Raw genomic sequence first — 72,089 nt, 5'->3', positions numbered from 1 at the left:
GCATCGACATGGAGGGGTGACATGTAGGAATGACATTCTGGAGTGACATTCTAGAGGCACATTCTGGAGTGATATTCTGGAGTGAAATTCTGGACTGACATGGAGGAGTGACTTGGGGGATGGACAGAGAGGATTGACATGGAGGAGGGACATGGAGGAGTGACATTCTGGAGTTAAATTCTGGAGGGACATGGAGGAAAGGCATTCTGGAGTGACATGGAGGAGCAACATGGCGGAGTGACATGTAGGAGTGACATGAAGGATTGACATGGAGGACTTACATGGAGGAGTGACATGGAGGATCGACATGGAGGATCAACATGGAGGAGTGACTTGGAAGAGCGACATTCTGGAGTGACATGGAGAAGTGAAATGGAGGAGAGAAATGGAGGATCAACATGGAGGAGTGACATGGAGGAGCGACATGGAAGAGCAACATGGAGTAGTGATATGGAGGACAGACTTGGAGGAGTGACATTCTGGAGTGACATTCTGGAGGGACATTCTGGAGGGACATTCTGGAGTGACATTCTGGAGTGACATTCTGGACTGAAATGGCGGAGTGACATGGAGGGTGGAAATAGAGGATTGACATGGAGGAGGGACATGGCGGAGTGACATTCTGGAGTGAAATGGCGGAGTGATATGGAGGGTGGAAATAGAGGATTGACACGGAGGAGGGATATGGAGGAGTGACATTCTGGAGTTAAATTCTGGAGTGACACTCTGGAGTGACATGGAGGATCGACATTCTAGAGTGACTCGGAGGAGGAACATGTAGGAGCAGCATGGAGGATCGACATGGGGAGTGACATGGAGGAGTGACATGGAGGAGTGAGTTGGTGTAGGGACATGGAGGAGTGACATGGAGTAGCGACATGGAGCAGTGACATGGAGGAGTGACATAGAGGAGCGACATGGAGGAGTGACATGGAGGAGTGACAAGGAGGAGTGACATGGAGTAGCGACATGGAGGAGTGACATGAGGAGTGAGTTGGTGTAGCGACATGGAGGAGTGACAAGGAGTAACGACATGGAGGAGTGACATGGAGGTGTGACATGGAGGAGTGACATGGAGTAGCGACATGGAGGAGTGACATGAGGAGTGAGTTGGTGTAGCGACATGGAGGAGTGACAAGGAGTAACGACATGGAGGAGTGACATGGAGGTGTGACATGGAGGAGTGATATAGAGGAGTGATGTGGAGGAGTGACATGGAGGAGGGACATGGAGGAGTGACATGGAAGACATATAGAAGTGACATGGAGGAGTGACTTGGATGAGTGACATGAAAGAGTGTAAAGGAGGATTGAGTTGGTGTAGCGACATGGAAGAGTGATATGGAGGAGCGAAATGGAGGAGTGACATTGAGGAGTGACATAGAGGAGTGACATGGAGGAAAGAGTTGGTGTAGCGACATGGAGTACTGACATGGAGGAGCGAAATGGAGGAGTGACATTGAGGAGTGACATAGAGGAGTGACATGGAGGAGTGACATAGAGGAGTGACATGGAATAGCGACATGGAGGAGAGACATGGAGGATTGACATAGAGTGTTGATGTGGAGGAGAGACATGGAGGAGTGACATGGAGAAGTGAGAGGTTTGATCAGGAAGGAGGGTTGATATGGAGGAGTGACATGGCGGAGGGACATGGAGGAGTGAGTTGGTGTAGCGACATAAGGAGTGACATGGAATAGCAACATGGAGGAGTGACATGGAGGTGTGACATGGAGGAGTGACATAGAGGAGCAACATGGAGGAGTGACTTGGAGGAGTGACATGGAGAAGTGACAGGGCGAATCAGCAAAGAGGATTGATAAGGTGGAGTGACATGGCGGAGGGACATGGATGAGTGACATGGAGGAGCAACATGGAATAGTTATATGGAAGACATATAGAAGTGACATGGAGGAGTCACATGGAGTAGCAACATGGAAGAGTGACTTGGAGGAGTGACATAAAGGAGTGACATGGTGGAGTGACATGGAGGAGTGACATGGAGTAGCTACATGGAGTAGCTACATGGGGTAGCTACATGGAGGAGTGACATGGAGGAGTGACATGGAGAAGTGACAGGGCAGATCAGCAAGGAGGATTGATATGGTGGAGTGACATGGTGGAGTGACATGGAGGAGCAACATGGAGGAGCAACATGGAGGAGTTACATGGAGGAGTGACATAGAGGATTGACGTGGAGGAGAGACATGGGGGACTGACATGGAGAAGTGACAGGGCGGATCATCAAGGAGGATTGATATGGTGTAGTGACATGGCGGAGGGACGTGGCTAAGTGACATGGAGGAGTGACATGGAGTAGCGACATTGAGGAGCAAGGAAGAGTAACATGGAGGAGTGACATGGAGGAGTGACATGTTGGAGTGATATGTAGGAGTGACATAGAGGAGTGATGTGGAGCAGCGAAATCGAGAATTGACGAGGAGGAGCGACATGGAGGAGTGACATGGAGGAGTTTCATTGAGGAGTGACATGGAGAGGTGACATGGAGGAGTGAGAAGTTGGAGTGATATGGAGTTGTAACATGGAGGAGTTACATAGAGGAGTGACATGGAGGAGTGACATAGAGGAGTGACATGGAGGAGTGACATTGAGGAGTGACATGAATGAGGAGTGACATGGAGGAGTGACATAGAGGAGTGATGTGGAGGAGCGACAAGGAGGAGTGACATAGAGGAGTGACATGGAGGAGTGACATTGAGGAGCAAGGAAGAGTAACATGGAGGAGGGACATGGCGGAGTGACATTCTGGAGTGAAATGGGGGAATGACATGGAGGGTGGAAATAGAGGATTGACATGGAGGAGGGACATGGAGGAGTGACATTCTGGATTTAAATTCTGGAGTGACATTCTGGAGTGACATGGAGGAGCGACATTCCAGAGTGACTCGGAGGAGGAAAATGTAGGAGCAGCATGGAGGATCAACATGGAAGATCAACATGGAGCAGTGACATGGAGGAGTGACAAAGTGTAGTGACAAGGAGGAGAAACATGCTGGATCGAAATGGAGGATTGACATGGAGCAGTGACATGGAAGTGTGACATGAAGGAGCGACATGGAGGATCGACATGGAGTAGTGAGATGGAGGAACGACATGGAGGAGTGACATGGAGGAGTGACAAGGAAGACAGGGAGGAATGACACGTAGGAGCGACAAGGAGGTGTGAAATAGAGCATCGACATGGAGGAGTGACATGTAGGAATGACATTCTGGAGTGACATTCTAGAGGCACATTCTGGAGTGATATTCTGGAGTGAAATTCTGGACTGACATGGAGGAGTGACTTGGGGGATGGACAGAGAGGATTGACATGGAGGAGGGACATGGAGGAGTGACATTCTGGAGTTAAATTCTGGAGGGACATGGAGGAGAGGCATTCTGGAGTGACATGGAGGAGCAACATGGCGGAGTGACATGTAGGAGTGACATGAAGGATTGACATGGAGGACTTACATGGAGGAGTGACTTGGAAGAGCGACATTCTGGAGTGACATGGAGAAGTGAAATGGAGGAGAGAAATGGAGGATCAACATGGAGGAGTGACATGGAGGAGCGACATGGAAGAGCAACATGGAGTAGTGATATGGAGGACAGACTTGGAGGAGTGACATTCTGGAGTGACATTCTGGAGGGACATTCTGGAGGGACATTCTGGAGTGACACTCTGGAGTGACATTCTGGACTGAAATGGCGGAGTGACATGGAGGGTGGAAATAGAGGATTGACATGGAGGAGGGACATGGAGGAGTGACATTCTGGAGTGAAATGGCGGAGTGACATGGAGGGTGGAAATAGAGGATTGACACGGAGGAGGGACATGGAGGAGTGACATTCTGGGGTTAAATTCTGGAGTGACACAGGAGTGACATGGAGGATCGACATTCTAGAGTGACTCGGAGGATAAAACATGTAGGAGCAGCATGGAGGATCGACATGGGGAGTGATATGGAGGAGTGACATGGAGGAGTGACATGGAGTAGCGACATGGAGCAGTGACATGGAGGAGTGACATAGAGGAGTGACATGGAGGAGTGACATGGAAGACATATAGAAGTGACATAGAGGAGTGATGTGGAGGAGTGACATGGAGGAGTGACAAGGAGGAGTGACATGGAGTAGCGACATGGAGGAGTGACATGAGGAGTGAGTTGGTGTAGCGACAAGGAGGAGTGACAAGGAGTAACGACATGGAGGAGTGACATGGAGGTGTGACATGGAGGAGTGATATAGAGGAGTGATGTGGAGGAGTGACATGGAGGAGGGACATGGAGGAGTGACATGGAAGACATATAGAAGTGACATGGAGGAGTGACTTGGATGAGTGACATGAAAGAGTGTAAAGGAGGATTGAGTTGGTGTAGCGACATGGAAGAGTGATATGGAGTAGTGACATGGAGGAGTGACATGGAGGAGTGACATGGAGGAAAGAGTTGGTGTAGCGACATGGAGTACTGACATGGAGGAGCAAAATGGAGGAGTGACATTGAGGAGTGACATAGAGGAGTGACATGGAGGAGTGACATAGAGGAGTGACATGGAATAGCGACATGGAGGAGTGACATGGAGGAGTGACATAGAGGATTGATGTGGAGGAGAGACATGGAGGAGTGACATAGAGTGTTGATGTGGAGGAGAGACATGGAGGAGTGACATGGAGAAGTGAGAGGTTTGATCAGGAAGGAGGGTTGATATGGAGGAGTGACATGGCGGAGGGACATGCAGGAGTGAGTTGGTGTAGCGACATAAGGAGTGACATGGAATAGCAACATGGAGGAGTGACATGGAGGTGTGACATGGAGGAGTGACATAGAGGAGCAACATGGAGGAGTGACTTGGAGGAGTGACATGGAGAAGTGACAGGGCGAATCAGCAAAGAGGATTGATAAGGTGGAGTGACATGGCGGAGGGACATGGATGAGTGACATGGAGGAGCAACATGGAATAGTTATATGGAAGACATATAGAAGTGACATGGAGGAGTCACATGGAGTAGCAACATGGAAGAGTGACTTGGAGGAGTGACATAAAGGAGTGACATGGAGGAGTGACATGGAGGAGTGACATGGAGTAGCTACATGGAGTAGCTACATGGGGTAGCTACATGGAGGAGTGACATGGGGGAGTGACATGGAGAAGTGACAGGGCAGATCAGCAAGGAGGATTGATATGGTGGAGTGACATGGTGGAGTGACATGGAGGAGCAACATGGAGGATTGACGTGGAGGAGAGACATGGAGGACTGACATGGAGAAGTGACAGGGCGGATCATCAAGGAGGATTGATATGGTGTAGTGACATGGCGGAGGGACGTGGATAAGTGACATGGAGGAGTGACATGGAGTAGCGACATGGAGGAGTGACATGGAGGAGTGAGTTGGAGTAGTGACATGGAGGAGTTACATGGAGGAGTCACATGTAGTAGCGACATGGAGGAGTGACATTGAGGAGCAAGGAAGAGTAACATGGAGGAGTGACATGGAGGAGTGACATGTTGGAGTGATATGTAGGAGTGACATAGAGGAGTGATGTGGAGCAGCGAAATCGAGAATTGACTAGGAGGAGCGACATGGAGGAGTGACATGGAGGAGTTTCATTGAGGAGTGACATGGAGGGGTGACATGGAGGAGTGAGAAGTTGGAGTGATATGGAGTTGTAACATGGAGGAGTTACATAGAGGAGTGACATGGAGGAGTGACATGGAGGAGTTTCATGGAGGAGTGACATTGAGGACTAAGGAAGAGTGACATAGAGGAGTGACATGGAGGAGTGACATGGAGGATCGACATAGAGGAGTGACATGGAGGAGTGACATTGAGGACTAAGGAAGAGTGACATAGAGGAGTGACATGGAGGAGCTTCATGGAGGAGTGACATGGAAGAGTGACATTTAGGAGTGACATGGCGGATCGACATGGAGGAGTGACATTGAGTAGTAATATGGAGGAGTGAGAAGGAGGAGTGACATGGATGAGTGACATGGAGGAGTGACATAGAGGAGTGACATGGAGGAGTGACATTGAGGAGTGACATGAAGGAGGAGTGACATGGAGGAGTGACATAGAGGAGTGATGTGGAGGAGCGACAAGGAGGAGTGACATAGAGGAGTGACATGGAGGAGTGACATTGAGGAGCAAGGAAGAGTAACATGGAGGAGTGACATGGAGGAGTGACATGTTGGAGTTTCATGGAGGAGGAGTGACATGGAGGAGTGACATAGAGGAGTGATGTGGAGTAGCGACATGGAGGAGTGACATGGAGGAGCGACATGGAGGAGTGACATGGAGGAGTATCATTGAAGTGCGACAAGGAGGAGTGACATGGAGGAGTGACATTGAGGAGCAATGAAGAGTGACATGGAGAAGTGACATGGAGGAGTGACATGGAGGAGTGACATGGAGGATCAACTTGTAGGATAGACATGGAGGATTGATATGGAGGAGTGACATAGAGGAGTGACATGGAGGATTGACATTGAGGAGCAAGGAAGAGTGACATGGAGTAGTGACATGGAGGAGCGACATGGAGGAGTGACTTGTAGGAGTGACATAGAGGATTGATGTGGAGGAGAGACATGGAGGAGTGACATAGAGTGTTGATGTGGAGGAGAGACATGGAGGAGTGACATGGAGAAGTGACAGGTTTGATCAGGAAGGAGAGTTGATATGGAGGAGTGACATGGCGGAGGGATATGGAGGAGTGAGTTGGTGTAGCGACATAAGGAGTGACATGGAATAGCAACATGGAGGAGTGACATGGAGGTGTGACATGGAGGAGTGACATAGAGGAGTGATGTGGAGTAGCGACATGGAGGAGTGACATGGAGGAGCGACATGGAGGAGTGACATGGAGGAGCGACATGGAGGAGTGACATGGAGGATTATCATTGAAGTGCGACAAGGAGGAGTGACATGGAGGAGTGACATTGAGGAGCAATGAAGAGTGACATGGAGGAGTGACATGGAGGAGTGACATGGAGGAGTGACATGGAGGATCAACTTGTAGGATAGACATGGAGGATTGATATGGAGGAGTGACATAGAGGAGTGACATGGAGGATTGATATGGAGGAGTGACATAGAGGAGTGACATGGAGGTTTGACATTGAGGAGCAAGGAAGAGTGACATGGAGTAGTGACATGGAGGAGCGACATGGAGGAGTGACTTGTAGGAGTGACATAGAGGATTGATATGGAGGAGTGACATGGCGGAGGGACATGGAGGAGTGAGTTGGTGTAGCGACATAAGGAGTGACATGGAATAGCAACATGGAGGAGTGACATGGAGGTGTGACATGGAGGAGTGACATAGAGGAACAACATGGAGGAGTGATTTGGAGGAGTGACATGGAGAAGTGACAGGGCGAATCAGCAAAGAGGATTGATAAGGTGGAGTGACATGGCGGAGGGACATGGATGAGTGACATGGAGGAGTGACATGGAAGAGCAACATGGAATAGTTATATGGAAGACATATAGAAGTGACATGGAGGAGTCACATGGAGTAGCAACATGGAAGAGTGACTTGGAGGAGTGACATAAAGGAGTGACATGGAGGAGTGACATGGAGGAGTGACATGGAGTAGCTACATGGAGTAGCTACATGGGGTAGCTACATGGAGGAGTGACATGGAGGAGTGACATGGAGAAGTGACAGGGCAGATCAGCAAGGAGGATTGATATGGTGTAGTGACATGGCGGAGGGACGTGGTTAAGTGACATGGAGGAGTGACATGGAGTAGCGACATGGAGGAGTGACATGGAGGAGTGAGTTGGAGTAGTGACATGGAGGAGTGACATGGAGGAGTCACATGGAGTAGCGACATGGAGGAGTGACATTGAGGAGCAAGGAAGAGTAACATGGAGGAGTGACATGGAGGAGTGACATGTTGGAGTGATATGTAGGAGTGACATAGAGGAGTGATGTGGAGCAGCGAAATCGAGAATTGACTAGGAGGAGCGACATGGAGGAGTGACATGGAGGAGTTTCATTGAGGAGTGACATGGAGGGGTGACATGGAGGAGTTACATAGAGGAGTGACATGGAGGAGTGACATGGAGGAGTTTCATGGAGGAGTGACATGGAGGAGTGCCATGTAGGAATGACATGGAGTAGTGACATGGAGGATCGACATAGAGGAGTGACATGGGGGAGCGACAAGGAGGAGTGACATAGAGGAGTGACATGGAGGAGTGACATTGAGGACTAAGGAAGAGTGACATAGAGGAGTGACATGGAGGAGCTTCATGGAGGAGTGACATGGAAGAGTGACATTTAGGAGTGACATGGCGGATCGACATGGAGGAGTGACATTGAGTAGTAATATGGAGGAGTGAGAAGGAGGAGTGACATGGGGGAGTGACATGGAGGAGTGACATAGAGGAGTGACATGGAGGAGTGACATTGAGGAGTGACATGAAGGAGGAGTGACATGGAGGAGTGACATAGAGGAGTGATGTGGAGGAGCGACAAGGAGGAGTGACATAGAGGAGTGACATGGAGGAGTGACATTGAGGAGCAAGGAAGAGTAACATGGAGGAGTGACATGGAGGAGTGACATGTTGGAGTTTCATGGAGGAGGAGTGACATGGAGGAGTGACATAGAGGAGTGATGTGGAGTAGCGACATGGAGGAGTGACATGGAGGAGCGACATGGAGGAGTGACATGGAGGAGTATCATTGAAGTGCGACAAGGAGGAGTGACATGGAGGAGTGACATTGAGGAGCAATGAAGAGTGACATGGAGGAGTGACATGGAGGATCAACATGTAGGATAGACATGGAGGATTGATATGGAGGAGTGACATAGAGGAGTGACATGGAGGATTGACATTGAGGAGCAAGGAAGAGTGACATGGATTAGTAACATGGAGGAGCTTCATGGAGGAGTGACATGGAGGAGTGACTTGTAGGAGTGACATAGAGGATTGATGTGGAGGAGTGACATGGAGGAGTGACATGGTGTAGCTACATGGAGTAGCTACATGGGGTAGCTACATGGAGGAGTGACATGGAGGAGTGACATGGAGAAGTGACAGGGCAGATCAGCAAGGAGGATTGATATGGTGGAGTGACATGGTGGAGTGACATGGAGGAGCAACATGGAGGAGCAACATGGAGGAGTTACATGGAGGAGTTTCATTGAGGAGTGACATGGAGGGGTGACATGGAGGAGTGAGAAGTTGGAGTGATATGGAGTTGTAACATGGAGGAGTTACATAGAGGAGTGACATGGAGGAGTGACATGGAGGAGTTTCATGGAGGAGTGACATGGAGGAGTGCCATGTAGGAATGACATGGAGTAGTGACATGGAGGATCGACATAGAGGAGTGACATGGAGGAGCGACAAGGAGGAGTGACATAGAGGAGTGACATTGAGGACTAAGGAAGAGTGACATAGAGGAGTGACATGGAGGAGCTTCATGGAGGAATGACATGGAGGAGTGACATTTAGGAGTGACATGGCGGATCGACATGGAGGAGTGACATTGAGTAGTAATATGGAGGAGTGAGAAGGAGGAGTGACATGGAGGAGTTACATGGAGGAGTGACATAGAGGAGTGACATGGAGGAGTGACATTGAGGAGCAAGGAAGAGTAACATGGAGGAGTGACATGGAGGAGTGACATAGAGGAGTGATGTGGAGGAGCGACAAGGAGGAGTGACATGGAGGAGTGACATAGAGGAGTGATGTGGAGGAGCGACAAGGAGGAGTGACATAGAGGAGTGACATGGAGGAGTGACATTGAGGAGCAAGGAAGAGTAACATGGAGGAGTGACATGGAGGAGTGACATGTTGGAGTTTCATGGAGGAGGAGTGACATGGAGGAGTGACATAGAGGAGTGATGTGGAGTAGCGACATGGAGGAGTGACATGGAGGAGCGACATGGAGAAGTGACATGGAGCGACACGGTCGAGTGACATGGAAGACATGGAGGAGTGACATGGAGGATCGACATTGAGTAGTTACATGGAGGAGTGACAAGAAGGAGCAACATGTAGGAGTAACATGAAGGAGCGACATGGAGGAGTGAGATGGAGGAGTGATATAGAGGAGTGATGTGGAGGAGTGACATGGAGGAGGGACATGGAGGAGTGACATGGAAGACATATAGAAGTGACATGGAGGAGTGACTTGGGTGAGTGACATGAAAGAGTGTAAAGGAGGATTGAGTTGGTGTAGCGACATGGAAGAGTGATATGGAGTAGTGACATGGAGGAGTGACATGGAGGAGTGACATGGAGGAAAGAGTTGGTGTAGCAACATGGAGTACTGACATGGAGGAGCGAAATGGAGGAGTGACATTGAGGAGTGACATAGAGGAGTGACATGGAGGAGTGACATAGAGGAGTGACATGGAATAGCGACATGGAGGAGAGACATGGAGGAGTGACATAGAGTGTTGATGTGGAGGAGAGACATGGAGGAGTGACATGGAGAAGTGAGAGGTTTGATCAGGAAGGAGGGTTGATATGGAGGAGTGACATGGCGGAGGGACATGGAGGAGTGAGTTGGTGTAGCGACATAAGGAGTGACATGGAATAGCAACATGGAGGAGTGACATGGAGGTGTGACATGGAGGAGTGACATAGAGGATCAACATGGAGGAGTGACTTGGAGGAGTGACATGGAGAAGTGACAGGGCGAATCAGCAAAGAGGATTGATAAGGTGGAGTGACATGGCGGAGGGACATGGATGAGTGACATGGAGGAGCAACATGGAATAGTTATATGGAAGACATATAGAAGTGACATGGAGGAGTCACATGGAGTAGCAACATGGAAGAGTGACTTGGAGGAGTGACATAAAGGAGTGACATGGAGGAGTGACATGGAGTAGCTACATGGAGTAGCTACATGGGGTAGCTACATGGAGGAGTGACATGGAGGAGTGACATGGAGAAGTGACAGGGCAGATCAGCAAGGAGGATTGATATGGTGGAGTGACATGGTGGAGTGACATGGAGGAGCAACATGGAGGAGCAACATGGAGGAGTTACATGGAGGAGTGACATAGAGGATTGACGTGGAGGAGAGACATGGAGGACTGACATGGAGAAGTGACAGGGCGGATCATCAAGGAGGATTGATATGGTGTAGTGACATGGCGGAGGGACGTGGATAAGTGACATGGAGGAGTGACATGGAGTAGCGACATGGAGGAGTGACATGGAGGAGTGAGTTGGAGTAGTGACATGGAGGAGTGACATTGAGGAGCAAGGAAGAGTAACATGGAGGAGTGACATGGAGGAGTGACATGTTGGAGTGATATGTAGGAGTGACATAGAGGAGTGATGTGGAGCAGCGAAATCGAGAATTGACGAGGAGGAGCGACATGGAGGAGTGACATGGAGGAGTTTCATTGAGGAGTGACATGGAGGGGTGACATGGAGGAGTGAGAAGTTGGAGTGATATGGAGTTGTAACATGGAGGAGTTACATAGAGGAGTGACATGGAGGAGTGACATAGAGGAGTGACATGGAGGAGTGACATTGAGGAGTGATGTGGAGGAGCGACAAGGAGGAGTGACATAGAGGAGTGACATGGAGGAGTGACATTGAGGAGCAAGGAAGAGTAACATGGAGGAGGGACATGGCGGAGTGACATTCTGGAGTGAAATGGGGGAATGACATGGAGGGTGGAAATAGAGGATTGACATGGAGGAGGGACATGGAGGAGTGACATTCTGGATTTAAATTCTGGAGTGACATTCTGGAGTGACATGGAGGAGCGACATTCCAGAGTTACTCGGAGGAGGAAAATGTAGGAGCAGCATGGAGGATCAACATGGAAGATCAACATGGAGCAGTGACATGGAGGAGTGACAAAGTGTAGTGACAAGGAGGAGAAACATGCTGGATCGAAATGGAGGATTGACATGGAGCAGTGACATGGAAGTGTGACATGAAGGAGCGACATGGAGGATCGACATGGAGTAGTGAGATGGAGGAACGACATGGAGGAGTGACATGGAGGAGTGACAAGGAAGACAGGGAGGAATGACACGTAGGAGCGACAAGGAGGTGTGAAATAGAGCATCGACATGGAGGAGTGACATGTAGGAATGACATTCTGGAGTGACATTCTAGAGGCACATTCTGGAGTGATATTCTGGAGTGAAATTCTGGACTGACATGGAGGAGTGACTTGGGGGATGGACAGAGAGGATTGACATGGAGGAGGGACATGGAGGAGTGACATTCTGGAGTTAAATTCTGGAGGGACATGGAGGAGAGGCATTCTGGAGTGACATGGAGGAGCAACATGGCGGAGTGACATGTAGGAGTGACATGAAGGATTGACATGGAGGACTTACATGGAGGAGTGACTTGGAAGAGCGACATTCTGGAGTGACATGGAGAAGTGAAATGGAGGAGAGAAATGGAGGATCAACATGGAGGAGTGACATGGAGGAGCGACATGGAAGAGCAACATGGAGTAGTGATATGGAGGACAGACTTGGAGGAGTGACATTCTGGAGTGACATTCTGGAGGGACATTCTGGAATGACATTCTGGAGTGACATTCTGGAGTGACATTCTGGAGTGACATTCTGGACTGAAATGGCGGAGTGACATGGAGGGTGGAAATAGAGGATTGACATGGAGGAGGGACATGGAGGAGTGACATTCTGGAGTGAAATGGCGGAGTGACATGGAGGGTGGAAATAGAGGATTGACACGGAGGAGGGACATGGAGGAGTGACATTCTGGGGTTAAATTCTGGAGTGACACTGGAGTGATATGGAGGATCGACATTCTAGAGTGACTCGGAGGATAAAACATGTAGTAGCAGCATGGAGGATCGACATGGGGAGTGACATGGAGGAGTGACATGGAGGAGTGACATGGAGTAGCGACATGGAGCAGTGACATGGAGGAGTGACATAGAGGAGCGACATGGAGGAGTGACATGGAAGACATATAGAAGTGACATAGAGGAGTGATGTGGAGGAGTGACATGGAGGAGTGACAAGGAGGAGTGACATGGAGTAGCGACATGGAGGAGTGACATGAGGAGTGAGTTGGTGTAGCGACATGGAGGAGTGACAAGGAGTAACGACATGGAGGAGTGACATGGAGGTGTGACATGGAGGATTGATATAGAGGAGTGATGTGGAGGAGTGACATGGAGGAGGGACATGGAGGAGTGACATGGAAGACATATAGAAGTGACATGGAGGAGTGACTTGGATGAGTGACATGAAAGAGTGTAAAGGAGGATTGAATTGGTGTAGCGACATGGAAGAGTGATATGGAGTAGTGACATGGAGGAGTGACATGGAGGAGTGACATGGAGGAAAGAGTTGGTGTAGCGACATGGAGTACTGACATGGAGGAGCAAAATGGAGGAGTGACATTGAGGAGTGACATAGAGGAGTGACATGGAGGAGTGACATAGAGGAGTGACATGGAATAGCGACATGGAGGAGTGACATGGAGGAGTGACATAGAGGATTGATGTGGAGGAGAGACATGGAGGAGTGACATAGAGTGTTGATGTGGAGGAGAGACATGGAGGAGTGACATGGAGAAGTGAGAGGTTTGATCAGGAAGGACGGTTGATATGGAGGAGTGACATGGCGGAGGGACATGGAGGAGTGAGTTGGTGTAGCGACATAAGGAGTGACATGGAATAGCAACATGGAGGAGTGACATGGAGGTGTGACATGGAGGAGTGACATAGAGGAGCAACATGGAGGAGTGACTTGGAGGAGTGACATGGAGAAGTGACAGGGCGAATCAGCAAAGAGGATTGATAAGGTGGAGTGACATGGCGGAGGGACATGGATGAGTGACATGGAGGAGCAACATGGAATAGTTATATGGAAGACATATAGAAGTGACATGGAGGAGTCACATGGAGTAGCAACATGGAAGAGTGACTTGGAGGAGTGACATAAAGGAGTGACGTGGAGGAGTGACATGGAGGAGTGACATGGAGTAGCTACATGGAGTAGCTACATGGGGTAGCTACATGGAGGAGTGACATGGAGGAGTGACATGGAGAAGTGACAGGGCAGATCAGCAAGGAGGATTGATATGGTGGAGTGACATGGTGGAGTGACATGGAGGAGCAACATGGAGGATTGACGTGGAGGAGAGACATGGAGGACTGACATGGAGAAGTGACAGGGCGGATCATCAAGGAGGATTGATATGGTGTAGTGACATGGCGGAGGGACGTGGATAAGTGACATGGAGGAGTGACATGGAGTAGCGACATGGAGGAGTGACATGGAGGAGTGAGTTGGAGTAGTGACATGGAGGAGTTACATGGAGGAGTCACATGGAGTAGCGACATGGAGGAGTGACATTTAGGAGCAAGGAAGAGTAACATGGAGGAGTGACATGGAGGAGTGATATGTAGGAGTGACATAGAGGAGTGATGTGGAGCAGCGAAATCGAGAATTGACTAGGAGGAGCGACATGGAGGAGTGACATGGAGGAGTTTCATTGAGGAGTGACATGGAGGGGTGACATGGAGGAGTGAGAAGTTGGAGTGATATGGAGTTGTAACATGGAGGAGTTACATAGAGGAGTGACATGGAGGAGTGACATGGAGGAGTTTCATGGAGGAGTGACATTGAGGACTAAGGAAGAGTGACATAGAGGAGTGACATGGAGGAGTGACATGGAGGATCGACATAGAGGAGTGACATGGAGGAGCGACAAGGAGGAGTGACATAGAGGAGTGACATGGAGGAGTGACATTGAGGACTAAGGAAGAGTGACATAGAGGAGTGACATGGAGGAGCTTCATGGAGGAGTGACATGGAAGAGTGACATTTAGGAGTGACATGGCGGATCGACATGGAGGAGTGACATTGAGTAGTAATATGGAGGAGTGAGAAGGAGGAGTGACATGGATGAGTGACATGGAGGAGTGACATAGAGGAGTGACATGGAGGAGTGACATTGAGGAGTGACATGAAGGAGGAGTGACATGGAGGAGTGACATAGAGGAGTGATGTGGAGGAGCGACAAGGAGGAGTGACATAGAGGAGTGACATGGAGGAGTGACATTGAGGAGCAAGGAAGAGTAACATGGAGGAGTGACATGGAGGAGTGACATGTTGGAGTTTCATGGAGGAGGAATGACATGGAAGAGTGACATAGAGGAGTGATGTGGAGTAGCGACATGGAGGAGTGACATGGAGGAGCGACATGGAGAAGTGACATGGAGCGACACGGTCGAGTGACATGGAAGACATGGAGGAGTGACATGGAGGATCGACATTGAGTAGTTACATGGAGGAGTGACAAGGAGGAGCAACATGTAGGAGTAACATGAAGGATCTACATGGAGGAGCGACATGGAGGAGTGAGATGGGGGAGTGACATGGACGAGCGACATGGAGGAGTGAGATGGGGGAGTCACATGGAGGAGTGACAAGGAGGAGCGACATGTAGGAGTAACATGAAGGATCTACATGGAGGAGCGACATGAAGGAGTGACATGGAGGAATCGACATGGCGCAGTGACATGGAGGAGTGACAAGGAAGATAGGGAGGAATGACACGTAGGAGCGACAAGGAGGTGTGAAATAGAGCATCGACATGGAGGAGTGACATGGAGGAGGGACATGGAGGAATGACATTCTGGAGTGACATTCTGGAGGGACATTCTGGAGTGATATTCTGGAGGGAAATTCTGGACTGACATGGAGGAGTGACTTGGAGGATGGACAGAGAGGTTTGACATGGAGGAGGGACATGGAGGAGTGACATTCTGGATTTAAATTCTGGAGTGACATTCTGGAGTGACATGGAGGAGCGACATTCTAGAGTGACTCGGAGGAGGAACATGTAGGAGCAGCATGGAGGATCAACATGGAAGATCAACATGGAGCAGTGACATGTAGGATTGACAAAGTGTAGTGACAAGGAGGAGAAACATGCTGGATCGAAATGGAGGATTGACATGGAGCAGTGACAGGGCGAATCAGCAAAGAGGATTGATAAGGTGGAGTGACATGGCGGAGGGACATGGATGAGTGACATGGAGGAGTGACATGGAAGAGCAACATGGAATAGTTATATGGACGACATATAGAAGTGACATGGAGGAGTCACATGGAGTAGCAACATGGAAGAGTGACTTGGAGGAGTGACATAAAGGAGTGACATGGAGGAGTGACATGGAGGAGTATCATTGAAGTGCGACAAGGAGGAGTGACATGGAGGAGTTACATTGAGGAGCAATGAAGAGTGACATGGAGGAGTGACATGGAGGAGTGACATGGAGGATCAACATGTAGGATAGACATGGAGGATTGATATGGAGGAGTGACATAGAGGAGTGAAATGGAGGATTGACATTGAGGAGCAAGGAAAAGTGACATGGAGTAGTGACATGGAGGAGCTTCATGGAGGAGTGACATGGAGGAGTGACTTGTAGGAGTGACATAGAGGATTGATGTGGAGGAGTGACATGGAGGTGTGACATGGAGGAGTGACATAGAGGAGCAACATGGAGGAGTGACTTGGAGGAGTGACATGGAGAAGTGACAGGGCGAATCAGCAAAGAGGATTGATAAGGTGGAGTGACATGGAGGAGGGACATGGATGAGTGACATGGAGGAGCAACATGGAATAGTTATATGGAAGACATATAGAAGTGACATGGAGGAGTCACATGGAGTAGCAACATGGAAGAGTGACTTGGAGGAGTGACATAAAGGAGTGACATGGAGGAGTGACATGGAGGAGTGACATGGAGTAGCTACATGGAGTAGCTACATGGGGTAGCTACATGGAGGAGTGACATGGAGGAGTGACATGGAGAAGTGACAGGGCAGATCAGCAAGGAGGATTGATATGGTGGAGTGACATGGTGGAGTGACATGGAGGAGCAACATGGAGGAGCAACATGGAGGAGTTACATGGAGGAGTGACATAGAGGATTGACGTGGAGGAGAGACATGGAGGACTGACATGGAGAAGTGACAGGGCGGATCATCAAGGAGGATTGATATGGTGTAGTGACATGGCGGAGGGACGTGGATAAGTGACATGGAGGAGTGACATGGAGTAGCGACATGGAGGAGTGACATGGAGGAGTGAGTTGGAGTAGTGACATGGAGGAGTGACATTGAGGAGCAAGGAAGAGTAACATGGAGGAGTGACATGGAGGAGTGACATGTTGGAGTGATATGTAGGAGTGACATAGAGGAGTGATGTGGAGCAGCGAAATCGAGAATTGACGAGGAGGAGCGACATGGAGGAGTGACATGGAGGAGTTTCATTGAGGAGTGACATGGAGGGGTGACATGGAGGAGTGAGAAGTTGGAGTGATATGGAGTTGTAACATGGAGGAGTTACATAGAGGAGTGACATGGAGGAGTGACATAGAGGAGTGACATGGAGGAGTGACATTGAGGAGTGATGTGGAGGAGCGACAAGGAGGAGTGACATAGAGGAGTGACATGGAGGAGTGACATTGAGGAGCAAGGAAGAGTAACATGGAGGAGTGACATAGAGGAGTGACATGGAGGAGTGACATAGAGGAGTGATGTGGAGGAGCGACAAGGAGGAGTGACATAGAGGAGTGACATGGAGGAGTGACATTGAGGAGCAAGGAAGAGTAACATGGAGGAGTGACATGGAGGAGTGACATGTTGGAGTTTCATGGAGGAGGAATGACATGGAAGAGTGACATAGAGGAGTGATGTGGAGTAGCGACATGGAGGAGTGACATGGAGGAGCGACATGGAGAAGTGACATGGAGCGACACGGTCGAGTGACATGGAAGACATGGAGGAGTGACATGGAGGATCGACATTGAGTAGTTACATGGAGGAGTGACAAGGAGGAGCAACATGTAGGAGTAACATGAAGGATCTACATGGAGGAGCGACATGGAGGAGTGAGATGGGGGAGTGACATGGACGAGCGACATGGAGGAGTGAGATGGGGGAGTCACATGGAGGAGTGACAAGGAGGAGCGACATGTAGGAGTAACATGAAGGATCTACATGGAGGAGCGACATGGAGGAGTGACATGGAGGAATCGACATGGCGCAGTGACATGGAGGAGTGACAAGGAAGATAGGGAGGAATGACACGTAGGAGCGACAAGGAGGTGTGAAATAGAGCATCGACATGGAGGAGTGACATGGAGGAGGGACATGGAGGAATGACATTCTGGAGTGACATTCTGGAGGGACATTCTGGAGTGATATTCTGGAGGGAAATTCTGGACTGACATGGAGGAGTGACTTGGAGGATGGACAGAGAGGTTTGACATGGAGGAGGGACATGGAGGAGTGACATTCTGGATTTAAATTCTGGAGTGACATTCTGGAGTGACATGGAGGAGCGACATTCTAGAGTGACTCGGAGGAGGAACATGTAGGAGCAGCATGGAGGATCAACATGGAAGATCAACATGGAGCAGTGACATGTAGGATTGACAAAGTGTAGTGACAAGGAGGAGAAACATGCTGGATCGAAATGGAGGATTGACATGGAGCAGTGACAGGGCGAATCAGCAAAGAGGATTGATAAGGTGGAGTGACATGGCGGAGGGACATGGATGAGTGACATGGAGGAGTGACATGGAAGAGCAACATGGAATAGTTATATGGACGACATATAGAAGTGACATGGAGGAGTCACATGGAGTAGCAACATGGAAGAGTGACTTGGAGGAGTGACATAAAGGAGTGACATGGAGGAGTGACATGGAGGAGTATCATTGAAGTGCGACAAGGAGGAGTGACATGGAGGAGTTACATTGAGGAGCAATGAAGAGTGACATGGAGGAGTGACATGGAGGAGTGACATGGAGGATCAACATGTAGGATAGACATGGAGGATTGATATGGAGGAGTGACATAGAGGAGTGAAATGGAGGATTGACATTGAGGAGCAAGGAAAAGTGACATGGAGTAGTGACATGGAGGAGCTTCATGGAGGAGTGACATGGAGGAGTGACTTGTAGGAGTGACATAGAGGATTGATGTGGAGGAGTGACATGGAGGTGTGACATGGAGGAGTGACATAGAGGAGCAACATGGAGGAGTGACTTGGAGGAGTGACATGGAGAAGTGACAGGGCGAATCAGCAAAGAGGATTGATAAGGTGGAGTGACATGGAGGAGGGACATGGATGAGTGACATGGAGGAGCAACATGGAATAGTTATATGGAAGACATATAGAAGTGACATGGAGGAGTCACATGGAGTAGCAACATGGAAGAGTGACTTGGAGGAGTGACATAAAGGAGTGACATGGAGGAGTGACATGGAGGAGTGACATGGAGTAGCTACATGGAGTAGCTACATGGGGTAGCTACATGGAGGAGTGACATGGAGGAGTGACATGGAGAAGTGACAGGGCAGATCAGCAAGGAGGATTGATATGGTGGAGTGACATGGTGGAGTGACATGGAGGAGCAACATGGAGGAGCAACATGGAGGAGTTACATGGAGGAGTGACATAGAGGATTGACGTGGAGGAGAGACATGGAGGACTGACATGGAGAAGTGACAGGGCGGATCATCAAGGAGGATTGATATGGTGTAGTGACATGGCGGAGGGACGTGGATAAGTGACATGGAGGAGTGACATGGAGTAGCGACATGGAGGAGTGACATGGAGGAGTGAGTTGGAGTAGTGACATGGAGGAGTGACATTGAGGAGCAAGGAAGAGTAACATGGAGGAGTGACATGGAGGAGTGACATGTTGGAGTGATATGTAGGAGTGACATAGAGGAGTGATGTGGAGCAGCGAAATCGAGAATTGACGAGGAGGAGCGACATGGAGGAGTGACATGGAGGAGTTTCATTGAGGAGTGACATGGAGGGGTGACATGGAGGAGTGAGAAGTTGGAGTGATATGGAGTTGTAACATGGAGGAGTTACATAGAGGAGTGACATGGAGGAGTGACATAGAGGAGTGACATGGAGGAGTGACATTGAGGAGTGATGTGGAGGAGCGACAAGGAGGAGTGACATAGAGGAGTGACATGGAGGAGTGACATTGAGGAGCAAGGAAGAGTAACATGGAGGAGGGACATGGCGGAGTGACATTCTGGAGTGAAATGGGGGAATGACATGGAGGGTGGAAATAGAGGATTGACATGGAGGAGGGACATGGAGGAGTGACATTCTGGATTTAAATTCTGGAGTGACATTCTGGAGTGACATGGAGGAGCGACATTCCAGAGTTACTCGGAGGAGGAAAATGTAGGAGCAGCATGGAGGATCAACATGGAAGATCAACATGGAGCAGTGACATGGAGGAGTGACAAAGTGTAGTGACAAGGAGGAGAAACATGCTGGATCGAAATGGAGGATTGACATGGAGCAGTGACATGGAAGTGTGACATGAAGGAGCGACATGGAGGATCGACATGGAGTAGTGAGATGGAGGAACGACATGGAGGAGTGACATGGAGGAGTGACAAGGAAGACAGGGAGGAATGACACGTAGGAGCGACAAGGAGGTGTGAAATAGAGCATCGACATGGAGGAGTGACATGTAGGAATGACATTCTGGAGTGACATTCTAGAGGCACATTCTGGAGTGATATTCTGGAGTGAAATTCTGGACTGACATGGAGGAGTGACTTGGGGGATGGACAGAGAGGATTGACATGGAGGAGGGACATGGAGGAGTGACATTCTGGAGTTAAATTCTGGAGGGACATGGAGGAGAGGCATTCTGGAGTGACATGGAGGAGCAACATGGCGGAGTGACATGTAGGAGTGACATGAAGGATTGACATGGAGGACTTACATGGAGGAGTGACTTGGAAGAGCGACATTCTGGAGTGACATGGAGAAGTGAAATGGAGGAGAGAAATGGAGGATCAACATGGAGGAGTGACATGGAGGAGCGACATGGAAGAGCAACATGGAGTAGTGATATGGAGGACAGACTTGGAGGAGTGACATTCTGGAGTGACATTCTGGAGGGACATTCTGGAATGACATTCTGGAGTGACATTCTGGAGTGACATTCTGGAGTGACATTCTGGACTGAAATGGCGGAGTGACATGGAGGGTGGAAATAGAGGATTGACATGGAGGAGGGACATGGAGGAGTGACATTCTGGAGTGAAATGGCGGAGTGACATGGAGGGTGGAAATAGAGGATTGACACGGAGGAGGGACATGGAGGAGTGACATTCTGGGGTTAAATTCTGGAGTGACACTGGAGTGATATGGAGGATCGACATTCTAGAGTGACTCGGAGGATAAAACATGTAGTAGCAGCATGGAGGATCGACATGGGGAGTGACATGGAGGAGTGACATGGAGGAGTGACATGGAGTAGCGACATGGAGCAGTGACATGGAGGAGTGACATAGAGGAGCGACATGGAGGAGTGACATGGAAGACATATAGAAGTGACATAGAGGAGTGATGTGGAGGAGTGACATGGAGGAGTGACAAGGAGGAGTGACATGGAGTAGCGACATGGAGGAGTGACATGAGGAGTGAGTTGGTGTAGCGACATGGAGGAGTGACAAGGAGTAACGACATGGAGGAGTGACATGGAGGTGTGACATGGAGGATTGATATAGAGGAGTGATGTGGAGGAGTGACATGGAGGAGGGACATGGAGGAGTGACATGGAAGACATATAGAAGTGACATGGAGGAGTGACTTGGATGAGTGACATGAAAGAGTGTAAAGGAGGATTGAATTGGTGTAGCGACATGGAAGAGTGATATGGAGTAGTGACATGGAGGAGTGACATGGAGGAGTGACATGGAGGAAAGAGTTGGTGTAGCGACATGGAGTACTGACATGGAGGAGCAAAATGGAGGAGTGACATTGAGGAGTGACATAGAGGAGTGACATGGAGGAGTGACATAGAGGAGTGACATGGAATAGCGACATGGAGGAGTGACATGGAGGAGTGACATAGAGGATTGATGTGGAGGAGAGACATGGAGGAGTGACATAGAGTGTTGATGTGGAGGAGAGACATGGAGGAGTGACATGGAGAAGTGAGAGGTTTGATCAGGAAGGACGGTTGATATGGAGGAGTGACATGGCGGAGGGACATGGAGGAGTGAGTTGGTGTAGCGACATAAGGAGTGACATGGAATAGCAACATGGAGGAGTGACATGGAGGTGTGACATGGAGGAGTGACATAGAGGAGCAACATGGAGGAGTGACTTGGAGGAGTGACATGGAGAAGTGACAGGGCGAATCAGCAAAGAGGATTGATAAGGTGGAGTGACATGGCGGAGGGACATGGATGAGTGACATGGAGGAGCAACATGGAATAGTTATATGGAAGACATATAGAAGTGACATGGAGGAGTCACATGGAGTAGCAACATGGAAGAGTGACTTGGAGGAGTGACATAAAGGAGTGACGTGGAGGAGTGACATGGAGGAGTGACATGGAGTAGCTACATGGAGTAGCTACATGGGGTAGCTACATGGAGGAGTGACATGGAGGAGTGACATGGAGAAGTGACAGGGCAGATCAGCAAGGAGGATTGATATGGTGGAGTGACATGGTGGAGTGACATGGAGGAGCAACATGGAGGATTGACGTGGAGGAGAGACAGGGCGGATCATCAAGGAGGATTGATATGGTGTAGTGACATGGCGGAGGGACGTGGATAAGTGACATGGAGGAGTGACATGGAGTAGCGACATGGAGGAGTGACATGGAGGAGTGAGTTGGAGTAGTGACATGGAGGAGTTACATGGAGGAGTCACATGGAGTAGCGACATGGAGGAGTGACATTGAGGAGCAAGGAAGAGTAACATGGAGGAGTGACATGGAGGAGTGATATGTAGGAGTGACATAGAGGAGTGATGTGGAGCAGCGAAATCGAGAATTGACTAGGAGGAGCGACATGGAGGAGTGACATGGAGGAGTTTCATTGAGGAGTGACATGGAGGGGTGACATGGAGGAGTGAGAAGTTGGAGTGATATGGAGTTGTAACATGGAGGAGTTACATAGAGGAGTGACATGGAGGAGTGACATGGAGGAGTTTCATGGAGGAGTGACATTGAGGACTAAGGAAGAGTGACATAGAGGAGTGACATGGAGGAGTGACATGGAGGATCGACATAGAGGAGTGACATGGAGGAGCGACAAGGAGGAGTGACATAGAGGAGTGACATGGAGGAGTGACATTGAGGACTAAGGAAGAGTGACATAGAGGAGTGACATGGAGGAGCTTCATGGAGGAGTGACATGGAAGAGTGACATTTAGGAGTGACATGGCGGATCGACATGGAGGAGTGACATTGAGTAGTAATATGGAGGAGTGAGAAGGAGGAGTGACATGGATGAGTGACATGGAGGAGTGACATAGAGGAGTGACATGGAGGAGTGACATTGAGGAGTGACATGAAGGAGGAGTGACATGGAGGAGTGACATAGAGGAGTGATGTGGAGGAGCGACAAGGAGGAGTGACATAGAGGAGTGACATGGAGGAGTGACATTGAGGAGCAAGGAAGAGTAACATGGAGGAGTGACATGGAGGAGTGACATGTTGGAGTTTCATGGAGGAGGAATGACATGGAAGAGTGACATAGAGGAGTGATGTGGAGTAGCGACATGGAGGAGTGACATGGAGGAGCGACATGGAGAAGTGACATGGAGCGACACGGTCGAGTGACATGGAAGACATGGAGGAGTGACATGGAGGATCGACATTGAGTAGTTACATGGAGGAGTGACAAGGAGGAGCAACATGTAGGAGTAACATGAAGGATCTACATGGAGGAGCGACATGGAGGAGTGAGATGGGGGAGTGACATGGACGAGCGACATGGAGGAGTGAGATGGGGGAGTCACATGGAGGAGTGACAAGGAGGAGCGACATGTAGGAGTAACATGAAGGATCTACATGGAGGAGCGACATGGAGGAGTGACATGGAGGAATCGACATGGCGCAGTGACATGGAGGAGTGACAAGGAAGATAGGGAGGAATGACACGTAGGAGCGACAAGGAGGTGTGAAATAGAGCATCGACATGGAGGAGTGACATGGAGGAGGGACATGGAGGAATGACATTCTGGAGTGACATTCTGGAGGGACATTCTGGAGTGATATTCTGGAGGGAAATTCTGGACTGACATGGAGGAGTGACTTGGAGGATGGACAGAGAGGTTTGACATGGAGGAGGGACATGGAGGAGTGACATTCTGGATTTAAATTCTGGAGTGACATTCTGGAGTGACATGGAGGAGCGACATTCTAGAGTGACTCGGAGGAGGAACATGTAGGAGCAGCATGGAGGATCAACATGGAAGATCAACATGGAGCAGTGACATGTAGGATTGACAAAGTGTAGTGACAAGGAGGAGAAACATGCTGGATCGAAATGGAGGATTGACATGGAGCAGTGACAGGGCGAATCAGCAAAGAGGATTGATAAGGTGGAGTGACATGGCGGAGGGACATGGATGAGTGACATGGAGGAGTGACATGGAAGAGCAACATGGAATAGTTATATGGACGACATATAGAAGTGACATGGAGGAGTCACATGGAGTAGCAACATGGAAGAGTGACTTGGAGGAGTGACATAAAGGAGTGACATGGAGGAGTGACATGGAGGAGTATCATTGAAGTGCGACAAGGAGGAGTGACATGGAGGAGTTACATTGAGGAGCAATGAAGAGTGACATGGAGGAGTGACATGGAGGAGTGACATGGAGGATCAACATGTAGGATAGACATGGAGGATTGATATGGAGGAGTGACATAGAGGAGTGAAATGGAGGATTGACATTGAGGAGCAAGGAAAAGTGACATGGAGTAGTGACATGGAGGAGCTTCATGGAGGAGTGACATGGAGGAGTGACTTGTAGGAGTGACATAGAGGATTGATGTGGAGGAGTGACATGGAGGAGTGACATGGTGTAGCTACATGGAGTAGCTACATGGGGTAGCTACATGGAAGAGTGACATGGAGGAGTGACATGGAGAAGTGACAGGGCAGATCAGCAAGGAGGATTGATATGGTGGAGTGACATGGTGGAGTGACATGGAGGAGCAACATGGAGGAGCAACATGGAGGAGTTACATGGAGGAATGACATAGAGGATTGACGTGGAGGAGAGACATGGAGGACTGACATGGAGAAGTGACAGGGCGGATCATCAAGGAGGATTGATATGGTGTAGTGACATGGCGGAGGGACGTGGATAAGTGACATGGAGGAGTGACATGGAGTAGCGACATGGAGGAGTGACATGGAGGAGTGAGTTGGAGTAGTGACATGGAGGAGTGACATGGAGGAGTCACATGGAGTAGCGACATGGAGGAGTGACATTGAGGAGCAAGGAAGAGTAACATGGAGGAGTGACATGGAGGAGTGACATGTTGGAGTGATATGTAGGAGTGACATAGAGGAGTGATGTGGAGCAGCGAAATCGAGAATTGACTAGGAGGAGCGACATGGAGGAGTGACATGGAGGAGTTTCATTGAGGAGTGACATGGAGGGGTGACATGGAGGAGTGAGAAGTTGGAGTGATATGGAGTTGTAACATGGAGGAGTTACATAGAGGAGTGACATGGAGGAGTGACATGGAGGAGTTTCATGGAGGAGTGACATGGGGGAGTGCCATGTAGGAATGACATGGAGTAGTGACATGGAGGAGCGACAAGGAGGAGTGACATAGAGGAGTGACATGGAGGAGTGACATTGAGGACTAAGGAAGAGTGACATAGAGGAGTGACATGGAGGAGCTTCATGGAGGAGTGACATGGAAGAGTGACATTTAGGAGTGACATGGCGGATCGACATGGAGGAGTGACATTGAGTAGTAATATGGAGGAGTGAGAAGGAGGAGTGACATGGAGGAGTGACATGGAGGAGTGACATAAAGGAGTGACATGGAGGAGTGACATTGAGGAGTGACATGAAGGAGGAGTGACATGGAGGAGTGACATAGAGGAGTGATGTGGAGGAACGACAAGGAGGAGTGACATAGAGGAGTGACATGGAGGAGTGATGTGGAGGAGCGACAAGGAGGAGTGACATAGAGGAGTGACATGGAGGAGTGACATTGAGGAGCAAGGAAGAGTAACATGGAGGAGTGACATGGAGGAGTGACATGTTGGAGTTTCATGGAGGAGGAGTGACATGGAGGAGTGACATAGAGGAGTGATGTGGAGTAGCGACATGGAGGAGTGACATGGAGGAGCGACATGGAGAAGTGACATGGAGCGACACGGTCGAGTGACATGGAAGACATGGAGGAGTGACATGGAGGATCGACATTGAGTAGTTACATGGAGGAGTGACAAGGAGGAGCAACATGTAGGAGTAACATGAAGGATCTACATGGAGGAGCGACATGTAGGAGTGAGATGGGGGAGTAACATGGACGAGCGACATGGAGGAGTGAGATGGGGGAGTCACATGGAGGAGTGACAAGGAGGAGCGACATGTAGGAGTAACATGAAGGATCTACATGGAGGAGCGACAGGGCGGAGTGACATGGAGGAGCGACATGGCGCTGTGACATGGAGGAGTGACAAGGAAGATAGGGAGGAATGACACGTAGGAGCGACAAGGAGGTGTGAAATAGAGCATCGACATGGAGGAGTGACATGGAGGAGGGACATGGAGGAATGACATTCTGGAGTGACATTCTGGAGGGACATTCTGGAGTGATATTCTGGAGGGAAATTCTGGACTGACATGGAGGAGTGACTTGGAGGATGGACAGAGAGGTTTGACATGGAGGAGGGACATGGAGGAGTGACATTCTGGAGTGAAATGGGGGAATGACATGGAGGGTGGAAATAGAGGACTGACATGGAGGAGGGACATGGAGGAGTGACATTCTGGATTTAAATTCTGGAGTGACATTCTGGAGTGACATGGAGGAGCGACATTCTAGAGTGACTCGGAGGAGGAACATGTAGGAGCAGCATGGAGGATCAACATGGAAGATCAACATGGAGCAGTGACATGGAGGATTGACAAAGTGTAGTGACAAGGAGGAGAAACATGCTGGATCGAAATGGAGGATTGACATGGAGCAGTGACAGGGCGAATCAGCAAAGAGGATTGATAAGGTGGAGTGACATGGCGGAGGGACATGGATGAGTGACATGGAGGAGTGACATGGAAGAGCAACATGGAATAGTTATATGGAAGACATATAGAAGTGACATGGAGGAGTCACATGGAGTAGTAACATGGAAGAGTGACTTGGAGGAGTGACATAAAGGAGTGACATGGAGTAGCTACATGGAGTAGCTACATGAGGTAGCTACATGGAGGAGTGACATGGAGGAGTGACATGGAGAAGTGACAGGGCAGATCAGCAAGGAGGATTGATAAGGTGTAGTGACATGGCGGAGCAACGTGGGTAAGTGACATGGAGGAGTGACATGGAGTAGCGACATGGAGGAGTGACATGGAGGAGTGAGTTGGAGTAGTGACATGGAGGAGTGACATGGAGGAGTCACATGGAGTAGCGACATGGAGGAGTGACATTGAGGAGCAAGGAAGAGTAACATGGAGGAGTGACATGGAGGAGTGACATGTTGGAGTGATATGTAGGAGTGACATAGAGGAGTGATGTGGAGCAGCGAAATCGAGAATTGACTAGGAGGAGCGACATGGAGGAGTGACATGGAGGAGTTTCATTGAGGAGTGACATGGAGGGGTGACATGGAGGAGTGAGAAGTTGGAGTGATATGGTGTTGTAACATGGAGGAGTTACATAGAGGAGTGACATGGAGGAGTGACATGGAGGAGTTTCATGGAGGAGTGACATGGAGGAGTGCCATGTAGGAATGACATGGAGTAGTCACATGGAGGAGCGACAAGGAGGAGTGACATAGAGGAGTGACATGGAGGAGCTTCATGGAGGAGTGACATGGAAGAGTGACATTTAGGAGTGACATGGCGGATCGACATGGAGGAGTGACATTGAGTAGTAATATGGAGGAGTGAGAAGGAGGAGTGACATGGAGGAGTGACATGGAGGAGTGACATAGAGGAGTGACATGGAGGAGTGACATTGAGGAGTGACATGAAGGAGGAGTGACATGGAGGAGTGACATAGAGGAGTGATGTGGAGGAGCGACAAGGAGGAGTGACATAGAGGAGTGACATGGAGGATTGACATTGAGGAGCAAGGAAGAGTAACATGGAGGAGTGACATGGAGGAGTGACATGTTGGAGTTTCATGGAGGAGGAGTGACATGGAGGAGTGACATAGAGGAGTGATGTGGAGTAGCGAAATGGAGGAGTGACATGGAGGAGCGACATGGAGGAGTGACATGGAGGAGTATCATTGAAGTGCGACAAGGAGGAGTGACATGTAGGAGTGACATTGAGGAGCAATGAAGAGTGACATCGAGGAGTGACTTGTAGGAGTGACATAGAGGATTGATGTGGAGGAGTGACATGGAGGAGTGACATGGAGTAGCTACATGGAGTAGCTACATGGGGTAGCTACATGGAGGAGTGACATGGAGGAGTGACATGGAGAAGTGACAGGGCAGATCAGCAAGGAGGATTGATATGGTGGAGTGACATGGTGGAGTGACATGGAGGAGCAACATGGAGGAGCAACATGGAGGAGTTACATGGAGGCGTGACATAGAGGATTGACGTGGAGGAGAGACATGGAGGACTGACATGGAGAAGTGACAGGGCGGATCATCAAGGAGGATTGATCTGGTGTAGTGACATGGCGGAGGGACGTGGATAAGTGACATGGAGGAGTGACATGGAGTAGCGACATGGAGGAGTGACATGGAGGAGTGAGTTGGAGTAGTGACATGGAGGAGTGACATTGAGGAGCAAGGAAGAGTAACATGGAGGAGTGACATGGAGGAGTGACATGTTGGAGTGATATGTAGGAGTGACATAGAGGAGTGATGTGGAGCAGCGAAATCGAGAATTGACGAGGAGGAGCGACATGGAGGAGTGACATGGAGGAGTTTCATGGAGGAGTGACATGGAGGGGTGACATGGAGGAGTGAGAAGTTGGAGTGATATGGAGTTGAAACATGGAGGATCGACATAGAGGAGTGACATGGAGGAGTGACATGGAGGAGTTTCATGGAGGAGTGACATGGAGGAGTGCCATGTAGGAATGACATGGAGTAGTGACATGGAGGATCGACATAGAGGAGTGACATGGAGGAGCGACAAGGAGGAGTGACATAGAGGAGTGACATGGAGGAGTGACATTGAGGACTAAGGAAGAGTGACATAGAGGAGTGACATGGAGGAGCTTCATGGAGGAGTGACATGGAGGAGTGACATGAAGGAGGAGTGACATGGAGGAGTGACATAGAGGAGTGATGTGGAGGAGCGACAAGGAGGAGTGACATAGAGGAGTGACATGGAGGAGTGACATTGAGGAGCAAGGAAGAGTAACATGGAGGAGTGACATGGAGGAGTGACATGTTGGAGTTTCATGGAGGAGGAGTGACATGGAGGAGTGACATAGAGGAGTGATGTGGAGTAGCGACATGGAGGAGTGACATAGAGGAGCGACATGGAGAAGTGACATGGAGCGACACGGTCGAGTGACATGGAAGACATGGAGGAGTGACATGGAGGATCGACATTGAGTAGTTACATGGAGGAGTGACAAGGAGGAGTAACATGTAGGAGTAACATGAAGAATCTACATGGAGGAGCGACATGGAGGAGTGAGATGGGGGAGTGACATGGACGAGCGACATGGAGGAGTGAGATGGGGGAGTCACATGGAGGAGTGACAAGGAGGAGCGACATGTAGGAGTAACATGAAGGATCTACATGGAGGAGCGACAGGGAGGAGTGACATGGAGGAGCGACATGGCGCAGTGACATGGAGGAGTGACAAGGAAGATAGGGAGGAATGACACGTAGGAGCGACAAGGAGGTGTGAAATAGAGCATCGACATGGAGGAGTGACATGGAGGAGGGACATGGAGGAATGACATTCTGGAGTGACATTCTGGAGGGACATTCTGGAGTGATATTCTGGAGGGAAATTCTGGACTGACATGGAGGAGTGACTTGGAGGATGGACAGAGAGGTTTGACATGGAGGAGGGACATGGAGGAGTGACATTCTGGAGTGAAATGGGGGATTGACATGGAGGGTGGAAATAGAGGATTGACATGGAGGAGGGACATGGGGGAGTGACATTCTGGATTTAAATTCTGGAGTGAAATTCTGGAGTGACATGGAGGAGCGACATTCTAGAGTGACTCGGAGGAGGAACATGTAGGAGCAGCATGGAGGATCAACATGGAAGATCAACATGGAGCAGTGACATGGAGGATTGACAAAGTGTAGTAACAAGAAGGAGAAACATGCTGGATCGAAATGGAGGATTGACATGGAGCAGTGACAGGGCGAATCAGCAAAGAGGATTGATAAGGTGGAGTGACATGGCGGAGGGACATGGAATAGTTATATGGAAGACATATAGAAGTGACATGGAGGAGTCACATGGAGTAGCAACATGGAACAGTGACTTGGAGGAGTGACATAAAGGAGTGACATGGAGGAGTGACATGGAGGAGTGACATGGAGTAGCTACATGGAGTAGCTACATGGGGTAGCTACATGGAGGAGTGACATGGAGGAGTGACATGGAGAAGTGACAGGGCAGATCAGCAAGGAGGATTGATATGGTGTAGTGACATGGCAGAGGGATGTGGATAAGTGACATGGAGGAGTGACATGGAGTAGCGACATGGAGGAGTGACATGGAGGAGTGAGTTGGAGTAGTGACATGGAGGAGTGACATGGAGGAGTCACATGGAGTAGCGACATGGAGGAGTGACATTGAGGAGCAAGGAAGAGTAACATGGAGGAGTGACATGTTGGAGTGATATGTAGGAGTGACATAGAGGAGTGATGTGTAGCAGCGAAATCGAGAATTGACTAGGAGGAGCGACATGGAGGAGTGACATGGAGGAGTTTCATTGAGGAGTGACATGGAGGGGTGACATGGAGGAGTGAGAAGTTGGAGTGATATGGAGTTGTAACATGGAGGAGTTACATAGAGGAGTGACATGGAGGAGTGACATGGAGGAGTTTCATGGAGGAGTGACATGGGGGAGTGCCATGTAGGAATGACATGGAGTAGTGACATGGAGGAGCGACAAGGAGGAGTGACATAGAGGAGTGACATGGAGGAGTGACATTGAGGACTAAGGAAGAGTGACATGGCGGATCGACATGGAGGAGTGACATTGAGTAGTAATATGGAGGAGTGAGAAGGAGGAGTGACATGGAGGAGTGACATGGAGGAGTGACATAGAGGAGTGAGATGGAGGAGTAACATTGAGGAGTGACATGAAGGAGGAGTGACATGGAGGAGTGACAGAGGAGTGATGTGTAGGAGCGACAAGGAGGAGTGACATAGAGGAGTGACATGGAGGATTGACATTGAGGAGCAAGGAAGAGTGACATGGAGTAGTGACATGGAGGATCGACATAGAGGAGTGACATGGAGGAGCGACAAGGAGGAGTGATATAGAGGAGTGACATGGAGGAGTGACATTGAGGACTAAGGAAGAGTGACATAGAGGAGTGACATGGAGGAGCTTCATGGAGGAGTGACATGGAGGAGTGACATTTAGGAGTGACATGGCGGAGGAGTGACATGGAGGAGTGACATAGAGGAGTGATGTGGAGGAGCGACAAGGAGGAGTGACATAGAGGAGTGACATGGAGGAGTGACATTGAGGAGCAAGGAAGAGTAACATGGAGGAGTGACATGGAGGAGTGACATGTTGGAGTTTCATGGAGGAGGAGTGACATGGAGTAGTGACATAGAGGAGTGATGTGGAGTAGCGACATGGAGAAGTGACATGGAGCGACACGGTCGAGTGACATGGAAGACATGGAGGAGTGACATGGAGGATCGACATTGAGTAGTTACATGGAGGAGTGACAAGGAGGAGCAACATGTAGGAGTAACATGAAGGATCTACATGGAGGAGCAACATGGAGGAGTGAGATGGGGGAGTGACATGGACGAGCGACATGGAGGAGTGAGATGGGGGAGTCACATGGAGGAGTGACAAGGAGGAGCGACATGTAGGAGTAACATGAAGGATCTACATGGAGGAGCGACAGGGAGGAGTGACATGGAGGAGCGACATGGCGCAGTGACATGGAGGAGGGACATGGAGGAATGACATTCTGGAGTGACATTCTGGAGGAACATTCTGGAGTGATATTCTGGAGGGAAATTCTGGACTGACATGGAGGAATGACTTGGAGGATGGACAGAGAGGTTTGACATGGAGGAGGGACATGGAGGAGTGACATTCTGGAGTGAAATGGGGGAATGACATGGAGGGTGGAAATAGAGGACTGACATGGAGGAGGGACATGGAGGAGTGACATTCTGGATTTAAATTCTGGAGTGACATTCTGGAGTGACATGGAGGAGCGACATTCTAGAGTGACTCGGAGGAGGAACATGTAGGAGCAGCATGGAGGATCAACATGGAAGATCAACATGGAGCAGTGACATGGAGGATTGACAAAGTGTAGTGACAAGGAGGAGAAACATGCTGGATCGAAATGGAGGATTGACATGGAGCAGTGACAGGGCGAATCAGCAAAGAGGATTGATAAGGTGGAGTGACATGGCGGAGGGACATGGATGAGTGACATGGAGGAGTGACATGGAAGAGCAACATGGAATAGTTATATGGAAGACATATAGAAGTGACATGGAGGAGTCACATGGAGTAGCAACATGGAAGAGTGACTTGGAGGAGTGACATAAAGGAGTGACATGGAGTAGCTACATGGAGTAGCTACATGGGGTAGCTACATGGAGGAGTGACATGGAGGAGTGACATGGAGAAGTGACAGGGCAGATCAGCAACGAGGATTGATAAGGTGTAGTGACATGGCGGAGGGACGTGGGTAAGTGACATGGAGGAGTGACATGGAGGAGTGAGTTGGAGTAGTGACATGGAGGAGTGACATGGAGGAGTCACATGGAGTAGCGACATGGAGGAGTGACATTGAGGAGCAAGGAATTGTAACATGGAGGAGTGACATGGAGGAGTGACATGTTGGAGTGATATGTAGGAGTGACATAGAAGAGTGATGTGGAGCAGCGAAATCGAGAATTGACTAGGAGGAGCGACATGGAGGAGTGACATGGGGGAGTTTCATTGAGGAGTGACATGGAGGGGTGACATGGAGGAGTGAGAAGTTGGAGTGATATGGAGTTGTAACATGGAGGAGTTACATAGAGGAGTGACATGGAGGAGTGACATGGAGGAGTTTCATGGAGGAGTGACATGGAGGAGTGCCATGTAGGAATGACATGGAGTAGTGACATGGAGGAGCGACAAGGAGGAGTGACATAGAGGAGTGACATGGAGGAGTTTCATTGAGGAGTGACATGGAGGGGTGACATGGAGGAGTGAGAAGTTGGAGTGATATGGAGTTGTAACATGGAGGAGTTACATAGAGGAGTGACATGGAGGAGTGACATGGAGGAGTTTCATGGAGGAGGAGTGACATGGAGGAGTGACATAGAGGAGTGATGTGGAGTAGCGACATGGAGAAGTGACATGGAGCGACACGGTCGAGTGACATGGAAGACATGGAGGAGTGACATGGAGGATCGACATTGAGTAGTTACATGGAGGAGTGACAAGGAGGAGCAACATGTAGGAGTAACATGAAGGATCTACATGGAGGAGCGACATGGAGGAGTGAGATGGGGGAGCGACATGGAGGAGTGAGATTGGGGAGTCACATGGAGGAGTGACAAGGAGGAGCGACATGTAGGAGTAACATGAAGGATCTACATGGAGGAGCGACAGGGAGGAGTGACATGGAGGAGCGACATGGCGCAGTGACATGGAGGAGTGACAAGGAAGATATGGAGGAATGACACGTAGGAGCGACAAGGAGGTGTGAAATAGAGCATCGACATGGAGGAGTGACATGGAGGAGTCACATGGAGTAGCGACATGGAGGAGTGACATTGAGGAGCAAGGAAGAGTAACATGGAGGAGTGACATGGAGGAGTGACATGTTGGAGTGATATGTAGGAGTGACAGAGGAGTGATGTGGAGCAGCGAAATCGAGAATTGACTAGGAGGAGCGACATGGAGGAGTGACATGGAGGAGTTTCATTGAGGAGTGACATGGAGGGGTGACATGGAGGAGTGAGAAGTTGGAGTGATATGGAGTTGTAACATGGAGGAGTTACATAGAGGAGTGACATGGAGGAGTGACATGGAGGAGTTTCATGGAGGAGTGACATGGGGGAGTGCCATGTAGGAATGACATGAAGTAGTGACATGGAGGAGCGACAAGGAGGAGTGACATAGAGGAGTGACATGGAGGAGTGACATTGAGGACTAAGGAAGAGTGACATGGCGGATCGACATGGAGGAGTGACATTGAGTAGTAATATGGAGGAGTGAGAAGGAGGAGTGACATGGAGGAGTGACATGGAGGAGTGACATAGAGGAGTGACATGGAGGAGTAACATTGAGGAGTGACATGAAGGAGGAGTGACATGGAGGAGTGACAGAGGAGTGATGTGGAGGAGCGACAAGGAGGAGTGACATAGAGGAGTGACATGGAGGATTGACATTGAGGAGCAAGGAAGAGTGACATGGAGTAGTGACATGGAGGATCGACATAGAGGAGTGACATGGAGGAGCGACAAGGAGGAGTGACATAGAGGAGTGACATGGAGGAGTGACATTGAGGACTAAGGAAGAGTGACATAGAGGAGTGACATGGAGAAGCTTCATGGAGGAGTGACATGGAGGAGTGACATTTAGGAGTGACATGGCGGATCGACATGGATGAGTGACATTGAGTAGTAATATGGAGGAGTGAGAAGGAGGAGTGACATGGAGGAGTTACATGGAGGAGTGACATAGAGGAGTGACATGGAGGAGTGACATTGAGGAATGACATGTTGGAGTGATATGTAGGAGTGACATAGAGGAGTGATGTGGAGCAGCGAAATCGAGAATTGAAGGAGGAGTGACATGGAGGAGTGACATAGAGGAGTGATGTGGAGGAGCGACAAGGAGGAGTGACATAGAGGAGTGACATGGAGGAGCGACATTGAGGAGCAAGGAAGAGTAACATGGAGGAGTGACATGTTGGAGTTTCATGGAGGAGGAGTGACATGGAGGAGTGACATAGAGGAGTGATGTGGAGTAGCGACATGGAGGAGTGACATGGAGGAGCGACATGGAGAAGTGACATGGAGCGACACGGTCGAGTGACATGGAAGACATAGAGGAGTGACATGGAGGATCGACATTGAGTAGTTACATGGAGGAGTGACAAGGAGGAGCAACATGTAGGAGTAACATGAAGGATCTACATGGAGGAGCGACATGGAGGAGTGAGATGGGGGAGTGACATGGACGAGCGACATGGAGGAGTGAGATTGGGGAGTCACATGGAGGAGTGACAAGGAGGAGCGACATGTAGGAGTAACATGAAGGATCTACATGGAGGAGCGACAGGGAGGAGTGACATGGAGGAGCGACATGGCGCAGTGACATGGAGGAGTGACAAGGAAGATAGGGAGGAATGACACGTAGGAGCGACAAGGAGGTGTGAAATAGAGCATCGACATGGAGGAGTGACATGGAGGAGGGACATGGAGGAATGACATTCTGGAGTGACATTCTGGAGGGACATTCTGGAGTGATATTCTGGAGGGAAATTCTGGACTGACATGGAGGAGTGACTTGGAGGATGGACAGAGAGGTTTGACATGGAGGAGGGACATGGAGGAGTGACATTCTGGAGTGAAATGGGGGAATGACATGGAGGGTGGAAATAGAGGATTGACATGAAGGAGGGACATGGAGGAGTGACATTCTGGATTTAAATTCTGGAGTGACATTCTGGAGTGACATGGAGGAGCGACATTCTAGAGTGACTCGGAGGAGGAACATGTAGGAGCAGCATGGAGGATCAACATGGAAGATCAACATGGAGCAGTGACATGGAGGAGTGACATGAAGGAGCGACATGGAGGATCGACATGGAGGAGTGAGATGGAGGAACGACATGGAGGAGTGACATGGAGGAGTGACAAGGAAGACAGGGAGGAATGACACGTAGGAGCGACAAGGAGGTGTGAAATAGAGCATCGACATGGAGGAGTGACATGGAGGAATGACATTCTGGAGTGACATTCTAGAGGCACATTCTGGAGTGATATTCTGGAGTGAAATTCTGGAATGACATGGAGGAGTGACTTGGGGGATGGACAGAGAGGATTGACATGGAGGAGGGACATGGAGGAGTGACATTCTGGAGTTAAATTCTGGAGGGACATGGAGGAGAGGCATTCTGGAGTGACATGGAGGAGCAACATGGCGGAGTGACATGTAGGAGTGACATGAAGGATTGACATGGAGGACTTACATGGAGGAGTGACATGGAGGATCGACATGGAGGATCAACATGGAGGAGTGACTTGGAAGAGCGACATTCTGGAGTGACATGGAGAAGTAAAATGGAGGAGAGAAATGGAGGATCAACATGGAGGAGTGACATGGAGGAGCGACATGGAAGAGCAACATGGAGTAGTGATATGGAGGACAGACTTGGAGGAGTGACATTCTGGAGTGACATTCTGGAGGGACATTCTGGAGGGACATTCTGGAGTGACATTCTGGAGTGACATTCTGGAGTGACATTCTGGACTGAAATGGCGGAGTGACATGGAGGGTGGAAATAGAGGATTGACATGGAGGAGGGACATGGAGGAGTGACATTCTGGAGTGAAATGGCGGAGTGACATGGATGGTGGAAATAGAGGATTGACACGGAGGAGGGACATGGAGGAGTGACATTCTGGAGTTAAATTCTGGAGTGACACTCTGGAGTGACATGGAGGATCGACATTCTAGAGTGACTCGGAGGAGGAACATGTAGGAGCAGCATGGAGGATCGACATGGGGAGTGACATGGAGGAGTGACATGGAGTAGCGACATGGAGAAGTGACATGGAGGAGTGAGTTGGAGGAGTGAGTTGGAGTAGTGACATGGAGGAGTGACATGGAGGAGTCACATGGAGTAGCGACATGGAGGAGTGACATTGAGGAGCAAGGAAGAGTAACATGGAGGAGTGACATGGAGGAATGACATGTTGGAGTGATATGTAGGAGTGACATAGAGGAGTGATGTGGAGCAGCGAAATCGAGAATTGACGAGGAGGAGCGACATGGAGTAGTGACATGGAGGAGTTTCATTGAGGAGTGACATGGAGGGGTGACATGGAGGAGTGAGAAGTTGGAGTGATATGGAGTTGTAACATGGAGGAGTTACATAGAGGAGTGACATGGAGGAGTTTCATGGAGGAGTGCCATGGAGGAGTGCCATGTAGGAATGACATGGAGTAGTGACATGGAGGATCGACATAGAGGAGTGACATGGAGGAGCGACAAGGAGGAGTGACATAGAGGAGTGACATGGAGGAGTGACATTGAAGACTAAGGAAGAGTGACATAGAGGAGTGACATGGAGGAGCTTCATGGAGGAGTGACATGGAGGAGTGACATTTAGGAGTGACATGGCGGATCGAAATGGAGGAGTGACATTGAGTAGTAATATGGAGGAGTGAGAAGGAGGAGTGACATAGAGGAGTGACATGGAGGAGTGACATAGAGGAGTGACATGGAGGAGTGACATTGAGGAGTGACATGAAGGAGGAGTGACATGGAGGAGTGACATAGAGGAGTGATGTGGAGGAGCGACAAGGAGGAGTGACATAGAGGAGTGACATTGAGGAGCAAGGAAGAGTAACGTGGAGGAGTGATATGGAGGAGTGACATGTTGGAGTTTCATGGAGGAGGAGTGACATGGAGGAGTGACATAGAGGAGTGATGTGGAGTAGCGACATGGAGGAGTGACATGGAGGAGTATCATTGAAGTGCGACAAGGAGGAGTGACATGGAGGTGTGACATTGAGGAGCAATGAAGAGTGACATGGAGGAGTGACATGGAGGATCAACATGTAGGATAGACATGGAGGATTGATATGGAGGAGCGACATGGAGGAGTGACATGGAGGAGTATCATTGAAGTGCGACAAGGAGGAGTGACATGGAGGTGTGACATTGAGGAGCAATGAAGAGTGACATGGAGGAGTGACATGGAGGAGTGACATGGAGGAGTGACATGGAGGATCTACATGTAGGATAGACATGGAGGAGTGACATGGAGGCTCAACATGGAGGAATGACATAGAGGAGTGATGTGGAGGAGCGACATGGAGGAGTGACATGGAGGAGCGACATGGAGGAGCGACATGGAGGAGTGACATGGAGGAGCGACATGGAGGAGTGACATGGAGGAGCGACATGGAGGATTGACATAGAGGAGTGACATGGAGGAGGAACAAGGAGGAGTGACATAGAGGAGTGAAATGGAGGAGTGACATTGATGAGCAAGGAAGAGTGACATAGAGGAGTGACATGGAGGAGCTTCATGGAGGAGTGACATGGAGGAGTGACATGGAGGAGTGACATGGAGGAGTGACATGGAGGATCAACATGTAGGATAGACATGGAGGATTGACATGGAGGAGCTTCATGGAGGAGTGACATGGATGAGTTACTTGTAGGAGTGACATAGAGGATCGACATAGAGGAGTGACATGGAGGCGTGACAAGGAGTAGCGACATGGAAGACGGACATGGAGGAGTGAATTTAAGGATAGTCATGGAGGAGTGACATGGAGAAGCAACACGGAGGCTCAACATATAGGAGTTATATTGAGGAGTGACATTGAAGGGCGACATGGAGGCTCAACATGGAGGATTGACATAGAGGAGTGCCATGTAGGAATGACATGGAGTAGTGACATGGAGGATCGACAAGGAGGAGTGACATAGAGGAGTGACATGTAGGAGTGACATTGAGGAAAAAGGAAGAGTGACATAGAGGAGTTACATGGAGGAGCTTCATGGAGGAGTGACATGGAGGAGTGACATTTAGGAGTGACATGGAGGATCGACATGGAGGAGTGACATGGAGTAGTAATATGGAGGAGTGAGAAGAAGGAGTGACATGGAGGAGTGACATGGAGGAGTGACATTGAGGAGCAAGGAAGAGTGACATGGAGGAGTGACATGGAGGACCTTCATGGAGGAGTGACATTGAAGAGTGACATGAAGGAGGAGTGACATAGAGGAGTGATGTGGAGTAGCGACATGGAGGAGTGACATGGAGGAGCGACATGGAGGAGTGACATGGAGGAGTATCATTGAAGTGCGACATGGAGGAGTGACATAGAGGTGTGATGTGGAGTAGCGACATGGAGGAGTGACATGGAGGAGCGACATGGAGGATCCTCCATGGAGGAGCGACAAGGAGGAGTGACATTCTAGAGTGACTCGGAGGAGGAACATGTAGGAGCAGCATGGAGGATCGACATGGAAGATCAACATGGAGCAGTGACATGGAGGAGTGTTAAAGTGTAGTGACAAGGAGGAGAAACATGCTGGATCGAAATGGAGGATTGACATGGAGCAGTGACATGGAAGTGTGACATGAAGGAGCGACATGGAGGATCGACATGGAGGAGTGAGATGGAGGAATGACTTGGAGGAGTGACATGGAGGAGTGACAAGGAAGACAGGGAGGAATGACACGTAGGAGCGACAAGGAGGTGTGAAATAGAGCATCGACATGGAGAAGTGACATGGAGGAATGACATTCTGGAGTGACATTCTAGAGGCACATTCTGGAGTGATATTCTGGAGGGAAATTCTGGACTGACATGGAGGAGTGACTTGGGGGATGGACAGAGAGGATTGACATGGAGGAGGGACATGGAGGAGTGACATTCTGGAGTTAAATTCTGGAGGGACATGGAGGAGAGGCATTCTGGAGTGACATGGAGGAGCAACATGGCGGAGTGACATGTAGGAGTGACATGAAGGATTGACATGGAGGACTTACATGGAGGAATGACATGGAGGATCGACATGGAGGATCAACATGGAGGAGTGACTTGGAAGAGCGACATTCTGGAGTGACATGGAGAAGTGAAATGGAGGAGAGAAATGGAGGATCAACATGGAGGAGTGACATTGAGGAGCGACATGGAGGAGTGACATGTAGTACTTATATGGAGGAGTGAGAAGGAGGAGTGACATGGAGGAGTGACATGGAGGAGTGACATTGAGGAGCAAGGAAGAGTGACATAGAGGAGTGACATGGAGGAGCTTCATGGAGGAGTGACATGGAGGAGTGACATGGAGGAGTGACATGGAGGATCAACATGTAGGATAGACATGGAGGATTGACATGGAGGAGCTTCATGGAGGAGTGACATGGAGGAGTGACTTGTAGGAGTGACATAGAGGATCGACATAGAGGAGTGACACGGAGGCGTGACAAGGAGTAGCGACATGGAAGACGGACATGGAGGAGTAAATTTAAGGATAGTCATGGAGGAGTGACATGGAGAAGCAACACGGAGGCTCAACATATAGGAGTTATATTGAGGAGTGACATTGAAGGGCGACATGGAGGCTCAACATGGAGGATTGACATAGAGGAGTGCCATGTAGGAATGACATGGAGTAGTGACATGGAGGATCGACAAGGAGGAGTGACATAGAGGAGTGACATGTAGGATTGACATTGAGGAAAAAGGAAGAGTGACATAGAGGAGTTACATGGAGGAGCTTCATGGAGGAGTGACATGGAGGATTGACATTTAGGAGTGACATGGAGGATCGACATGGAGGAGTGACATGGAGTAGTAATATGGGGGAGTGAGAAGGAGGAGTGACATGGAGGAGTGACATGGAGGAGTGACATTGAGGAGCAAGGAAGAGTGACATGGAGGAGTGACATGGAGGACCTTCATGGAGGAGTGACATTGAAGAGTGACATGAAGGAGGAGTGACATAGAGGAGTGATGTGGAGTAGCGACATGGAGGAGTGACATGGAGGAGCGACATGGAGGAGTGACATGGAGGAGTATCATTGAAGTGCGACATGGAGGAGTGACATAGAGGAGTGATGTGGAGTAGCGACATGGAGGAGTGACATGGAGGAGCGACATGGAGGAGTGACATAGAGGAGTGACATGGAGGAGTGACATTGAGGAGCAAGGAAGAGTAACATGGAGGAATGACATGGAGGATTGACATGGAGGAGTGACATGGAGGATTGACATGGCGGAGTGACATAGAGGAGTGATGTGGAGGAGCGAAATCGAGAATTGACGAGGAGGAGCGACATGGAGGAGTGACATGGAGGAGTTTCATTGAGGAGTGACATGGAGGGGTGACATGGAGGAGTGAGAAGTTGGAGTGATATGGAGTTTTAACATGGAGGATTGACATAGAGGAGTGACATGGAGGAGTTACATGGAGGAGTTTCATGGAGTAGTGACATGGAGGAGTGCCATGTAGGAATGACATGGAGTAGTGACATGGAGGATCGACATAGAGGAGTGACATGGAAGACGGACATGGAGGAGTGAATTTAAGGATCGTCATGGAGGAGTGACATCGAGAAGCAACACGGAGGCTCAACATATAGGAGTGAAATTGTGGAGTGACATTGAAGGGCGACATGGAGGCTCAACATGGAGGATTGACATGGAGGAGTGACATGGAGGAGTTTCATGGAGGAGTGACATGGAGGAGTGCCATGTAGGAATGACATGGAGTAGTGACATGGAGGATCGACATAGAGGAGTGACATGGAGGAGCGACAAGGAGGAGTGACATTCTAGAGTGACTCGGAGGAGGAACATGTAGGAGCAGCATGGAGGATCGACATGGAAGATCAACATTAGCAGTGACATGGAGGAGTGTTAAAGTGTAGTGACAAGGAGGAGAAATATGCTGGATCGAAATGGAGGATTGACATGGAGCAGTGACATGGAAGTGTGACATGAAGGAGCGACATGGAGGATCGACATGGAGTGAGATGGAGGAACGACTTGGAGGAGTGACATGGAGGAGTGACAAGGAAGACAGGGAGGAATGACACGTAGGAGCGACAAGGAGGTGTGAAATAGAGCATCGACATGGAGAAGTGACATGGAGGAATGACATTCTGGAGTGACATTCTAGAGGCACATTCTGGAGTGATATTCTGGAGGGAAATTCTGGACTGACATGGAGGAGTGACATGGAGGATAGACATGGAGGATCAACATGGAGGAGTGACTTGGAAGAGCGACATTCTGGAGTGACATGGAGACGTGAAATGGAGGAGAGAAATGGAGGATCAACATGGAGGAGTGACATGGAGGAGCGACATGGAGGAGTGACATGTAGTACTAATATGGAGGAGTGAGAAGGAGGAGTGACATGGAGGAGTGACATGGAGGAGTGACATTGAGGAGCAAGGAAGAGTGACATAGAGGAGTGACATGGAGGAGCTTCATGGAGGAGTGACATGGAGGAGTGACATGGAGGAGTGACATGGAGGAGTGACATGGAGGATCAACATGTAGGATAGACATGGAGGATTGACATGGAGGAGCTTCATGGAGGAGTGACATGGAGGAGTGACTTGTAGGAGTGACAGAGGATCGACATAGAGGAGTGACATGGAGGCGTGACAAGGAGTAGCGACATGGAAGACGGATATGGAGGAGTGAATTTAAAGATAGTCATGGAGGAGTGACATGAGGAAGCAACACGGAGGCTCAACATATAGGAGTTATATTGAGGAGTGACATTGAAGGGCGACATGGAGGCTCAACATGGAGGATTGACATAGAGGAGTGCCATATAGGAATGACATGGAGTAGTGACATGGAGGATCGACAAGGAGGAGTGACATAGAGGAGTGACATGTAGGAGTGACATTGAGGAAAAAGGAAGAGTGACATAGAGGAGTTACATGGAGGAGCTTCATGGAGGAGTGACATGGAGGAGTGACATTTAGGAGTGACATGGAGGATCGACATGGAGGAGTGACATGGAGTAGTAATATGGAGGAGTGAGAAGGAGGAGTGACATGGAGGAGTGAAATGGAGGAGTGACATTGAGGAGCAAGGAAGAGTGACATGGAGGAGTGACATGGAGGAGTGACATTGAAGGAGTGAAATGGAGGAGTGACATTGAAGAGTGACATGAAGGAGGAGTGACATAGAGGAGTGATGTGGAGTAGCGACATGGAGGAGTGACATGGAGGAGTATCATTGAAGTGCGACATGGAGGAGTGACATAGAGGAGTGATGTGGAGTAGCGACATGGAGGAGTGACATGGAGGAACGACATGGAGGAGTGACATAGAGGAGTGACATGGAGGAGTGACATTGAGGAGCAAGGAAGAGTAACATGGAGGAATGACATGGAGGATTGACAAGGAGGAGTGACATGGAGGATTGACATGGCGGAGTGACATAGAGGAGTGATGTGGAGGAGCGAAATCGAGAATTGACGAGGAGGAGCGACATGGAGGAGTGACATGGAGGAGTTTCATTGAGGAGTGACATGGAGGGGTGACATGGAGGAGTGAGAAGTTGGAGTGATATGGAGTTGTAACATGGAGGATTGACATAGAGGAGTGACATGGAGGAGTGACATGGAGGAGTTTCATGGAGTAGTGACATGGAGGAGTGCCATGTAGGAATGACATGGAGTAGTGACATGGAGGATCGACATAGAGGAGTGACATGGAAGACGGACATGGAGGAGTGAATTTAAGGATCGTCATGGAGGAGTGACATCGAGAAGCAACACGGAGGCTCAACATATAGGAGTGATATTGTGGAGTGACATTGAAGGGCGACATGGAGGCTCAACATGGAGGATTGACATAGAGGAGTGACATGGAGGAGTGACATGGAGGAGTTTCATGGAGGAGTGACATGGAGGAGTGCCATGTAGGAATGACATGGAGTAGTGACATGGAGGATCGACATAGAGGAGTGACATGTAGGAGCGACAAGGAGGAGTGACATTCTAGAGTGACTCGGAGGAGGAACATGTAGGAGCAGCATGGAGGATCGACATGGAAGATCAACATGGAGCAGTGACATGGAGGAGTGTTAAAGTGTAGTGACAAGGAGGAGAAACATGCTGGATCGAAATGGAGGATTGACATGGAGCAGTGACATGGAAGTGTGACATGAAGGAGCGACATGGAGGATCGACATGGAGTGAGATGGAGGAACGACTTGGAGGAGTGACATGGAGGAGTGACAAGGAAGACAGGGAGGAATGACACGTAGGAGCGACAAGGAGGTGTGAAATAGAGCATCGACATGGAGAAGTGACATGGAGGAATGACATTCTGGAGTGACATTCTAGAGGCACATTCTGGAGTGATTTTCTGGAGGGAAATTCTGGACTGACATGGAGGAGTGACTTGGGGGATGGACAGAGAGGATTGACATGGAGGAGGGACATGGAGGAGTGACATTCTGGAGTTAAATTCTGGAGGGACATGGAGGAGAGGCATTCTGGAGTGACATGGAGGAGCAACATGGCGGAGTGACATGTAGGAGTGACATGAAGGATTGACATGGAGGACTTACATAGAGGAGTGACATGGAGGATCGACATGGAGGATCAACATGGAGGAGTGACTTGGAAGAGCGACATTCTGGAGTGACATGGAGAAGTGAAATGGAGGAGAGAAATGGAGGATCAACATGGAGGAGTGACATGGAGGAGCGACATGGAGGAGTGACATGTAGTACTAATATGGAGGAGTGAGAAGGAGGAGTGACATGGAGGAGTGACATGGAGGAGTGACATTGAGGAGCAAGGAAGAGTGACATGGAGGAGTGACATAGAGGAGTGACATGGAGGAGCAACAAGGAGCAGTGACATAGAGGAGTGAAATGGAGGAGTGACATTGATGAGCAAGGAAGAGTGACATAGAGGAGTGACATGGAGGAGCTTCATGGAGGAGTGACATGGAGGAGTGACATTTAGGAGTGACATAGAGGATCGACATGGAGGAGTGACATGGAGTGGTGTGACATGGAGGATTGACATGGAGGAGTGATATGGAGTAGCGACATGGAGGAGCTATATGGAGGAGCGAAATGGAGGAGTGACATGTAGGAGTGACATGAAGGAGGATTGACATGGGGGAGTGACATAGAGGAGTGATGTGGAGCAGCGACATGGAGTAGTGACATGGAGGAGCGACAAGTAGGAGTGACATAGAGGAGTGACATGGAGGAGTGACATTTAGGAGTAACATGGAGGATCGACATGGAGGAGTGACATGGAGTAGTGATATGGAGGAGTGAGAAGGAGTGATGACATGGAGGAGTGACATGGAGGAGTGACATAGAGAAGTGACATGGAGGAGTGACATTGAGGAGTGAGAAGTTGGAGTGATATGGAGTTGTAACATGGAGGATTGACATAGAGGAGTGACATGGAGGAGTGACATGGAGGAGTTTCATGGAGTAGTGACATGGAGGAGTGCCATGTAGGAGTGACATGGAGTAGTGACATGGAGGATCGACATAGAGGAGTGACATGGAAGACGGACATGGAGGAGTGAATTTAAGGATCGTCATGGAGGAGTGACATCGAGAAGCAACACGGAGGCTCAACATATAGGAGTGATATTGTGGAGTGACATTGAAGGGCGACATGGAGGCTCAACATAGAGGATTGACATAGAGGAGTGACATGGAGGAGTGACATGGAGGAGTTTCATGGAGGAGTGACATGGAGGAGTGCCATGTAGGAATGACATGGAGTAGTGACATGGAGGATCGACATAGAGGAGTGACATGTAGGAGCGACAAGGAGGAGTGACATTCTAGAGTGACTCGGAGGAGGAACATGTAGGAGCAGCATGGAGGATCGACATGGAAGATCAACATGGAGCAGTGACATGGAGGAGTGTTAAAGTGTAGTGACAAGGAGGAGAAACATGCTGGATCGAAATGGAGGATTGACATGGGGCAGTGACATGGAAGTGTGACATGAAGGAGCGACATGGAGGATCGACATGGAGTGAGATGGAGGAACGACTTGGAGGAGTGACATGGAGGAGTGACAAGGAAGACAGGGAGGAATGACACGTAGGAGCGACAAGGAGGTGTGAAATAGAGCATCGACATGGAGAAGTGACATGGAGGAATGACATTCTGGAGTGACATTCTAGAGGCACATTCTGGAGTGATTTTCTGGAGGGAAATTCTGGACTGACATGGAGGAGTGACTTGGGGGATGGACAGAGAGGATTGACATGGAGGAGGGACATGGAGGAGTGACATTCTGGAGTTAAATTCTGGAGGGACATGGAGGAGAGGCATTCTGGAGTGACATGGAGGAGCAACATGGCGGAGTGACATGTAGGAGTGACATGAAGGATTGACATGGAGGACTTACATGGAGGAGTGACATGGAGGATCGACATGGAGGATCAACATGGAGGAGTGACTTGGAAGAGCGACATTCTGGAGTGACATGGAGAAGTGAAATGGAGGAGAGAAATGGAGGATCAACATGGAGGAGTGACATGGAGGAGCGACATGGAGGAGTGACATGTAGTACTAATATGGAGGAGTGAGAAGGAGGAGTGACATGGAGGAGTGACATGGAGGAGTGACATTGAGGAGCAAGGAAGAGTGACATGGAGGAGTGACATAGAGGAGTGACATGGAGGAGCAACAAGGAGCAGTGACATAGAGGAGTGAAATGGAGGAGTGACATTGATGAGCAAGGAAGAGTGACATAGAGGAGTGACATGGAGGAGCTTCATGGAGGAGTGACATGGAGGAGTGACATTTAGGAGTGACATAGAGGATCGACATGGAGGAGTGACATGGAGTGGTGTGACATGGAGGATTGACATGGAGGAGTGATATGGAGTAGCGACATGGAGGAGCTATATGGAGGAGCGAAATGGAGGAGTGACATGTAGGAGTGACATGAAGGAGGATTGACATGGGGGAGTGACATAGAGGAGTGATGTGGAGCAGCGACATGGAGTAGTGACATGGAGGAGCGACAAGTAGGAGTGACATAGAGGAGTGACATGGAGGAGTGACATTTAGGAGTAACATGGAGGATCGACATGGAGGAGTGACATGGAGTAGTGATATGGAGGAGTGAGAAGGAGTGATGACATGGAGGAGTGACATGGAGGAGTGACATAGAGAAGTGACATGGAGGAGTGACATTGAGGAGCAAGGAAGATTGACATAGAGGAGTGACATGTAGGAGCTTCATGGAGGAGTGACATGGAGGAGTAACATGTAGGAGTGACATGGAGGATCGACATGGAGGAGCTTCATGGAGGAGTGATATGGAGGAGTGACATAGAGGAGTGACATGGAGGAGTGACATTGAGGAGTGACATTGAGGAGAAAGGAAGAGTGACATGGAGGAGTTACATGGAGGAGCTTCATGGAGGAGTGACATGGAGGAGTGACATAGAGGATCGACATGGAGGAGTGACATGGAGGAGTGACAAGGAGTAGCGACATGGAAGACGGACATGGAGGAGTGAATTTAAGGATAGTCATGGAGGAGTGACATGGAGAAGTAACACGGAGGCTCAACATATAGGAGTGATATTGAGGAGTGACATTGAAGGGCGACATAGAGGCTCAACATGGAGGAGTGACATAGAGGAGTTACATGGAGGAATGACATGGAGGAGTATCATTGAAGTGCGACATGGAGGCTCAACATGGAGGAATGACATAGAGGAGTGATGTGGAGGAGTGACATGGAGGAGTGACATGGAGGAGCGACATGGAGTGACATAGAGGAGTGACATGGAGGAGCAACAAGGAAGAGTGACATAGAGGAGTGATGTGGAGGAGTGACATGGAGGAGTGACATGGAGTGACATGGAGAAGTGACATGGAGGAGCGACATGGAGGAGTGACATGTAGTACTAATATGGAGGAGTGAGAAGGAGAAGTGACATGGAGGAGTGACATGGAGGAGTGACATTGAGGAGCAAGGAAGAGTGACATGGAGGAGTGACATAGAGGAGAGACATGGATGAGCAACAAGGAGCAGTGACATAGAGGAGTGAAATGGAGGAGTGACATTGATGAGCAAGGAAGAGTGACATAGAGGAGTGACATGGAGGAGCTTCATGGAGGAGTGACATGGAGGAGTGACATTTAGGAGTGACATAGAGGATCGACATGGAGGATTGACATGGAGTGGTGTGACATGGAGGATTGACATGGAAGAGCAACATGGAGTAGTGATATGGAGGACAGACCTGGAGGAGTGACATTCTGGAGTGACATTCTGGAGTGACATTCTGGAGAGACATTCTGGAGTGACATTCTGGAGTGACATTCTGGAGTGAAATGGCGGAGTGACATGGAGGATGGAAATAGAGTATTGACATGGAGGAGGGACATGGAGGAGGGACATGGAGGAGTGACATTCTGGAGTGAAATGGCGGAATGACATGGAAGGTGGAAATAGAGGATGGACATGGAGGAGGAACATGTAGGAGCAGCATGGAGGATCGACATGAGGAGTGACATGGAGGAGTGACATGGAGGAGTGAGTTGGTGTAGGGACATGGAGGAGTGACATGGAGTAGCAACATGGAGCAGTGACATGGAGGAGTGACATAGAGGAGCGACATGGAGGAGTGACATGGAAGACATATAGAAGTGACATAGAGGAGTGACGTGGAGGAGTGACATGGAGGAGTGACAAGGAGGAGTGACATGGAGTAGCGACATGGAGGAGTGACATGAGGAGTGAGTTGGTGTAGCGACATGGAGGAGTGACAAGGAGTAACGACATGGAGGAGTGACATGGAGGTGTGACATGGAGGAGTGATATAAAGGAGTGATGTGGAGGAGTGACATGGAGGAGGGACATGGAGGAGTGACATGGAAGACAAATAGAAGTGACATGGAGGAGTGACTTGGATGAGTGACATGAAAGAGTGTAAAGGAGGATTGAGTTGGTGTAGCGACATGGAAGAGTGATATGGAGTAGTGACATGGAGGAGTGACATGGAGGAGTGACATGGAGGAAAGAGTTGGTGTAGCGACATGGAGTACTGACATGGAGGAGCGAAATGGAGGAGTGACATTGAGGAGTGACATAGAGGAGTGACATGGAGGAGTGACATAGAGGAGTGACATGGAATAGCGACATGGAGGAGTGACATGGAGGAGTTACATAGAGGATTGATGTGAAGGAGAGACATGGAGGAGTGACTTAGAGTGTTGATGTGGAGGAGAGACATGGAGGAGTGACATGGAGAAGTGAGAGGTTTGATCAGGAAGGAGGGTTGATATGGAGGAGTGACATGGCGGAGGGACATGGAGGAGTGAGTTGGTGTAGCGACATAAGGAGTGACATGGAATAGCAACATGGAGGAGTGACATGGAAGTGTGACATGGAGGAGTGACATAGAGGAGCAATATGGAGGAGTGACTTGGAGGAGTGACATGGAGAAGTGACAGGGCGAATCAGCAAAGAGGATTGATAAGGTGGAGTGACATGGCGGACGGACATGGATGAGTGACATGGAGGAGCAACATGGAGGAGTGACATAGAGGAGTGACATGGCGGAGTGACATTGAGGAGTGACATGAAGGAGGAGTGACATGGAGGAGTGACATAGAGGAGTGATGTGGAGGAGTGACATAGAGGAGCAACATGGAGGAGTGACTTGGAGGAGTGACATGGAGAAGTGACAGGGCGAATCAGCAAAGAGGATTGATAAGGTGGAGTGGCATGGCGGAGGGACATGGATGAGTGACATGGAGGAGTGACATGGAGGAGCAACATGGAATAGTTATATGGAAGACATATAGAAGTGACATGGAGGAGTCACATGGAGTAGCAACATGGAAGAGTGACTTGGAGGAGTGACATAAAGGAGTGACATGGAGGAGTGACATGGAGTAGCTACATGGAGTAGCTACATGGGGTAGCTACATGGAGGATTGATATGGTGGAGTGACATGGTGGAGTGACATGGAGGAGCAACATGGAGGAGCAACATGGAGGAGTTAAATGGAGGAGTGACATAGAGGATTGACGTGGAGGAGAGACATGGAGGACTGACATGGAGGAGTGACAGGGCGGATCATCAAGGAGGATTGATATGGTGTAGTGACATGGCGGAGGGACGTGGATAAGTGACATGGAGGAGTGACATGGAGTAGCGACATGGAGGAGTGACATGGAGGAGTGAGTTGGAGTAGTGACATGGAGGAGTGACATGGAGGAGTCACATGGAGTAGCGACATGGAGGAGTGACATTGAGGAGCAAGGAAGAGTAACATGGAGGAGTGACATGGAGGAGTGACATGTTGGAGTGATATGTAGGAGTGACATAGAGGAGTGATGTGGAGCAGCGAAATCGAGAATTGACGAGGAGGAGCGACATGGAGGAGTGACATGGAGGAGTTTCATTGAGGAGTGACATGGAGGAGTGAGAAGTTGGAGTGATATGGAGTTGTAACATGGAGGAGTTACATAGAGGAGTGACATGGAGGAGTGACATGGAGGAGTTTCATGGAGGAGTGACATGGAGGAGTGCCATGTAGGAATGACATGGAGTAGTGACATGGAGGATCGACATAGAGGAGTGACATGGAGGAGCGACAAGGAGGAGTGACATAGAGGAGTGACATGGAGGAGTGACATTGAGGACTAAGGAAGAGTGACATAGAGGAGTGACATGGAGGAGCTTCATGGAGGAGTGACATGGAGGAGTGACATTTAGGAGTGACATGGTGGATCGACATGGTGGAGTGACATTGAGTAGTAATATGGAGGAGTGAGAAGGAGGAGTGACATGGAGGAGTGACATGGAGGAGTGACATAGAGGAGTGACATGGAGGAGTTACATTGAGGAGTGACATGAAGGAGGAGTGACATGGAGAAGTGACATAGAGGAGTGATGTGGAGGAGCGACAAGGAGGAGTGACATAGAGGAGTGACATGGAGGAGTGACATTGAGGAGCAAGGAAGAGTAACATGGAGGAGTGACATGGAGGAGTGACATGTTGGAGTTTCATGGAGGAGGAGTGACATGGAGGAGTGAGTTGGTGTAGCGACATAAGGAGTGACATGGAATAGCAACATGGAGGAGTGACATGGAGGTGTGACATGGAGGAGTGACATAGAGGAGCAACATGGAGGAGTGACTTGGAGGAGTGACATGGAGAAGTGACAGGGCGGATCATCAAGGAGGATTGATATGGTGTAGTGACATGGCGGAGGGACGTGGATAAGTGACATGGAGGAGTGACATGGAGTAGCGACATGGAGGAGTGACATGGAGAGTGAGTTGGAGTAGTGACATGGAGGAGTGACATGGAGGAGTCACATGGAGTAGCGACATGGAGGAGTGACATTGAGGAGCAAGGAAGAGTAACATGGAGGAGTGACATGGAGGAGTGACATAGAGGAGCAACATGGAGGAGTGACTTGGAGGAGTGACATGGAGAAGTGACAGGGCGGATCATCAAGGAGGATTGATATGGTGTAGTGACATGGCGGAGGGACGTGGATAAGTGACATGGAGGAGTGACATGGAGTAGCGACATGGAGGAGTGACATGGAGAGTGAGTTGGAGTAGTGACATGGAAGAGTGACATAGAGGAGTGACATGGAGGAGCTTCATGGATGAGTGACATGGAGGAGTGACATGGAGGAGCAACATGGAATAGTTATATGGAAGACATATAGAAGTGACATGGAGGAGTCACATGGAGTAGCAACATGGAAGAGTGACTTGGAGGAGTGACATAAAGGAGTGACATGGAGGAGTGACATGGAGTAGCTACATGGAGTAGCTACATGGGGTAGCTACATGGAGGATTGATATGGTGGAGTGACATGGTGGAGTGACATGGAGGAGCAACATGGAGGAGCAACATGGAGGAGTTACATGGAGGAGTGACATAGAGGATTGACGTGGAGGAGAGACATGGAGGACTGACATGGAGGAGTGACAGGGCGGATCATCAAGGAGGATTGATATGGTGTAGTGACATGGCGGAGGGACGTGGATAAGTGACATGGAGGAGTGACATGGAGTAGCGACATGGAGGAGTGACATGGAGGAGTGAGTTGGAGTAGTGACATGGAGGAGTGACATGGAGGAGTCACATGGAGTAGCGACATGGAGGAGTGACATTGAGGAGCAAGGAAGAGTAACATGGAGGAGTGACATGGAGGAGTGACATGTTGGAGTGATATGTAGGAGTGACAGAGGAGTGATGTGGAGCAGCGAAATCGAGAATTGACGAGGAGGAGCGACATGGAGGAGTGACATGGAGGAGTTTCATTGAGGAGTGACATGGAGGAGTGAGAAGTTGGAGTGATATGGAGTTGTAACATGGAGGAGTTACATAGAGGAGTGACATGGAGGAGTGACATGGAGGAGTTTCATGGAGGAGTGACATGGAGGAGTGCCATGTAGGAATGACATGGAGTAGTGACATGGAGGATCGACATAGAGGAGTGACATGGAGGAGCGACAAGGAGGAGTGACATAGAGGAGTGACATGGAGGAGTGACATTGAGGACTAAGGAAGAGTGACATAGAGGAGTGACATGGAGGAGCTTCATGGAGGAGTGACATGGAGGAGTGACATTTAGGAGTGACATGGTGGATCGACATGGTGGAGTGACATTGAGTAGTAATATGGAGGAGTGAGAAGGAGGAGTGACATGGAGGAGTGACATGGAGGAGTGACATAGAGGAGTGACATGGAGGAGTTACATTGAGGAGTGACATGAAGGAGGAGTGACATGGAGAAGTGACATAGAGGAGTGATGTGGAGGAGCGACACGGAGGAGTGACATAGAGGAGTGACATGGAGGAGTGACATTGAGGAGCAAGGAAGAGTAACATGGAGGAGTGACATGGAGGAGTGACATGTTGGAGTTTCATGGAGGAGGAGTGACATGGAGGAGTGAGTTGGTGTAGCGACATAAGGAGTGACATGGAATAGCAACATGGAGGAGTGACATGGAGGTGTGACATGGAGGAGTGACATAGAGGAGCAACATGGAGGAGTGACTTGGAGGAGTGACATGGAGAAGTGACAGGGCGGATCATCAAGGAGGATTGATATGGTGTAGTGACATGGCGGAGGGACGTGGATAAGTGACATGGAGGAGTGACATGGAGTAGCGACATGGAGGAGTGACATGGAGAGTGAGTTGGAGTAGTGACATGGAGGAGTGACATGGAGGAGTCACATGGAGTAGCGACATGGAGGAGTGACATTGAGGAGCAAGGAAGAGTAACATGGAGGAGTGACATGGAGGAGTGACATAGAGGAGCAACATGGAGGAGTGACTTGGAGGAGTGACATGGAGAAGTGACAGGGCGGATCATCAAGGAGGATTGATATGGTGTAGTGACATGGCGGAGGGACGTGGATAAGTGACATGGAGGAGTGACATGGAGTAGCGACATGGAGGAGTGACATGGAGAGTGAGTTGGAGTAGTGACATGGAAGAGTGACATAGAGGAGTGACATGGAGGAGCTTCATGGAGGAGTGACATGGAGGAGTGACATTTAGGAGTGACATGGTGGATCGACATGGTGGAGTGACATTGAGTAGTAATATGGAGGAGTGAGAAGGAGGAGTGACATGGAGGAGTGACATGGAGGAGTGACATAGAGGAGTGACATGGAGGAGTTACATTGAGGAGTGACATGAAGGAGGAGTGACATGGAGAAGTGACATAGAGGAGTGATGTGGAGGAGCGACAAGGAGGAGTGACATAGAGGAGTGACATGGAGGAGTGACATTGAGGAGCAAGGAAGAGTAACATGGAGGAGTGACATGGAGGAGTGACATGTTGGAGTTTCATGGAGGAGGAGTGACATGGAGGAGTGAGTTGGTGTAGCGACATAAGGAGTGACATGGAATAGCAACATGGAGGAGTGACATGGAGGTGTGACATGGAGGAGTGACATAGAGGAGCAACATGGAGGAGTGACTTGGAGGAGTGACATGGAGAAGTGACAGGGCGGATCATCAAGGAGGATTGATATGGTGTAGTGACATGGCGGAGGGACGTGGGTAAGTGACATGGAGGAGTGACATGGAGTAGCGACATGGAGGAGTGACATGGAGAGTGAGTTGGAGTAGTGACATGGAGGAGTGACATGGAGGAGTCACATGGAGTAGCGACATGGAGGAGTGACATTGAGGAGCAAGGAAGAGTAACATGGAGGAGTGACATGGAGGAGTGACATGTTGGAGTGATATGTAGGAGTGACATAGAGGAGTGATGTGGAGCAGCGAAATCGAGAATTGACGAGGAGGAGCGACATGGAGGAGTGACATGGAGGACTGACATGGAGAAGTGACAGGGCGGATCATCAAGGAGGATTGATATGGTGTAGTGACATGGCGGAGGGACGTGGATAAGTGACATGGAGGAGTGACATGGAGTAGCGACATGGAGGAGTGACATGGAGGAGTGAGTTGGAGTAGTGACATGGAGGAGTGACATGGAGGAGTCACATGGAGTAGCGACATGGAGGAGTGACATTGAGGAGCAAGGAAGAGTAACATGGAGGAGTGACATGGAGGAGTGATGTGGAGCAGCGAAATCGAGAATTGACGAGGAGGAGCGACATGGAGGAGTGACATTGAGGAGCAAGGAAGAGTAACATGGAGGAGAGACATGGAGGACTGACATGGAGAAGTGACAGGGCGGATCATCAAGGAGGATTGATATGGTGTAGTGACATGGCGGAGGGACGTGGATAAGTGACATGGCGGAGTGACATGGAGTAGCGACATGGAGGAGTGACATGGAGGAGTGAGTTGGAGCAGTGACATGGAGGAGTGACATGGAGGAGTCACATGGAGTAGCGACATGGAGGAGTGACATTGAGGAGCAAGGAAGAGTAACATGGAGGAGTGACATGGAGGAGTGATGTGGAGCAGCGAAATCGAGAATTGACGAGGAGGAGCGACATGGAGGAGTGACATGGAGGAGTTTCATTGGGGAGTGACATGGAGGAGTGAGAAGTTGGAGTGATATGGAGTTGTAACATGGAGGAGTTACATAGAGGAGTGACATGGAGGAGTGACATGGAGGAGGAGTGACATGGAGGAGTGACATAGAGGAGTGATGTGGAGGAGCGACAAGGAGGAGTGACATAGAGGAGTGACATGGAGGAGTGACATTGAGGAGCAAGGAAGAGTAACATGGAGGAGTGACATGGAGGAGTGACATGTTGGAGTTTCATGGAGGAGGAGTGACATGGAGGAGTGACATAGAGGAGTGAAGTGGAGTAGCGACATGGAGGAGTGACATGGAGGATCAACATGTAGGATAGACATGGAGGATTGATATGGAGGAGTGAAATAGAGGAGTGACATGGAGGATTGACATTGAGGAGCAAGGAAGAGTGACATGGAGGAGTGACATGGAGGAGCTTCATGGAGGAGTGACATGGAGGAGTGACTTGTAGGAGTGACATAGAGGATTGATGTGGAGGAGAGACATGGAGGAGTGACATAGAGTGTTGATGTGGAGGAGAGACATGGAGGAGTGACATGGAGAAGTGACAGGTTTGATCAGGAAGGAGGGTTGATATGGAGGAGTGACATGGCGGAGGGACATGGAGGAGTGAGTTGGTGTAGCGACATAAGGAGTGACATGGAATAGCAACATGGAGGAGTGCCATGGAGGTGTGACATGGAGGAGTGACATAGAGGAGCAACATGGAGGAGTGACTTGGAGGAGTGACATGGAGAAGTGACAGGGCGAATCAGCAAAGAGGATTGATAAGGTGGAGTGGCATGGCGGAGGGACATGGATGAGTGACATGGAGGAGTGACATGGAGGAGCAACATGGAATAGTTATATGGAAGACATATAGAAGTGACATGGAGGAGTCACATGGAGTAGCAACATGGAAGAGTGACTTGGAGGAGTGACATAAAGGAGTGACATGGAGGAGTGACATGGAGTAGCTACATGGAGTAGCTACATGGGGTAGCTACATGGAGGATTGATATGGTGGAGTGACATGGTGGAGTGACATGGAGGAGCAACATGGAGGAGCAACATGGAGGAGTTACATGGAGGAGTGACATAGAGGATTGACGTGGAGGAGAGACATGGAGGACTGACATGGAGAAGTGACAGGGCGGATCATCAAGGAGGATTGATATGGTGTAGTGACATGGCGGAGGGACGTGGATAAGTGACATGGAGGAGTGACATGGAGTAGCGACATGGAGGAGTGACATGGAGGAGTCAGTTGGAGTAGTGACATGGAGGAGTGACATGTAGGAGTCACATGGAGTAGCGACATGGAGGAGTGACATTGAGGAGCAAGGAAGAGTAACATGGAGGAGTGACATGGAGGAGTGACATGTTGGAGTTATATGTAGGAGTGACATAGAGGAGTGATGTGGAGCAGCGAAATCGAGAATTGACGAGGAGGAGCGACATGGAGGAGTGACATGGAGGAGTTTCATTGAGGAGTGACATGGAGGAGTGAGAAGTTGGAGTGATATGGAGTTGTAACATGGAGGAGTTACATAGAGGAGTGACATGGAGGATTGACATGGAGGAGTTTCATGGAGGAGTGACATGGAGGAGTGCCATGTAGGAATGACATGGAGTAGTGACATGGAGGATCGACATAAAGGAGTGACATGGAGGAGCGACAAGGAGGAGTGACATAGAGGAGTGACATGGAGGAGTGACATTGAGGACTAAGGAAGAGTGACATAGAGCAGTGACATGGAGGAGCTTCATGGAGGAGTGACATGGAGGAGTGACATTTAGGAGTGACATGGTGGATCGACATGGTGGAGTGACATTGAGTAGTAATATGGAGGAGTGAGAAGGAGGAGTGACATGGAGGAGTGACATGGAGGAGTGACATAGAGGAGTGACATGGCGGAGTTACATTGAGGAGTGACATGAAGGAGGAGTGACATGGAGGAGTGACATAGAGGAGTGATGTGGAGGAGCGACAAGGAGGAGTGACATAGAGGAGTGACATGGAGGAGTGACATTGAGGAGCAAGGAAGAGTAACATGGAGGAGTGACATGGAGGAGTGACATGTTGGAGTTTCATGGAGGAGGAGTGACATGGAGGAGTGAGTTGGTGTAGCGACATAAGGAGTGACATGGAATAGCAACATGGAGGAGTGAAATGGAGGTGTGACATGGAGGAGTGACATAGAGGAGCAACATGGAGGAGTGACTTGGAGGAGTGACATGGAGAAGTGACAGGGCGAATCAGCAAAGAGGATTGATAAGGTGGAGTGGCATGGCGGAGGGACATGGATGAGTGACATGGAGGAGTGACATGGAGGAGCAACATGGAATAGTTATATGGAAGACATATAGAAGTGACATGGAGGAGTCACATGGAGTAGCAACATGGAAGAGTGACTTGGAGGAGTGACATAAAGGAGTGACATGGAGGAGTGACATGGAGTAGCTACATGGAGTAGCTACATGGGGTAGCTACATGGAGGATTGATATGGTGGAGTGACATGGTGGAGTGACATGGAGGAGCAACATGGAGGAGCAACATGGAGGAGTTACATGGAGGAGTGACAAAGTGTAGTGACAAGGAGGAGAAACATGCTGGATCGAAATGGAGGTTTGACATGGAGCAGTGACATGGAAGTGTGACATGAAGGAGCGACATGGAGGATCGACATGGAGGAGTGAGATGGAGGAACGACATGGAGGAGTGATATGGAGGAGTGACAAGGAAGACAGAGAGGAATGACACGTAGGAGCGACAAGGAGGTGTGAAATAGAGCATCGACATGGAGGAGTGACATGGAGGAATGACATTCTGGAGTGACATTCTAGAGGCACATTCTGGAGTGAAATTCTGGAGTGAAATTCTGGACTGACATGGAGGAGTGACTTGGGGGATGGACAGAGAGGATTGACATGGAGGAGGGACATGGAGGAGTGACATTCTGGAGTGACATGGAGGAGCAACATGGCGGAGTGACATGTAGGAGTGACATGAAGGATTGACATGGAGGACTTACATGGAGGAGTGACATGGGGGATCGACATGGAGGATCAACATGGAGGAGTGACTTGGAAGAGCGACATTCTGGAGTGACATGGAGAAGTGAAATGGAGGAGAGAAATGGAGGATCAACATGGAGGAGTGACATGGAGGAGCGACATGGAAGAGCAACATGGAGTAGTGATATGGAGGACAGACTTGGAGGAGTGACATTCTGGAGTGACATTCTGGAGGGACATTCTGGAGGGACATTCTGGAGTGACATTCTGGAGTGACATTCTGGAGTGACATTCTGGACTGAAATGGCGGAGTGACATGGAGGGTGGAAATAGAGGATTGACATGGAGGAGGGACATGGAGGAGTGACATTCTGGAGTGACATTCTGGAGTGAAATGGCGGAGTGACATGGAGGGTGGAAATAGAGGATTGACACGGAGGAGGGACATGGAGGAGTGACATTCTGGAGTTAAATTCTGGAGTGACACTCTGGAGTGACATGGAGGATCGACATTCTAGAGTGACTCGGAGGAGGAACATGTAGGAGCAGCATGGAGGATCGACATGGGGAGTGACATGGAGGAGTGACATGGAGGAGTGAGTTGGTGTAGGGACATGGAGGAGTGACATGGAGTAGCGACATGGAGCAGTGACATGAAGGAGTGACATAGAGGAGCGACATGGAGGAGTGACATGGAAGACATATAGAAGTTACATAGAGGAGTGACGTGGAGGAGTGACATGGAGGAGTGACAAGGAGGAGTGACATGGAGTAGCGACATGGAGGAGTGACATGAGGAGTGAGTTGGTGTAGCGACATGGAGGAGTGACATGGAGGAGTGATATAGAGGAGTGATGTGGAGGAGTGACATGGAGGAGGGACATGGAGGAGTGACATGGAAGACATATAGAAGTGACATGGAGGAGTGACTTGGATGAGTGACATGAAAGAGTGTAAAGGAGGATTGAGTTGGTGTAGCGACATGGAAGAGTGATATGGAGTAGTGACATGGAGGAGTGACATGGAGGAGTGACATGGAGGAAAGAGTTGGTGTAGCGACATGGAGTACTGACATGGAGGAGCGAAATGGAGGAGTGACATTGAGGAGTGACATAGAGGAGTGACATGGAGGAGTGACATAGAGGAGTGACATGGAATAGCGACATGAAGGAGTGACATGGAGGATTGATGTGGAGGAGAGACATGGAGGAGTGACATAGAGTGTTGATGTGGAGGAGAGACATGGTGGAGTGACATGGAGAAGTGAGAGATTTGATCAGGAAGGAGGGTTGATATGGAGGAGTGACATGGCGGAGGGACATGGAGGAGTGAGTTGGTGTAGCGACATAAGGAGTGACATGGAATAGCAACATGGAGGAGTGACATGGAGGTGTGACATGGAGGAGTGACATAGAGGAGCAACATGGAGGAGTGACTTGGAGGAGTGACATGGAGAAGTGACAGGGCGAATCAGCAAAGAGGATTGATAAGGTGGAGTGACATGGCGGAGGGACATGGATGAGTGACATGGAGGAGCAACATGGAATAGTTATATGGAAGACATATAGAAGTGACATGGAGGAGTCACATGGAGTAGCAACATGGAAGAGTGACTTGGAGGAGTGACATAAAGGAGTGACATGGAGGAGTGACATGGAGGAGTGACATGGAGTAGCTACATGGAGTAGCTACATGGGGTAGCTACATGGAGGAGTGACATGGAGGAGTGACATGGAGAAGTGACAGGGCAGATCAGCAAGGAGGATTGATATGGTGGAGTGACATGGTGGAGTGACATGGAGGAGCAACATGGAGGAGCAACATGGAGGAGTTACATGGAGGAGTGACATAGAGGATTGACGTGGAGGAGAGACATGGAGGACTGACATGGAGAAGTGATAGGGCGGATCATCAAGGAGGATTGATATGGTGTAGTGACATGGCGGAGGGACGTGGATAAGTGACATGGAGGAGTGACATGGAGTAGCGACATGGAGGAGTGACATGGAGGAGTGAGTTGGAGTAGTGACATGGAGGAGTGACATGGAGGAGTCACATGGAGTAGCGACATGGAGGAGTAACATTGAGGAGCAAGGAAGAGTAACATGGAGGAGTGACATGGAGGAGTGACATGTTGGAGTGATATGTAGGAGTGACATAGAGGAGTGATGTGGAGCAGCGAAATCGAGAATTGACTAGGAGGAGCGACATGGAGGAGTGACATGGAGGAGTTTCATTGAGGAGTGACATGGAGGGGTGACATGGAGGAGTGAGAAGTTGGAGTGATATGGAGTTGTAACATGGAGGAGTTACATAGAGGAGTTTCATGGAGGAGTGACATGGAGGAGTGCCATGTAGGAGTAACATAGAGGAGTGACATGGAGGAGTGACATTGAGGAGTGACATGAAGGAGGAGTGACATGGAGGAGTGACATAGAGGAGTGATGTGGAGGAGCGACAAGGAGGAGTGACATAGAGGAGTGACATTGAGGAGCAAGGAAGAGTAACATGGAGGAGTGACATGGAGGAGTGACATGTTGGAGTTTCATGGAGGAGGAGTGACATGGAGGAGTGACATAGAGGAGTGATGTGGAGTAGCGACATGGAGGAGTGACATGGAGGAGCGACATGGAGGAGTGACATAGAGGAGTATCATTGAAGTGCGACAAGGAGGAGTGACATGGAGGAGTAACATTGAGGAGCAATGAAGAGTGACATGGAGGAGTGACATAGAGGAGTGACATGGAGGATTGACATTGAGGATTAAGGAAGAGTGACATGGAGTAGTGACATGGAGGAGCTTCATGGAGGAGTGACATGGAGGAGTGACTTGTAGGAGTGACATAGAGGATTGATGTGGAGGAGTTTCATGGAGTAGTGATATGGAGGAGTGAGAAGGAGTGATGACATGGAGGAGTGACATGGAGGAGTGACATGGAGGAGTAACATGTAGGTGTGACATTGAGGATCGACATGGAGGATAGACATGGAGGAGTGATATGGAGGAGTGACATAGAGGAGTGACATGGAGGAGTGACATTGAGGAGTGACATTGAGGAGAAAGGAAGAGTGACATGGAGGAGTTACATGGAGGACCTTCATGGAGGAGTGACATGGAGGAGTGACATAGAGGATCGACATGGAGGAGTGACATGGAGGAGTGACAAGGAGTAGCGACATGGAAGACGGACATGGAGGAGTGAATTTAAGGATAGTCATGGAGGAGTGACATGGAGAAGTAACACGGAGGCTCAACATATAGGAGTGATATTGAGGAGTGACATTGAAGGGCGACATGGAGGCTCAACATGGAGGAGTGACATAGAGGAGTTACATGGAGGAATGACATGGAGGAGCGACATGGAGGAGTGACATAGAGGAGTGACATGGAGGAGCAACAAGGAGGAGTGACATGGAGGAGTGACATGGAGGAGTGACATGGAGTGGTGTGACATGGAGGAGTGACATAGAGGAGTGATGTGGAGGAGCGACATGGAGGAGTGACATGGAGGAGCGACAAGTAGGAGTGAAATAGAGGAGTGACATGGAGGAGTGACATTTAGGAGTGACATGGAGGATCGACATGGAGGAGTGACATTCTGGAGTTAAATTCTGGAGGGACATGGAGGAGAGGCATTCTGGAGTGACATGGAGGAGCAACATGGCGGAGTGACATGTAGGAGTGACATGAAGGATTGACATGGAGGACTTACATGGAGGAGTGACATGGAGGATCGACATGGAGGATCAACATGGAGGAGTGACATGGAGGAGTGACATTGATGAGCAAGGAAGAGTGACATAGAGGAGTGACATGGAGGAGCTTCATGGAGGAGTGAAATGGAGGAGTGACATTTAGGAGTGACATGGAGTGGTTTGACATGGAGGATTGACATGGAGGAGTGATATGGATGAGCGAAATGGAGGAGTGACATGGAGGAGTGACATGAAGGAGGAGTGACATGGAGGAGTGACATAGAGGAGTGATGTGGAGGAGCGACATGGAGGAGTGACATGGATGAGCGACAAGTAGGAGTGAAATAGAGGAGTGACATGGAGGAGTGACGAGGAAAAGCGACATAGAGGAATGACATGGAGTAGATTCATGGAGGAGTGAGATGGAGGAGTGACATGGAGGAGCGACAAGGAGGAGTTACATAGAGGAGTGATGTGGAGGAGTGACATGGAGGAGTGACGAGGAGGAGCGACATGGAGGAGTGACATGGAGGAGCTTCATGGAGGAGTGACATAGAGGAGTGACATGGAGGAGTGATATTGAGGAGCAAGGAAGAGTAACATGGAGGAATGAAATGGAGGAGCGAAATGGAGGAGTGACATGGAGGAGTGACATGAAGGAGGAATGACATGGAGGAGCGACAAGTAGGAGTGAAATAGAGGAGTGACATGGAGGAGTGACATTTAGGAGTGACATGGAGGATCGACATGGAGGAGTGACATAGAGGATTGACATGGAGGAGTGACATTGAGGAGCAAGGAAGATTGACATAGAGGAGTGACATGTAGAAGCTTCATGGAGGAGTGACATGGAGGAGTGACATGTAGGAGTGACATGGAGGATCGATACGGAGGATAGACATGGAGGAGTGACATAGAGGAGTGACATGGAGGAGTGACATGGAGGAGTGATGTGGAGGAGTGACATGGAGGAGTGACGAGGAGGAGCGACATGGAGGAGTGACATGGAGGAGCGACATGGAGGAGTGACATGGAGGAGCTTCATGGAGGAGTGACATAGAGGAGTGACATGGAGGAGTGACATTGAGGAGCAAGGAAGAGTAATATGGAGGAATGACATGGAGGATTGACATGGAGGAGTGACATGGAGGAGTGATGTGGAGGAGCGAAATCGAGAATTGACGAGGAGGAGCGACATGGAGGAGTGACATGGAGGAGTTTCATTGAGGAGTTACATGGAGGGGTGACATGGAGGAGTGAGAAGTTGGAGTGATATGGAGTTGTAACATGGAGGATTGATATAGAGGAGTGACATGGGGGAGTGACATGGAGGAGTTTCATGGAGTAGTGACATGGAGGAGTGCCATGTAGGAATGACATGGAGTAGTGATATGGAGGATCGACATAGAGGAGTGACATGGAGGCGTGACAAGGAGTAGCGACATGGAAGACGGACATGGAGGAGTGAATTTATGGATAGTCATGGAGGAGTGACATGGAGAAGCAACACGGAGGCTCAACATATAGGAGTTATATTGAGGAGTGACATTGAAGGGCGACATGGAGGCTCAACATGGAGGATTGACATAGAGGAGTGCCATGTAGGAATGACATGGAGTAGTGACATGGAGGATCGACAAGGAGGAGTGACATAGAGGAGTGACATGTAGGAGTCACATTGAGGAGTTAAATTCTGGAGGGACATCGAGGAGAGGCATTCTGGAGTGACATGGAGGAGCAACATGGCGGAGTGACATGTAGGAGTGACATGAAGGATTGACATGGAGGACTTACATGGAGGAGTGACATGGAGGATCGACATGGAGGATCAACATGGAGGAGTGACATGGAGGAGTGACATTGATGAGCAAGGAAGAGTGACATAGAGGAGTGACATGGAGGAGCTTCATGGAGGAGTGAAATGGAGGAGTGACATTTAGGAGTGACATGGAGGATCGACATGGAGGAGTGACATGGAGTGGTTTGACATGGAGGATTGACATGGAGGAGTGATATGGAGTAGCGACATGGAGGAGCTATATGGATGAGCGAAATGGAGGAGTGACATGGAGGAGTGACATGAAGGAGGAGTGACATGGGGGAGTGACATAGAGGAGTGATGTGGAGGAGCGACATGGAGGAGTGACATGGAGGAGTGACATGAAGGAGGAGTGACATGGAGGAGTGACATAGAGGAGTGATATGGAGGATTGACATGGCGGAGTGACATAGAGGAGTGATGTGGAGGAGCGAAATCGAGAATTGACGAGGAGGAGCGACATGGAGGAGTGACATGGAGGAGTTTCATTGAGGAGTGACATGGAGGGGTGACATGGAGGAGTGAGAAGTTGGAGTGATATGGAGTTGTAACATGGAGGATTGACATAGAGGAGTGACATGGGGGAGTGACATGGAGGAGTTTCATGGAGTAGTGACATGGAGGAGTGCCATGTAGGAATGACATGGAGTAGTGACATGGAGGATTGACATAGAGGAGTGACATGGAGGAGTGACATGGAGGAGTTTCATGGAGGAGTGACATGGAGGAGGGAAATGGAGGAGTGACATTCTGGAGTTAAATTCTGGAGGGACATGGAGGAGAGGCATTCTGGAGTGACATGGAGGAGCAACATGGCGGAGTGACATGTAGGAGTGACATGAAGGATTGACATGGAGGACTTACATGGAGGAGTGACATGGAAGATCGACATGGAGGATCAACATGGAGGAGTGACATGGAGGAGTGACATTGATGAGCAAGGAAGAGTGACATAGAGGAGTGACATGGAGGAGCTTCATGGAGGAGTGAAATGGAGGAGTGACATTTAGGAGTGACATGGAGTGGTTTGACATGGAGGATTGACATGGAGGAGTGATATGGATGAGCGAAATGGAGGAGTGACATGGAGGAGTGACATGAAGGAGGAGTGACATGGAGGAGTGACATAGAGGAGTGATGTGGAGGAGCGACATGGAGGAGTGACATGGAGGAGCGACAAGTAGGAGTGAAATAGAGGAGTGACATGGAGGAGTGACGAGGAAAAGCGACATAGAGGAATGACATGGAGTAGATTCATGGAGGAGTGACATAGAGGAGTGACATGGAGGAGTGATATTGAGGAGCAAGGAAGAGTAACATGGAGGAATGAAATGGAGGAGCGAAATGGAGGAGTGACATGGAGGAGTGACATGAAGGAGGAATGACATGGAGGAGCGACAAGTAGGAGTGAAATAGAGGAGTGACATGGAGGAGTGACATTTAGGAGTGACATGGAGGATCGACATGGAGGAGTGACATAGAGGATTGACATGGAGGAGTGACATTGAGGAGCAAGGAAGATTGACATAGAGGAGTGACATGTAGAAGCTTCATGGAGGAGTGACATGGAGGAGTGACATGTAGGAGTGACATGGAGGATCGATACGGAGGATAGACATGGAGGAGTGACATAGAGGAGTGACATGGAGGAGTGACATGGAGGAGCGACAAGGAGGAGTTACATAGAGGAGTGATGTGGAGGAGTGACATGGAGGAGTGACGAGGAGGAGCGACATGGAGGAGTGACATGGAGGAGCGACATGGAGGAGTGACATGGAGGAGCTTCATGGAGGAGTGACATAGAGGAGTGACATGGAGGAGTGACATTGAGGAGCAAGGAAGAGTAATATGGAGGAATGACATGGAGGCTTGACATGGAGGAGTGACATGGAGGAGTGATGTGGAGGAGCGAAATCGAGAATTGACGAGGAGGAGCGACATGGAGGAGTGACATGGAGGAGTTTCATTGAGGAGTTACATGGAGTAGTGATATGGAGGATCGACATAGAGGAGTGACATGGAGGCGTGACAAGGAGTAGCGACATGGAAGACGGACATGGAGGAGTGAATTTATGGATAGTCATGGAGGAGTGACATGGAGAAGCAACACGGAGGCTCAACATATAGGAGTTATATTGAGGAGTGACATTGAAGGGCGACATGGAGGCTCAACATGGAGGATTGACATAGAGGAGTGCCATGTAGGAATGACATGGAGTAGTGACATGGAGGATCGACAAGGAGGAGTGACATAGAGGAGTGACATGTAGGAGTGACATTGAGGAAAAAGGAAGAGTGACATAGAGGAGTTACATGGAGGAGCTTCATGGAGGAGTGACATGGAGGAGTGACATTTAGGAGTGACATGGAGGATCGACATGGAGGAGTGACATGGAGTAGTAATATGGAGGAGTGAGAAGGAGGAGTGACATGGAGGAGTGAAATGGAGGAGTGACATTGAGGAGCAAGGAAGAGTGACATGGAGGAGTGACATGGAGGACCTTCATGGAGGAGTGACATTGAAGAGTGACATGAAGGAGGAGTGACATAGAGGAGTGATGTGGAGTAGCGACATGGAGGAGTGACATGGAGGAGTATCATTGAAGTGCGACATGGAGGAGTGACATAGAGGAGTGATGTGGAGTAGCGACTTGGAGGAGTGACATGGAGGAGCGACATGGAGGAGTGACATAGAGGAGTGACATGGAGGAGTGACATTGAGGAGCAAGGAAGAGTAACATGGAGGATCGACATAGAGGAGTGACATGGAAGACGGACATGGAGGAGTGAATTTAAGGATCGTCATGGAGGAGTGACATCGAGAAGCAACACGGAGGCTCAACATATAGGAGTGATATTGTGGAGTGACATTGAAGGGCGACATGGAGGCTCAACATGGAGGATTGACATAGAGGAGTGACATGGAGGAGTGACATGGAGGAGTTTCATGGAGGAGTGACATGGAGGAGGGACATGGAGGAGTGACATTCTGGAGTTAAATTCTGGAGGGACATGGAGGAGAGGCATTCTGGAGTGACATGGAGGAGCAACATGGCGGAGTGACATGTAGGAGTGACATGAAGGATTGACATGGAGGACTTACATGGAGGAGTGACATGGAGGATCGACATGGAGGATCAACATGGAGGAGTGACATGGAGGAGTGACATTGATGAGCAAGGAAGAGTGACATAGAGGAGTGACATGGAGGAGCTTCATGGAGGAGTGAAATGGAGGAGTGACATTTAGGAGTGACATGGAGTGATTTGACATGGAGGATTGACATGGAGGAGTGATATGGAGTAGCAACATGGAGGAGCTATATGGATGAGCGAAATGGAGGAGTGACATGGAGGAGTGACATGAAGGAGGAGTGACATGGAGGAGTGACATAGAGGAGTGATGTGGAGGAGCGACATGGAGGAGTGACATGGAGGAGCGACAAGTAGGAGTGAAATAGAGGAGTGACATGGAGGAGTGACATTTAGGAGTGACATGGATAATCGACATGGAGGAGTGACATAGAGGAGTGACATGGAGGAGTGACATTGAGGAGCAAGGAAGATTGACATAGAGGAGTGACATGTAGGAGCTTCATGGAGGAGTGACATGGCGGAGTGACATGTAGGAATGACATGGAGGATCGACACGGAGGATAGACATGGAAGAGTGACATAGAGGAGTGACATGGAGGAGTGACATGGAGGTGTATCATTGAAGTAAGACATGGAGGCTCAACATGGAGGAGTGACAGATGAGTGATGTGGAAGAGCGACATGGAGGAGTGACATGGAGGAGCGACATGGAGGAGTGACATGGAGGAGTGACATGTTGGAGTGATATGTAGGAGTGACATGGAGGATTGACATGGAGGAGTTACATGGAGGATCGACATGGAGGAGTGACATAGAGGATTGACGTGGAGGAGCGACATGGAGGAGTGACGAGGAAAAGCGACATAGAGGAATGACATGGAGTAGATTCATGGAGGAGTGAGATGGAGGAGTGACATGGAGGAGCGACAAGGGGGAGTTACATAGAGGAGTGATGTGGAGGAGTGACATGGAGGAGTGACGAGGAGGAGCGACATGGAGGAGTGACATGGAGGAGCTTCATGGAGGAGTGACATAGAGGAGTGACATGGAGGAGTGATATTGAGGAGCAAGGAAGAGTAACATGGAGGAATGACATGGAGGAGCGAAATGGAGGAGTGACATGGAGGAGTGACATGAAGGAGGAATGACATGGAGGAGCGACAAGTAGGAGTGAAATAGAGGAGTGACATGGAGGAGTGACATTTAGGAGTGACATGGAGGATCGACATGGAGGAGTGACATAGAGGATTGACATGGAGGAGTGACATTGAGGAGCAAGGAAGATTGACATAGAGGAGTGACATGTAGAAGCTTCATGGAGGAGTGACATGGAGGAGTGACATGTAGGAGTGACATGGAGGATCGACACGGAGGATAGACATGGAGGAGTGACATAGAGGAGTGACATGGAGGAGTGACATGGAGGAGCGACAAGGAGGAGTTACATAGAGGAGTGATGTGGAGGAGTGACATGGAGGAGTGACGAGGAGGAGCGACATGGAGGAGCGACATGGAGGAGTGACATGGAGGAGCTTCATGGAGGAGTGACATAGAGGAGTGACATGGAGGAGTGACATTGAGGAGCAAGGAAGAGTAATATGGAGGAATGACATGGAGGATTGACATGGAGGAGTGACATGGAGGGTTGACATGGCGGAGTGACATAGAGGAGTGATGTGGAGGAGCGAAATCGAGAATTGACGAGGAGGAGCGACATGGAGGAGTGACAAGGAGGAGTTTCATTGAGGAGTTACATGGAGGGGTGACATGGAGGAGTGAGAAGTTGGAGTGATATGGAGTTCTAACATGGAGGATTGACATAGAGGAGTGACATGGGGGAGTGACATGGAGGAGTTTCATGGAGTAGTGACATGGAGGAGTGCCATGTAGGAATGACATGGAGTAGTGATATGGAGGATCGACATAGAGGAGTGACATGGAGGCGTGACAAGGAGTAGCGACATGGAAGACGGACATGGAGGAGTGAATTTATGGATAGTCATGGAGGAGTGACATGGAGAAGCAACACGGAGGCTCAACATATAGGAGTTATATTGAGGAGTGACATTGAAGGGCGACATGGAGGCTCAACATGGAGGATTGACATAGAGGAGTGCCATGTAGGAATGACATGGAGTAGTGACATGGAGGATCGACAAGGAGGAGTGACATAGAGGAGTGACATGTAGGAGTGACATTGAGGAAAAAGGAAGAGTGACATAGAGGAGTTACATGGAGGAGCTTCATGGAGGAGTGACATGGAGGAGTGACATTTAGGAGTGACATGGAGGATCGACATGGAGGAGTGACATGGAGTAGTAATATGGAGGAGTGAGAAGGAGGAGTGACATGGAGGAGTGAAATGGAGGAGTGACATTGAGGAGCAAGGAAGAGTGACATGGAGGAGTGACATGGAGGACCTTCATGGAGGAGTGACATTGAAGAGTGACATGAAGGAGGAGTGACATAGAGGAGTGATGTGGAGTAGCGACATGGAGGAGTGACATGGAGGAGTATCATTGAAGTGCGACATGGAGGAGTGACATAGAGGAGTGATGTGGAGTAGCGACATGGAGGAGTGACATGGAGGAGCGACATGGAGGAGTGACATAGAGGAGTGACATGGAGGAGTGACATTGAGGAGCAAGGAAGAGTAACATGGAGGATCGACATAGAGGAGTGACATGGAAGACGGACATGGAGGAGTGAATTTAAGGATCGTCATGGAGGAGTGACATCGAGAAGCAACACGGAGGCTCAACATATAGGAGTGATATTGTGGAGTGACATTGAAGGGCGACATGGAGTCTCAACATGGAGGATTGACATAGAGGAGTGACATGGAGGAGTGACATGGAGGAGTTTCATGGAGGAGTGACATGGAGGAGGGACATGGAGGAGTGACATTCTGGAGTTAAATTCTGGAGGGACATGGAGGAGCAACATGGCGGAGTGACATGTAGGAGTGACATGAAGGGTTGACATGGAGGACTTACATGGAGGAGTGACATGGAGGATCGACATGGAGGATCAACATGGAGGAGTGACATGGAGGAGTGACATTGATGAGCAAGGAAGAGTGACATAGAGGAGTGACATGGAGGAGCTTCATGGAGGAGTGAAATGGAGGAGTGACATTTAGGAGTGACATGGAGGATCGACATGGAGGAGTGACATGGAGTGGTTTGACATGGAGGATTGACATGGAGGAGTGACATGGAGGATTGACATGGCGGAGTGACATAGAGGAGTGATGTGGAGTAGCGACATGGAGGAGTGACATGGAGGAGTATCATTGAAGTGCGACATGGAGGAGTGACATAGAGGAGTGATGTGGAGTAGCGACATGGAGGAGTGACATGGAGGAGCGACATGGAGGAGTGACATAGAGGAGTGACATGGAGGAGTGACATTGAGGAGCAAGGAAGAGTAACATGGAGGATCGACATATAGGAGTGACATGGAAGACGGACATGGAGGAGTGAATTTAAGGATCGTCATGGAGGAGTGACATCGAGAAGCAACACGGAGGCTCAACATATAGGAGTGATATTGTGGAGTGACATTGAAGGGCGACATGGAGGCTCAACATGGAGGATTGACATAGAGGAGTGACATGGAGGAGTGACATGGAGGAGTTTCATGGAGGATTGACATGGAGGAGTGCCATGTAGGAATGACATGGAGTAGTGACATGGAGGATCGACATAGAGGAGTGACATGGAGGAGCGATAAGGAGGAGTGACATTCTAGAGTGACTCGGAGGAGGAACATGTAGGAGCAGCATGGAGGATCGACATGGAAGATCAACATGGAGCAGTGACATGGAGGAGTGTTAAAGTGTAGTGACAAGGAGGAGAAACATGCTGGATCGAAATGGAGGATTGACATGGAGGAGCGACATGGAGGAGTGAGATGGAGGAACGACTTGGAGGAGTGACATGGAGGAGTGACAAGGAAGACAGGGAGGAATGACACGTAGGAGCGACAAGGAGGTGTGAAATAGAGCATCGACATGGAGAAGTGACATGGAGGAATGACATTCTGGAGTGACATTCTAGAGGCACATTCTGGAGTGATATTCTGGAGGGAAATTCTGGACTGACATGGAGGAGTGACTTGGGGGATGGACAGAGAGGATTGACATGGAGGAGGGACATGGAGGAGTGACATTCTGGAGTTAAATTCTGGAGGGACATGGAGGAGAGGCATTCTGGAGTGACATGGAGGAGCAACATGGCGGAGTGACATGTAGGAGTGACATGAAGGATTGACATGGAGGACTTACATGGAGGAGTGACATGGAGGATCGACATGGAGGATCAACATGGAGGAGTGACTTGGAAGAGCGACATTCTGGAGTGACATGGAGAAGTGAAATGGAGGAGAGAAATGGAGGATCAACATGGAGGAGTGACATGGAGGAGCGACATGGAGGAGTGACATGTAGTACTAATATGGAGGAGTGAGAAGGAGGAGTGACATGGAGGAGTGACATGGAGGAGTGACATTGAGGAGCAAGGAAGAGTGACATGGAGGAGTGACATAGAGGAGTGACATGGAGGAGCAACAAGGAGCAGTGACATAGAGGAGTGAAATGGAGGAGTGACATTGATGAGCAAGGAAGAGTGACATAGAGGAGTGACATGGAGGAGCTTCATGGAGGAGTGACATGGAGGAGTGACATTTAGGAGTGACATAGAGGATCGACATGGAGGAGTGACATGGAGTGGTGTGACATGGAGGATTGACATGGAGGAGTGATATGGAGTAGCGACATGGAGGATCTATATGGAGGAGCGAAATGGAGGAGTGACATGGAGGAGTGACATGAAGGAGGAGTGACATGGGGGAGTGACATAGAGGAGTGATGTGGAGCAGCGACATGGAGTAGTGACATGGAGGAGCGACAAGTAGGAGTGACATAGAGGAGTGACATGGAGGAGTGACATTTAGGAGTAACATGGAGGATCGACATGGAGGAGTGACATGGAGTAGTGATATGGAGGAGTGAGAAGGAGTGATGACATGGAGGAGTGACATGGAGGAGTGACATAGAGAAGTGACATGGAGGAGTGACATTGAGGAGCAAGGAAGATTGACATAGAGGAGTGACATGTAGGAGCTTCATGGAGGAGTGACATGGAGGAGTAACATGTAGGAGTGACATGGAGGATCGAAATGGAGGATAGACATGGAGGAGTGATATGGAGGAGTGACATAGAGGAGTGACATGGAGTAGTGACATTGAGGAGTGACATTGAGGAGAAAGGAAGAGTGACATGGAGGAGTTACATGGAGGAGCTTCATGGAGGAGTGACATGGAGGAGTGCCATGTAGGAATGACATGGAGTAGTGACATGGAGGATCGACATAGAGGAGTGACATGGAGGAGCGATAAGGAGGAGTGACATTCTAGAGTGACTCGGAGGAGGAACATGTAGGAGCAGCATGGAGGATCGACATGGAAGATCAACATGGAGCAGTGACATGGAGGAGTGTTAAAGTGTAGTGACAAGGAGGAGAAACATGCTGGATCGAAATGGAGGATTGACATGGAG

Source organism: Sebastes fasciatus, chromosome 3, assembly GCF_043250625.1.
Source record: "Sebastes fasciatus isolate fSebFas1 chromosome 3, fSebFas1.pri, whole genome shotgun sequence".
NCBI lineage: Eukaryota > Metazoa > Chordata > Actinopteri > Perciformes > Sebastidae > Sebastes > Sebastes fasciatus.
Note: the sequence above shows the minus strand (reverse complement) of the source record.